This window comes from Agelaius phoeniceus, chromosome 11 (assembly GCF_051311805.1).
Source record: "Agelaius phoeniceus isolate bAgePho1 chromosome 11, bAgePho1.hap1, whole genome shotgun sequence".
NCBI classification, from domain to species: domain Eukaryota; kingdom Metazoa; phylum Chordata; class Aves; order Passeriformes; family Icteridae; genus Agelaius; species Agelaius phoeniceus.
This window is the reverse complement of record NC_135275.1, coordinates 119466-190499: the sequence shown is the minus strand read 5'-3', so window position 1 is coordinate 190499 and position 71034 is coordinate 119466. Positions and strand designations below refer to the sequence as shown.

The 71034-nt window shown below is 50.1% G+C and overlaps 1 protein-coding gene, 1 long non-coding RNA gene and 1 pseudogene across 2 annotated transcripts; 2 read left to right on the top strand and 1 right to left on the bottom strand.

Annotated features, from left to right (window-relative positions):
• Positions 1-16973: 16973 nt before the first annotated feature.
• Positions 16974-19480, top strand: LOC129125069 (serine/threonine-protein kinase pim-1-like; the record flags this gene model as incomplete). The annotated part of the gene is given in 6 exon segments (XM_054640317.2): positions 16974-17204; positions 17207-17563; positions 17683-17733; positions 17937-18303; positions 18949-19125; positions 19374-19480. Coding segments are annotated over 6 exon segments (1290 nt in total), but the record flags the coding sequence as incomplete, so codon positions are not given.
• A 16427-nt stretch (positions 19481-35907) lies between these two features.
• On the top strand, positions 35908-38051 carry LOC143695064 (uncharacterized). Its single transcript, XR_013183947.1, has 3 exons — positions 35908-36146; positions 36362-36440; positions 36627-38051. It is a non-coding gene; the product is annotated as an uncharacterized LOC143695064 (long non-coding RNA).
• Positions 38052-41802: 3751 nt separating this feature from the next.
• LOC129124906 (synaptonemal complex protein 1-like) lies at positions 41803-65828 on the bottom strand (annotated as a pseudogene).
• Between the last annotated feature and the right edge of the window lie 5206 nt (positions 65829-71034).

Genomic DNA, 71034 nt, shown 5'->3' with positions numbered 1-71034 from the left:
GCATCACCCATCCCTGCCACCAGTGCCCTCGAGGCCCGAGCACAATCATTGACAGGAGTCTCCTGTCCTTGTGGCAGGAGGCGTCAAGACCAGAGTGCAGGACTTGCTGTCCTGTAGCCTTGCCCAGGCTTCTGTCTTGAAGGTGCCTTCCAGGCACAACTGCAGGACTTGCTGACTCGGAGATTTTCCGAGGCATCTCTCCCGCAAGTAGCCACAAATCCAGGCACTAACATGGAGCAGAGACCCCTGAGAGCACCCAAGGTGGCCTGGGGGGAAGAGGAGGAAGAAGGCCCTGCAGCTGCCCCAGCACAGGAGACCAAAGAGGTGCTGCCATTTGAGCTGCCGCAGGAGGGTGAGTGGCAGAGCTGGGCCACAGGCTTGGTGCCTGCAGCCAGCTTGGCGCCTTTGCATCCCATCCCATCCCATCCCATCCCATCCCATCCCATCCCATCCCATCCCATCCCATCCCATCCCATCCCATCCCCTGGGCCATGCCCATGGACAGGACAAAAAAGGGGCCGGGCAGACACCCCGCAGAGGCTGTGCTCCATCCCCTGGGGCATCCCGGGGCTCTCCCTGCCTGGGCAGCGCAGGGCTGGGCCGTGTTCTCCGGCCTCTCCCGCAGCCCCTCAGCTCTGGCTGCGCTCGCTCTTTGCCAGGTGCAGCCCTGGAGCACACACAAGAGCAGGAGCCCGCCCGTGGCCTCTTCCGCAGAACAGCGCAGGTAGCTGCAGCCATCCCCACCTGGGCTGGGCCTGCTGGCACCGCGCTTGGAGCACTGCCTGCAACATGCCTGGCTTCTTGCCCTTCTCCTACAGCTGGTTTGCAAATTCATCAAGAAAATTCGGGCGGAAGAGACCAGCACCATGGGCACTGGGCTCAGAACCTATTTGCACATCTTCAAAACCAAGACCAGTGCTGCTCTGCTGGATATGCTCATAGAGGAGGGCTTTTCCAAGCCAAAGCAAGTAAGCAGCCTGTGGCCAGGCTTTGATCCTGCCAGGAATTGCTTGCTCTCCCAAGCCATGCCTGCTGCTCACTGGAACTCTTGGAGACCATGGCAGCGTGGTGGCAAGGGAAGCACTTGTCTGGAGAAGCTGGGGACATTCCTCCCTCTGGCAGCTTTCCAAGTCTCCCTGTGCCTTCTCCAGGTTCCCGCCATGGTCAGGTACATCCACCAGTGGCTCCTGGCCAATCAGTTTGCTGAGCACAGGCTGAACAGGAGCCTGCTGGATCTGACGGAAGCACAGCCCGCTGACGTAGTCGTGACGCTCCTGCGTGTGGCCCCGTCCTGTGACAGGTATGGGGCCCACGTGCCCAGAGGGGCTCAGGGCTCCCCAGCCCATCAGCCTGTACAGCCTGGCCCAGGTTGGACAGGTTGTAGCCTGGCCTGAGCAACAGAGAGTTCCAGGGCCCTCTGGCTGCTCCCTTTGCCAGCCCTGGCACGTCAGCCCCTGAGCCTGCTGCCATGCTCCCTCGCTGCCCCTCAGGGGCCTGTCCCCACAGGCCTGGGCTGCCTGGCTGCTGCTGGCCAGTGGCATTGGGCAGAGGCAGAGCTGGCAGCCAGCTCAGCTCCCCACTGCTGCCCAGGCCCTGCTGCTGTGTCTGAGACCCCCCTGAGACAGAGATCTAACCCCACAGAGCTGCTTTCACCATGTGCAAGAGCATCATGTGCTCGCCCAGGACTGCAGAGCCGGCGCTGCTGATACTCCTGCACGTGCTGGGGAGCTGGCCCAAGCACAGCACATGCACCGCCGATGGGGACAAAACGGGTGTCTTTGGCCTGGCTGTGAGTTTCTCTAACTGGCCTTTGCTGGCCCCAAGGCCGCCTCTCCAGCAGCTCTCCATCCCCCTTCCCCCACTGCATCTGCCTGCCACAGGCGCTGGCCTGAAACCTGGCCCAGGGGCAGCTCCAGGCTCAGCAGGCCCCGTGCTCTCGCTGCGTCTCTCCGGGCCTCTCCCTGCCAAGCTCGGGCCCTGCCACACGGACACCTGGGCACTGAGCGCTCTCTCGGGGGGCTTTGTCCTTTGCAGGCAACCGTGGTGATGTGGAAGATCCTCCAGGTGCCCTGTGTGCCACATATGGTGACAGTGTATTTCCCCCGCCTCTTTGTGCATCTGCTCTCCCAAGTGTTCTTCAGCACTCTGGATATGCCAGAGGAGGTCGATGCCTTCTGGAAGGGGGTATGCAGGAGGAATACGGCCTTGCCACCAGCCCCAACAGGTGCTCCATCCCACTCCTCCTGTCCCTGCCATGTCCCTGGCCAGGAGCCAGTGCTCCCAGCATGACCTGGCCTTTGCTGTGCACGCAGGTTTGCAGGGCAGACCCTGAAGTCCCTGCTCTTCCGAATGCAGCACCAGGATGTGGTGGTGGCAATGGAAAGCAACTGTGGCTGGGACATGCTGCTATGTGCTGACACCCACCACTATGCCGTGGCTCTGCTGGCCAGGTGAGAGCCCCTTCTCCCCACAGCCTCTGACATGTGTGCCCAGGGAGCTCCACAGAGTCCCCAAGTCGTGGGCCAGAGGGCCTTGTCACCGAGGGATGGCCAAGCAGACTGGAAAAGGCTGGCACAGGAGGGTGCCCAGAAGAGCTGCCTCCCAAATAGCTCAGGGCCTCTTGCAGGATGCTGGGGAAAGAGCAGAGCTCTGTGAGTCAGTCCTGGCAGAGGTTTGTCCCCCTGGCCCACAGCCTTGGCTCCTTTTTCTCCTGCCAGGGAGATGTGCTGTGTCTCCATCCCCTTGTGCTCCCGCATCGCTCGCTACCTGCTGCGGCTGCTCAGCACACAGGAGCCACGCTGGCAGCTGCCCGCCCTGGCCTTCCTTGTGGAGGTGAGCCTGATGGCCAGCGCCGCCTGGCTGAGCTGCCTGCCAGCTCTCTGCCCTCTCGCAGCCGCCGCTGCCTGGGACAGTGCCCGCTCCCTGTGCTGCTGCCTGGGCCCAGCCCTGTGTGGCTCCGGGCTGCTGCCGGCCAGCTCCCCTGTCACTGGCCTGTGCCTTTCAGGTCCTCCAGTTCCTGGACTTGAGTCAACGTGGTGCTAAAAGAGTCCTGCAAATCTTGTCAAGGCAGCTGCAGAGCCAGTGCAGAGAGAGGCGTCGCCTGGCGCTCAGGGCCCTTCTTGAGCTCATTGAGGAGCCTTTCATGGTGAGAAGGGGGCAGCGGCTGAGGGTGAGCTGGGCAATGCAGTCGCTTGGGCTTGGCAGGGCTTTGGGCGCTGGGGCAGCTGCCCCCAGCTCTCCTGCCTCCCAGTTCAGCTGCCCCAGTGCTTGGCGACAGGCCTTTGGCCTCTGGGCCCTGCGGTGGCAGCAGGATGGCATTTCACAAACTTGTCTTCCGCACAGACCAAAAAAATGTGGAGCCTGACTGAAAGGCTTGTGCGCTTCCTGTGGGATGCAGATGGAGAGATAGTTTTCATGACAGTCATGCTACTCAGCTTTATCATCTTGGACAATGACACGCTGATGCTCGGCCCCATCACACTGCAGCTGCTTGAGGCGCTCCTACCACTCTTTGACCACGTAAGGCTCACTGCCCCCAGCCACGGCCACTGGCTGCTGCCCGGACACTTTGTGCCCTGTGCATTTGCAGGCCTGCGCCAAGCTGAGCCCCGTGCAGCCGCAATGCTGAGCTCTTGTCTTCTTGCTTCCATCCAGAACAATTGGCAGGTTCAGCTGATCTCCATCCTGCTCTTCCGAACATTGGTGACTCTTCCACAGGAAAGGGAAAAAAAGGCCCTGAAGACAACTCTGCGCCAGAGCCTGCTGCCTCTCTTCTTCCACTGCCATGATGACAATCGGCTTGTGGCACAGGTGAGAACTCGTGGGCTGCTGCTGTCCCCCTGGCAGGGGGCTCGGCTGCCTCCTGCCCTGGCGCCTGCCGGGCTGCAGCCTCCTGCAGGCCTTGGCACAGGGACGCGGGTCCTGCGCCCTGGGCTGCGGGGCCATCTGCGCGGCTCTGCTGCTCTCCAGGCTTCTCAGGAAACGCTGCTTTGTGTGGCCAAGTTCCTGAAGAGGAGGGATCTTGAAAGACTGCTGAAGAGCCAGAATCTGTGGAAGTTCAGCAAGTGCCTGGTAAGGACGGCCTGCAAGCCCCAGCCTCAGTCCGGAGAAGCCCCCTGAGGGCGGTGCTCAGAGTGTGGGGCTGGCAGCTGTGCCCCTGCCCGCTGCTGCAGCCAGAGGCCGCGCGGGCTCTTCTCCAGGCTCCCGTGGGCCCGGTGTTGCTGCGGGGAGGGCCGGCCCCGCGGCTCCCCGGGCAGCAGCCGGCGCTCTGCCCTCTCCCCTCGGGAGCCCGGCGCCGGCGGCTGCTGGCCGCGCCTCAGGGCTGTGCGGCCAGGGGAGGCCGGGGCTGGGTGCAGGCAGCGCCCGGCCCAGGGGCTGAGCCCGCGCCAAGCCTTCCCTCCTGCCGCTCTCTCCAGCTGGCAGAGAACAGCAGCAGAGCGGCCAAGCACCTGCGCCGGGCCCTGCCCTACCTGCAGAGCCCACAGGAGTCCCTGCGAGCGGCGGCCATCAGCTTCATGGGTGAGCCACGATCCCGGGCTCCCTCCCCTCCCCAGCCCGCCGCAGCTCGGCCCCAGCCCCGCCTGCTGCCCTGGCAGCGCCAGCCAGGCCCGGCGCCGTGGAGCCCCGCCTGGCCTGGGCATTGCTGCTGCCGCCCTCTGGCAGCCGTGCCCTGGGGCGGCAGCGTGCGCCAAGGGCCGGGCTGAGCCCTGCCGGGCCAGCAGCCCGTGTGGCCACAGCGCCGGCAGCGCCCCTGGCAGGGAGCTCTGCCGCTGGCGCCGTGACAGGCTCTGTGTTCACAGGCACGGCTGCGTGGCACCTGAGGGGGAAGAAGGAAGAGCTCCGGCTCATCTGCAGCGGTGAGTGAGGCCAGCGGGGGCTGCCGGGGGAGCTGCAAGCCCTGCCCCGGCTGCCGAGGGCTCTGCTCCCTGTGCGCACCAGGGGCGGCATGGCCAGAGCACACCGAGATTTCAGGGCCACCCGGGAGATTCTTGGCCAGCAGCGTCGGGCTGGTCCCCTTGCTCCCTGCTCCCTCCTGCCCATGGCTAGAGCTGGCTGGGATGGCTCTGCCAGGGGGCTCTCCTTGACTCCCCGCAGATCCGGCTCCGACCACGGCTCTGTCCCTCTCTTTCAGCCCTTCAACACCTGACAGAGGACACCAGCAGTGCCGTGTCAGACGTGGCACTTCCAACATTGGATGTCCTCCAGGCACTGCAGAGTGAGCCATATTCCATCTTCCAGAGGCTGCAAGATCAGCTCCACAGGACATGGAGGACTCGGCCTCATATGCCCAGGCTCGGCTGGCTGCGCTGCTGCAGCTCTGCAGAGAGCTGATCCCAGAGGCTCTGTCTGCTGGGGCCACCTGAGCCAGGGGGAATTTTCCATTTCCCTAAGATTATTCTTTTCTTCTTTTGGTTTTTTCTTTCCTATATGAATATAGAGTGTGTTATAATACCCAGACTCCCAGGAGTTTTCTTTTGCTACCCAGGCTCTGCAGGGCATAGGGGAAGAGGGGGAGAAGAGTGCCTGGGCTCAGCCAGCTGCCCAGGCGTGCAGTGTTGTAGGGAAAATGGCCAGGAGCCCCTTGGCCTTTGGTGGTTCTGCTGAAGCCTTTGTGCTGGTGACAGAGCAGCTGGGCAGGGCCCGGAGCTGCGGGGATCCCTGTGAGAGCGGTGCCTGGAGATGGCCACCAGCCCTGTGCCAGGCAGGAAGCGCCCTCTGTGTCCTCCTGCCCGTCTGCTGCTGGCTGCCTTGCTGAGGGCTCCCGGGTGCCTCTGGATGGGGCTCCTCTGGAGCTGCTGTGGGGCTGCGGCGCTGCTGCCGGGCAGCTTGGCCGGGCTGGGGCAGCCCCTGAGGGGATGGGGCCATGAAGGGATGAGGGGCTGGGAAGCCCTGACAGGACACGGCAGTGGGAAATCACGAGGGGGATGTGTGAGGGAGTGGGTGGCTGTAACGTTGGCTGGAGGGGGAATGGGTTGGAGACAGAGAGAGCACTCACCCCGATGTTCATGTGGCAAACAGAGAGCGTTTATTCTCAAGCCCTTCTTTCTAAAGGGCCTTTGACAAACCCTGTCTGGATAATTTCATTGCTCTGATCTCTATGCCCTGTCAGAATCTGGCCAGTGAAATGCTGCAGCCCTGGGAGAGATGTGACTGGGCGAGGCCCCTGGCAGTCAAACCAGGGCTGGTACATTCACACAGCACGAGCCAGCCTGCACTGTGACACACAGCAACAGAGTGCAAGGCACAGCTCCGGGTGCTCCCCAGGAACCTCAGCTCTGGGAGCGCTGTCTGCCCCAAGCTCCAGGGGCTGCAGTGCGAGCCCAGCTGGGCTCTGCCCTGGGGCCAACCTGCAGGGACAGCTGGACACAGGGAGCATTCCCTTGCCACAAACAGCCAAGCCAGGGCTGCAGGGCAGCTGCTGCAGCCCGGACTGCACTGTTGTGTGCTATGCTCTGGGGCTGGGGCTCCCTGCCCAGGGCACTGGGCTGGTGTGCCACAGGAGACAGAGAAGCTTCAGCTTCAGCCTAACTGAGGTGGGTGTGTGGGCTGGGAAGAGTGGGGAGGCTCAAGGGGATTCACAGAGCTCATCCTGCTGCAAGGACGAGGAAAAGGGAGAGGGAGCTCAGCAGTGAGGAGAGCTGAGGGCTGGAGAGTGGCTCTGAATGACACTAAAATCCCACTGGACCTCTGAGACATTGCTGCACCTCGGCCAGTCACAAGATGAGTCCCTAAGCCTGGGGCTCTGCCTTCCTCATGGTGAGGGGCACCAAGGAAGGCAACAGGGTGATGGAGACTGCAATGGGCTGGGAACTCACTGGGGGAAAAGAGGGAGCGGTTGGGAAGTAAAAGGCAGGTGGGGGAGAGAACTGTTCAGAGAAGAGCTGAGCTACAGCTTGAGCAAGCTGAAAAATGTCATTTGGGGTCATCCCAGATTGATTTCATTTCAGAAGTTACTGAACAAGTTTATTTTTTGGGGGGTGTCATGTTTTCCCTTGGAAGTGTACACTCTGCAAACTTGGGCTGTGCTGCCAAAATGCTCAAGAAAGTCTGTGCTGAAGGTCACACCATTTCTTCTTTGGCTGATTCCGGCCCGGTGCTGAGCCCAGCAGAGCCCTGGCAGAGCCCAGAGCAGCCTCAGCAGCCGCAGAGCCCGGCTGCAAGGAGAGAAAGCTTCTGGAGTCCCACCTCTGCTCCCACCATGGAGCTTTGTTTGTGTCGGGCTGGCTGCCCCAGCCCCAGCCCCAGCCCAGGCCACAGTGGCTGCTGGGGGCTGTTGGCAGGGCCAGGAGCCCACTCCCATTTGTACTCAGCCCAGCCCATGCCCCAGCCCTGCCAAAAGCAGCTGGGCAGCGACTGAAGGATCAGCTGCACCCGCCCCAGCAAAGGGGGAACCTTTGGTTCCTGGCCAGGCTGTGCAATGCCCAAATCTGGGAGCATCCCCCTGTGTGTGGACTCATCTGCAAATTCCCTGTGGAGCCTGGCTTTGAAGAAGGTGCCAGAATCAAAGTCCAGCATCTTCAGCTGGCCAGTAGCCAGGTCCAGGAAGAGGTTGTCATCCTTGATGTCATCCTGGCTGTCTCCAGCAGCAGCAGCCCCACCTGGTACAGCTTCTCCAGGGGCTCCTTCTCCTTCCCTGGGGGGACACCAGGCTCTCAGTGTCTGCCCAGGGCCCCAGCTGTCAGGAAACCAGGACAAGCAAAGCCAGCTCAGAGGGCAGCCACCAGTGCTGGGCAGAGCAGCTCAGCTGCAGCACAAGGGCTGCGTGTTCCCATCTGATGAGCCCTGGGCAGTGACATAGGCAGCACAAAAAGGTCTGGGTTCCTTTGCTACTCATTGCCAAGGCATGTGTGGAGCTGCAACTTACCAGGGCCCTGGATCAAAGTGTGCCTGTGGCTCTCTCCCTTCTTCTAGGGCAGAGGAATATCCTGCACCCAAGGATGACAGAACAGGTCTTCTAATGAGGGCCTTTTCAAGTCCAGCATGGATAAACACCGCCTGATCAGATCTTGGCACTCTGGGCAGAGAAACCAGAGACCGCCGGGCAGCTGGAGAAGGGTCCTGTTGGATTTGCCCCACTATTGCCATGCCCAGGCCTTACTGGATGTGCTCAGAGCTGGGCCTAAACTTTCCCATCAATTCCCTGTTTTGGAGGAGAGCAGGAGAGCAGGACATGTGCCACCTCCTCAGCAGCTGCCAGAGCGGGATGCTCACGAGCCCGCTGCTGGCTCCCAGCACTGGGATTCCCCCCGTGCCCAGAGAAGAGGATCCACCTTGAGAGAGCCCTTGTGGCAGCGGGAGCTGGCCCCAGCTGAGGTTCCGGCCCCTCCTGAAAGGGTGCTCCCCGCAGACCATCTGGTGCAGCAGGATGCCCAGGGACCAGATCGTTGCTGCCTCGCCATGGTACCAGCCAAAGTCGTTCCATTCCGGGGGGCTGTAGGACAGTGTTCCTATGGAATACAGATGGAGTTCAGCGGGGGATGCTGCTGCTCCCAGAGCCTGGCCCCAGCATCCCTGGGTGTGCGGGGGCTGCCCCAGTGGCACACGGGGTGACCACTGCCCTCTCACCAGCACCTGGGACTTGTGTACAGACTTAGGGTTGGAAAAGAAGCCATTGGTGTTAGAAGAGGGCTGTGGAAACCCTGGCAAGGCTCAACCATGACAAGGAAGAACCCACTCAGTGCTGGTGAAAAACCATGCTATTATCAATTCGAACGAGGCCAGATTATGAGAAGGAAAAAAGCTCTTGTTAATCAAAACAAACTACAGAGGACAGGGAGTTTGAGATAAGCCCAAACTCCCACACAACAACCCAAAGATAATGATGTGTCCCAAACACGCTGGTTTCTCCCCCATATAGTACATCCCCCAGAAGGAGAAGAACCCCAACCCAGTCAAAACCCTCATTTTATAATCCCTCTCAGGTCCAGGATTGGTGGGGTTTGGATCCGCACGTTGATTGGTCGTTTTCCGGTGTTCTCATTGGTCCTTATCAATATTCATTCTGGACCAATCATTTTCTCAGGGCATCGAATGATTGGTCAAGTCCCCTGTCCAATCACCTCCCGCCCCCCTTTGACTATCACCCCCACCAAACCCTGGACCTCCCCTCCCCAGGACCCACAACAAACACCCATTAACTCACCCCAAAACAACAATTCCCAACCCAGCCCCAGTTCAACACAAATTGAATGTAATAAATAGCAATACGTTTGTTCATTAATTAAATCAATAGCTAAATAATTATACAATATAAAAGCAATAACTAAATAGCTAAAACCACTTGACTCTTAAATGTGCAGCCACACATGGTTGCTTGGCTTTCAGGAATCGTATAGTGCTTTGGGAATTCCATGGTAAAGATATACCTTATAAGGGAAAGTTCACCCAGTGGTCACAGAGGAAGGCTGTAACAACAATCCTTAAAATCGCAAGAATTGCTTAGGCTTGCAGGAATCGTATAGTGTTCTGAAAATTCCACTGTATAGATATGCCTTATATGGGAAAGTTCACTCAGTGGTTAAAGAGGAAGACTTGGAGCCTTCATCCCACGACCACCAGAAGGCAGAAAAAGACCCCCTAGCAAGTGAACGAGCAAGCGCAAAAGACAGACCACGTCATCCTTGAACCTGGGAGAAGAAGGCAATAAAAGGCGAACCTTGGGGATAGGAACGGAGCGAGCCTAGAGGAGCGGAGACTCCCGGCCGCCCAGCGCTGAACCTTGCTTATTCTTGCTTGCATAATAATAAAAATAATTATATGATCCTTAAATCCAGTGGACTCATTTATCACAATTTGGTGCCATGACTCGGATCCAGAAAATGGGGTTGGTTCGAGAATCCTGGGGGTGTGCCCCACCACCTGGTGGCCCTGGCCTTCTCACCCGACCCCTCATCTGGACTGACGAACCTAACTTCGGAAATAAGCAAGGAAAACACCGGTAACCCTGTAAACTTTGTGCACGAAGATCCAAGCGACGACGCAGGACGCGTGAGTATACGAGGTGAACCGCTCGGTTGGGGTTGGGATCCCAGGGCACGGAGAATGAGACGTCCACCTGCGGACGACGTGAGAGGGACCCTCTAGTAGTGCGGTTCTCGTAGCCCGCGAGGGAGCGAGCCACAACCGAGGGGTTTTGTGTGTGTGTGTGTGTGTGTGTGTGTGTGTGGAGGTGCCTTGGAAGATGGGGCAGAAGAAGAGCAAGCCTTCTGATCCCATGGGGGAGGGTCCCCAGTTACCCCCAATACCTAAGGACAGTCCATTAGGATTAATGATCAAGTATTGGGATGACTTTCCTTCCAGAAAGGGGAAGGATAAGGCAAAAATGATAAATTAGTGCATGGTAGTGTGGGGAGGTAAGAATCTGGATTCAGGAAGTATATACTGGCCCGTTTTCGGATCCTTCAAGGATTGGGTCTGTCAAGCCCTGAACATTTATGTGAATTCTAAAGAGCCAGTGAACCCGGAGGAGAGTGCATATGCCTAATTATGGTTGGTAGGAAGTAATGAGCAAACGGCTAGGTTGTTCCCCCTTAAGGGAAGTCAAGGGGAGGAAGACAAAAAGAAAAAGTCTCGACCGGAGGAATATGTTCCTATTTATCCTCCCCTGTATAAAGCACCAGATCCCCCTGAACCCCTCCCAAACGCACCCCCGGTATCGGCCCCTAATAGACAGCAGGTCACGGACTCCCCGGATTGCAGAAGGTGTACTCGGAGTCAGATGAGGACAGTAATTGAGGAAGGAGAGAGCAGTGGGTTGTTCCCTCTCAGGGAAATAGCATTAGGAGGACCTCAAGCTGGGATGGGGTTTGTCACTGTTCCCTTGAACTCGGGAGATGTCCGCGAGTTTAAGAAAGAGATGGGAAAATTATTAGAAGACCCCGTAGGAGTAGCAGAAAGAGTGGATCAGTTCCTAGGGCCAAACAGATATACTTGGGTAGAGATGCAATCCATTCTAGGCACCCTATTTACAACAGAGGAGACAGGGATGATTAGAAGGGCAGGAATGAGGATTTGGGACACCCAACATGTTCAAGATCCTGCGGCTGATGTGAAATGGCCCTTGCAAGATCCCAGCTGGAACAATCAGGACCCCAACCATCGTGGTCATATGTAGGACTTAAGAACCATCATAATCCAGGGCATACGAGAGGCTGTGCCCCGGGGACAAAACATAAGCAAGGCATTCAGAGTGCCAAGGAAAAGATGAGACCCCCACTGAATGGTTGGAAAGATTAAGAGGAAGAGTTTTCAGTTATACTCAGGGGTGGACCCAGAGACGCGAATGGCAGCCTTTAATAATAAGTTTGGCTACAAGTTCTGGTGGGGTGGTAACTGTTTGATGTGGTTGGTGTGGCAGAAAAAGCCACTCGATGATGATGAGTGGGGTTTTTGAAGTATCATCCCACTGAAAGAGCAGCGCATGGAAGTTTGGGCACTTACCAAAAATACCGAGGCTGAGGGGAAGGGACCGGTCTGCCCGATGTGCCTGGCGGTGTTTGATGGCGCTGGCGACTCTCTGCAAAGCCTCCCAGGCTTCTGGCGTTAACGAGCGTGAGGAAGCCAGGTCGCCATCTCCTCGTAGAAGGTCGAAGAGCGGTGCCAGTTCTTCTGTGGTGAGGCCCAGGAGAGGTCGGATCCACGTGATGACGCCGCACAGCTGTTGCGTGTCTCTTAATGTCTGGGGGTTCTCGTTGATGGACAGAGTTTGAGGCACGATGGTCCTTCCTGTGATTAAAACCCCAAAGTACTTCCATGGGCTCCATAGCTGGATTTTTTCCTGAGCTATCTGAAACCCCACGCTTTCGACAGCCGCGACAGTCTTGGAAAGTGCTGCGTCTGAGTAAGACTTGGTGGAAGCACAGATTAGTACGTCGTCCATGTAATGTAGGTGTGAGACTCTGTCTGAAGTTTCTCTCATCTGCCCCACGATCATCAATGGGGACCACTGAAGAAAAGCCCCTTGTCTGAAGTTTCTGGCCCTGTTGGAGAAAGTTACATGCCAAGGGCCCCGAGACCTGAGCACAGCTCCTGGCATTGCTAAGCTATTGTTCACAGGTGTTGTTTGCTGTATGCTACACTGAACCCAATGAAAGGAAGAAAGGGGCCCCTTGCCTTTTTGCAACAATAGCCTTGGAAGTTGTCCCACCTCTCGGCCTGGCTGGACTTCTCCTGAGTTTTGGGTGGTCCCCCACAGAAGACCCCTCACTTGTCTTACAATGGCCGTGACAGACAGACTGAGATGTACAAGGCCTCTCCATCAAAGACCGAGACATGAAATCCCTATGTGAAAAGGCCCCCCCACACTCTTTCCAAGGACTGGGACTGAGACCCCTAACCTGGGGGAGGTGTGTGGGGGAGGCAAGCTAACCAAAGCAAGATGGATGTTTCAGGTGCGAGCAGTGGACCAAGAAGACAATGGCTCTCACCGACTGCAGAGAACATGGACTGTGTGTACCCTTCTCTAAATACCATTTTTTCCCCCAAAAATACAATAGACTACCTTTGATTTGGTTTCAAGTTTTACCCCTTCCCCCATCAACAAAAAGAGTATAATAAGAGTTCAGATGAACTGCAACCCTGAGATCTCCCCAGACGTGACCTGGTGAACGCCATTGGCTGGACATCAAAGGACTTCGCCCTTTCTACGTTTGGTAGCTCTATACCTTCCTTTCTCTTCCTCCCTCTTTTTCCCTTTTCCCCAATTCCTCCCCAATGCATTTTGTTGTGGTTATTCCATACAGGTACATTTGTTTTGATTATCACTGCAGCCCCCTGTACCGTGTCGGTGTTTTTTGCACTCTGAGATCAACCCACAAACCACCACGAAACCCGTTCATAAGGACGGATTGTGACACTTGCATACATACTATAGAAACCTTCTATCAAACCTTAAAAATTCTCTACAAATTCATTTCCAACATTACTGGGTCTGGCACTGTCCAGATCTGGTGGTTGCTGCCACCTCCAGTGCCCAGATCTGGAAATTCCCTTGTTCCGGCAGAGCCAAGTCCAGCAATTTTCTGGTAAAGAAAGACAAAATCTGGCAATTTCCCACTGCTGACACTGGCAATGCCAAGACATGGTGTTTGCTGCCACCGCCCGTACCCCAATCTGGACATACTCGGTTCCAACACAGCCCAAGTGCAGCAGTTTTTTGGAAAAAGGAGACAAAACACAGCAATTTCCTGGTGCCAAGACTGTCACCACCCAGACCTGGTGTTTGATGGCACCACCCATGCCCAGATCTGAACATTTCCCTGTGCCACCACAGCCCAAGTACAGCAATTTGCTGGCAAAGAAAGCCAAAACCAGGCAAATACCTGGTGCCTACACTACTCCGATCTCGGGTGTGCTGACACTGCCAGTGCCCAGATCCGGAATTTTTCAGATGCCTGCACAGCACAATTCCAGCAGTTTGCTGGCACAGAAAGGTCACATTTGGCAATTTTCCAGTGCCAGCACATTCCCCGCCAAGATCTGGTGTGCGCTGGCACTGCCAGTACCCTCATCTGGCAATTTCCCAGTGCTGGCACAACCCAAATGCAGCCATTTTCTGGCAAAGAAAGCCAAAACCCGGCAGCTTCCCGGTGCTGCCACCAGCACCACTGTCTCTGTCTCTCTGGGAGCCTCTCAGGAACCCTGGGCCAGTCCCGAGTCGGCAGACACCGGGGGCAGCCCCGACACGGCCGACAGCGGGGAGACACTCTCTGTGCCCCGAGGGTACTGAGGGCACCTGGGCTGGCCGCCTTTGCAGCACAAGAGACACCAGAGACATCGGTAGAAGATAAAGGGCCGACTCTTAGCAGGGGTTAATCCAAGGTTTTATTCCAGGTGTCCCAAAGGAGCCCCTACACCTCAGGGGCCTCCTGCCGAGAGCCCCGGAGTTGTGCCAAGGTTACATTTAAAGGCAGGTGGAAACCCAAAGTAGATAACATTTGACTAACCAAGAAGTGACCCTAAGGGATGGGTACTGGGGGATGGACATTTAGGACAGCGTATGGGGCAAGGCTTGGGGGGCTGACCCCTGGCCTCTGGCTCATCACTCGACATCCTGGACCGAAGCTTCTAGAGGGAGGGGATGGGATGCTGAGTGATTGACAGAGAGCCAGGGTGGGGATTTGGGGATGATCTCAGCAAGGGCAAAGGATTACACAGGGAAAGGGAGGGGGGTACCATCTGGGATGAACAATTTGGGAAAAATACGGGGATACAAAACCAAAACTATTACAAAGTATTACAATGTATGAAAACACACTACAACACACCACCCAGATCTGGTGCCTGCTGCACAAGTGCCCAGATCCGGAAATTTCCCAGTGCTGGCACAGCCCAAGTCCAGCAATTTGCTGGCACAGAAAACCAAAATCCAGCAATTTTCTGATGCCAATACAGGCGCCCAGACCTGGTGTTTGCTTCCACTGCCAGTGCTCACATCTGGATATTTCCCCGTTCTGGCAGAGCCAAGTCCAGCAGTTTTCTGGCAAAGAAAGCCAAAATCTGGCAATTCCCTGCTACCGTCATTGGCAATGCCAAGATCCGGTGTTTGCTGGCACCACCAGTGCCCAGATGCGGGAATTTCCCAGTGCCGGCACAGCCCGAGTCGAGGAATTTTCTGGTAAAGAAAGCAAAAACCTTGCAAATACCTGGTGCAGGCCCCACCCAGATCTGGTGTTTGCTGGCACTGCCAGTGCTCAGATCCAGCAGTTTCCCAGTGGCAGCACAGCCCAAGTCCAGCAGTTTGCTGGTACAGAAAGACAAAACCTGGCAATTTTCTGGTGATAGCACTGGCAGCACCCAGATCTGCGGTGAGCTGGCACCGCCAGTGCCCACATCTGGCAATTTCCCTGTGCCAGCACAGCCCAAATGCAGCAATTGTCTGGCAAAGAAAGCCAAAACCAGGCTCCACCCAGATCTGGTGTGTTGGGGTTGGTTTAAAAGAAGAAGGAGACCTTGGCTTAAGGCCGTGGGAAAACCCTCTTTAGTTGGGGTCAGCAGGAGCTCCTGCCCATAATCCTCTTGTTCAGTTATGCAGATTGTTACTAGAAAGTTCTGAGTTCTCTTTGCTACCATTGGTTACATTTTACTGCAAAAATTGTAATATTCATAATCCTTCCTTCCTCTTGGATCCTTCCCTCAGATCCCACCTTAACCCCTCCCCATATATAAATGGATAAATATCCCAGCTGGACCCTGGACCCAGGCTTTTTTCTGCATTGCTCTGTGTACTGTGCACGCCGTCCTGTTTGTTGTGTTTGCCTTCATTAAAGTTCTGTTTCCAGACAAGCAGATGAAAGCAGTCTCTCTCTGTAAAGTGGCCAGAGCTGGTTCTCAGGGAAACCACTGGCCAATGGTCTGGACGAGAACCAAAAGGTTTCACTGGTGTTTGCTGGCACCACCAGTGCCCAGATCTGGAAATTTCCCTATTCTGACACAGCCCGAGTGCAGCAATTTGCTGGCACAGAAATCCAAAACCTGGACACTTTCTGCTACTGGGTCTGGCACCGCCCACATCTTGTGTTTGCTGTGCCCGTACCCAGATTTGGAAAATCCCTGGAGCCAGCACAGCTCAAATTGAGTGATTTGCTGGCACAGAAAGCCAAAAGTTGGAAATTTCCAGGTTCTGGCTCCAGCACCATCCAGATCTGGTGTTTGCTGGGACTGACAGTGCCCAGATTTGGAAATATCCTGGTGCCTTCACAGCCCTGGTCTAGCAATTTGGTTTTATCTAGCTTAGGCAGAGAAGTTCCTGGGACTGGGACTTTCCTTTTTCTTGCTCTGGACTGAAAACCCAGAAAAACACTGGCAGCTCACACCTGTGGCCCACCGAGGTCTGGGACGCTGCATTCCAGCACCAGAGGGACTTAGAAGAGACCAAGTGAGCCAACTACAACCCACAAAAAGGACTTTCTGAATTTGCCATCTCTTCAGCACTGTCAGAGGTTTTATTTAATATTATTCATTTTTCATGCTTGGGAATACTTTACTTGATAAATAAACTGGGGTTTTTTTCACTTTTCTCCAGGGAAGTTTTTTCTGGAACTAGTAGGAGGAGAGGCCACTTGAACTTGTTTTCTAGACTGACCCCTTTTTGAGGTTTCCTCCCAAAATTTGCCATAAACTAGCACAAACAGTCACAATGGAAACTTCACCAGTGGCATAATTTCCTGGTGGCAAATCTTGTGAGAGAAGCTTGACCTTGTTCTCCAGGAGAGATTCTTGAGAAGAGCAGACAGGAGAAGATTCCCGGAAAACTGAAATAGCTTTCCAGAAGTGAAATGAAAATGAAAGAAACAATCCAAGATGTTTTCCTCTATTTATTTCTATGCTCCCCTTTTCCATGTTGCACTACTTCTCCATTCCAATAATTCCAGATGCACTGCACCTCTAAGATCGGTGACTTAGGGATTTTTAGACACTCTAAAATACCATGAGCCACACTGAGTTTTCCTTCCCCTGTTTTTACTGGAAGGCAACACTGGAGATGTAAGTGCAGTGTTGGGCTCAGGTAGGAATCCTAGCCCAAGGGAAGGTGTCCCGAGAGTGTTTGCCCCTCAGCCAGGCCAATGCAGAGCAGCAAGCGAGGGGATTGCTGTGCCAGTGTGCAGGAGTCAGGGCTCTGCACCTGGGCTCAAGGCTGCAAAGTTCCCGTGTTTGGACAGACTCAGGGGCTGTGCCCGGGGCGCGCGGGGCTCGAACGTGGGGCTCGTGGGGCGAGCGGGGAACGGACACGGGGACGAACGGCCCCGGTGCTTCAGTTGCAGCGGCGGCAGCGGCGGCAGCAGCAGCGGCGGCAGCGGCAGAAGCAGCAAGAGCAGATAATCTAGAACGATCTTTCTCTTTCTCTCTTTCTTGGTCTTTCTCTCTTTCCGTCTCTGTGTCTCCCTTTCCCGCTGTCGGGCACCCTTCTCCCGGGGTCCCTTGCCCGGCGTCCCTCTCCTCTCCCCGCCTCCCTCTCGTGTCCCCGCCTCCCTCTCCCCCTGCCGGGCCGGGCCATGCCCCCGGCCCGCCCCCGGCCCAGGGCGGGGCTGCCCCGTGCCCGGCCCCGCCCGTCCCGCCGCGGTCTCGCCTCCGCCCGGCTCTGGCCGTACTGGCGGTGGCGCTGCTGGGCGGGCATCAGTGCCGGGTGCGGGGGCGGCATCGCCGCCCTTTGCCTCCGCCTGGCCCGAGCCCGGCCCCGGCCCCGGCCCCGAGGCAGGCTCCAGTCCCGGCCCGGCCCCGGCCCCAGCTCCTCCCGGGGCCCGCGGAGGACACAGGCGGCGCGGCCGCTGCCGCCGCCTCCGCTGCGGCTTCCCCGGCCCGAGCTCCGCCGCTCGGCAGCGCGGCCGCCGGCCCCGAGCCTCCCGTGCCGCGCTGCGAGGAGCGAAGGCCTGGGCATGGCCGGCCCGGGGCGGCTGAGGGGCGCTCGGGGGCCGTTGCTGGCCCCGGGCCGAGCGCTTACAGCCGCGTCCCGCCCGCAGGGACGGCGCACGAGGCCCTGCAGGAGCGCTACCGCCTGGGTTCGCTGCTGGGGCGCGGAGGATTCGGCAGCGTCTTCGCGGCCACGCGGCTCTCGGACGGCGCCCCGGTGAGCGGCGGGGCCGGCGGCGGGCGCAGGACGAGGGGGCGGAGGAGGAGGAGGAGGAGGAGGATGGGGCTGGGCAGGGCGGGCGGCGAGCTGAGCCCGCTGCTGTCCTTGGCTTGCAGGTGGCCATCAAGAGGGTGCCACGGAACCGCGTCCGGCACTGGGGCGAGCTGGTGAGTGAGCGGGGCCAGGGGCAGCAGCCGGGGCTGCCGGGCGGGGATGAGCCGAGGCCCGGCACGGTGGAAGCCGCCAGGACGCCTCGAGGGGGAGCGGGCGTGGGCGCAGCGCAGGGCGCAGAGCATCCCGGGCTGGCTCAGGGCTTCCCCAGGCCTGGCACGGCATCGGCCCCACTGAGGGCATCGTGCTCCTCCCGCAGCCCGACGGCAGCAGGGCCCCGCTGGAGATCGTGCTGCAGGCTAAGGTGTCCACTGGCTTCCCCGGCGTGGTGCAGCTCCTGGAGTGGCTTGAGCTGCCCAACCACATCGTGATGGTTCTGGAGCGGCCAGAGCAGTGTCAGGACCTGCATCGTGTCATTCGGTCACGGCGGTTCGTGCCCGAGGAGGTGGCGCGGGAGCTGTTCCGCCAGGTGCTGGAGGCCGTGCGGCACTGCACCAGCTGCGGGGTCCTGCACCGCGACATCAAACCCGAGAACATCGTGCTTGACCTGGCCACTGGGCAGGCCAAACTGATTGACTTTGGCTGTGGCACCTACCTGCAAGTCACAGCCTACACTCAATTTGCAGGTGAGCCTACACAGGGCTGTGCTCCCACTGCTGGCATCTCATGGCCCAACAACTCCCAGCCCAAGCTGGCTGTGGCAGCGGGGATTCTCCCTTTTGCTGCCAGTCAGGGGACTGAGTCTTCAGCTGAGTTGCTTTAGAGCGGGGCTGGGTGGGGAGCCATCTTCCAGCCCTGCTGGCAGCCTTTGCCAGCCACTCTGCCCAGGACTGGGGCTGGGCTGGGGCAGCCAGCCCGACCAAAACCCCCGTGAGTGGGGGTAGCAGAGAGGGGGGTGGAACCTGTGCCCCAGCCAGTTTGGTGTGCAGGCGAGAGGAAGGGCTTGGACTGCTCCACTCGCCCTGTTTGCCTTTGCTTCCTAATATATTTGGGGCAATGCAGGCAGGGAGCATAAGGGCATGTTTTCCCCAGCACAGAGAGGGTTTTTCCTTTGCATGTCATGGTCAGCCTTAGCCAGGGCTTCCTCTGCCCTCTTCTGACACCAGTGGCTTCTTTTCCAAGCCTTAGTTTGTGCACAAGTCCCAGGTGCTGGCGAGAGGGCAGTGGTCACCCCGTGTGCCACTGGGGCAGCCCCCGCAGGCCCAGGGATGCTGGGGCCAGGCTCTGGGAGCAGCAGCATCCCCCTGCTGAACTCCATCTGTATTCCATAGGAACACTGTCCTACAGCCCCCCGGAATGGAACGACTTTGGCTGGTATCATGGCGAGGCAGCAACGATCTGGTCCCTGGGCATCCTGCTGCACCAGATGGTCTGTGGGGAGCACCCTTTCAGGAGGGGCCGGAACCTCAGCTGGGGCCAGCTCCCGCTGCCACAAGGGCTCTCTCAAGGTGGATCCTCTTCTCTGGGCACGGGGGGAATCCCAGTGCTGGGAGCCAGCAGCGGGCTCGTGAGCATCCCACTCTGGCAGCTGCTGAGGAGGTGGCACATGTCCTGCTCTCCTCCAAAACAGGGAATTGATGGGAAAGTTTAGGCCCAGCCCTGAGCACATCCAGCAAGGCCTGGGCATGGCAATACTGGGGCAAATCCAACAGGACCCTTCTCCAGCTGCCCGGCGGTCTCTGGTTTCTCTGCCCAGAGTGCCAAGATCTGATCAGGCGGTGTTTATCCATGCTGGACTTGAAAAGGCCCTCATTAGAAGACCTGTTCTGTGATCCTTGGGTGCAGGATATTCCTCGGCCGTAGAAGAAGGGAGAGAGCCACAGGCACACTTTGATCCAGGGCCCTGGTAAGTTGCAGCTCCACACATGCCTTGGCAATCAGAAGCAAAGGAACCCAGACCTTTTTGTGCTGCCTGTGTCACTGCACCGGGGTCATGGGATGGGCACACGCAGCCCCTGTGCTGCAGCTGAGCTGCTCTGCCCAGCACTGGTGGCCGCCATCCAAGCTGGTTTTACTTGTGCTGGTTCCCTGACAGCTGGGGCCCTGGGCAGAGCCCTGAGAGCCTGGTCTCCCCCCAGGGAAGGAGCAGGCATCCCTGGAGAAGCTGTACTGGGTGGGGATGCTGCTGCTGCTGCTGCTGCTGCTGGAGACAGCCAGGATGGCACCAAGGATGAGAAGCTCTTCCTCAGCCTGGCCACTGGAGGCTGAAGGTGATGGACTTTGATTCTGGCACCTTCTTCAAAGCCAGACTCCACAGGGAATTTGCAGATGAGTCCCCACCCGGGGAAATGCTGCCAGATTGGGCATGGCCCAGCCTGGCTGGGAACCAAAGGTTCCCCCTCTGCTGGGGCAGATGCAACTCATTCTTCAGTCACTGCCCAGCTGCTTTTGGCAGGGCTGGAGCATGGGCTGGGCTGGGTACGAAATGGGAGTGGGCTCCTGGCCCTGCCAACAGCCCCCAGCAGCCACCGTGGCCTGGGCTGGGGCTGGGGCTGGGGCAGCCAGCCCGACACAAACAAAGCCCCATGCTGGGAGCAGAGGTGGGACTCCAGAAGCTGTGCATGGGCTGCTTTGCTCTGCAGGCAACGAAGGGCTGGGCTGCTGCATTGCCCTTGTTTGCTTTGGCATCACCATGATTTTGGGGGCAGTGCTGGGAGTGAGAAAGTGTGGGCTTCCCTCAGCCATGGCTGGGTTTTTCCCTACCATGTAGGAGTTGGGCCTTCCTCAAGGCCCTGACAGAGATAAGAGTTTTTCCTGTTTTTCTTGTTTTCCCTTTTTGTCTCTAATCTCTTTTCAAGAATGTGTTGTTTGTTTTTCCAGAGGAAGCGTTCCAGGTGGTCCAGTGCGGATGGGGAAGTGCTTGGGAGCAGCTGTGGCGTGGATGGGCGGTGGCCTTGGAGAAGGCTGAGGACATGGTTTGGGAGCAGCTTTTCTTGCAGCCGTGGCTGGCGTGAGGTGGGTCCCTGTGTGCTTGGCAGGGTGGGATCAGAGCTTTTGGGAGATGGCAGCGAGCACAGGAGCATCCTGCTCTGGGCAGCTGCTGAGGGCTGGATGTGCCGTGGCTGGCTGCAGGCTGGGCACATGTCCTGCCCTCCTGCTCTGCTGCCAAAGGCAGCAGGGATGGGCAGCTCTGGGCACAGCTCTGGGCACAGCCAGCATGGCCTGGGCACCGCAGGCCTTGGCACAAGGGGACAGGAGCCCTCAGCTGACGGGCACTTTCTGCTTTCTCTCCTTGCAGCCGGGCTCTGCGGCTGCTGAGGCTGCTCTGGGCTCTGCCAGGGCTCTGCTGGGCTCAGCCCTGGGCCCAGCTGGGCTGGCTCTGCCCTCACATTGCTCTGACAGCTTTGCATCAGACGAGCCCCTTGCGAGCACAGCGCCTGAGCTTTCTGCTTTGGCAGCTGAGTGAGACTCTGCTGCAGGCCCAGAGATTGCAGCTGGGGACACACATCCAATTGGCAAGAACCCAAACTCTCCACAGTCCCAGCTGAACGCCTGGATCTGCACAGGGTGTTTGTCTGTCCCATTCTTCCTTCTTGATTGGCTGGAATTGTGCAATTGCACTTTCTTCTTCCTCTAGAAGTGCCTGAGTGGGCCAAAGCTGGCGAGTGGGCCGTGTTCCTGAGGCAGTGCAGTCTGGAGCTGATGGATGGAGAATTGCCCTTCTGCACTGCCAAACCAGAGCAAAAAGCCCTAAGTGGCACTTTGTGTCTCTAAGAAATCCCTGACAGTTTCAAAGGGAATGTGCAGCTCCTTGCCAGGCTGAGAAGGAAGGTCATCTTCTAAAGGATTTGGGCTTTGACAGAGTTTCCATTCCCAGTCCTGCTTGGAGCGGGAAGGGCACAAAGCAATTTCCTCTTGCTTTGAGCACAATTTCAAATGGCAATGTTGGAAACAAAGCCCAAAATCTTTTAAAAGGCTGCTGGGATAAGTAAGATGGATCCATGCCATCAGCACATTTACAATGTAAATAACTGAGTTCCCCTTTAAAAAAGATCATTTACCTCTTAATGCAAAGTTTCAGAACTTTTTCACTAACACTTGGGTTTTGTTTTCATCTTTCACATTTTATATAGTTTTTTTTCTTTTTCCTTTTTTTCCTTTAAATAGAAAACATGTCCTACAGAAGGAGTGTCCTTTGCTCCTGGTTCCTGTGTGGAGGAGCTCCCTTGCTGCTGGCTGAGCTGCTCAGGCAGAGCCCGGCAGCTCCTGGCCCTGCAGGGCTGAGGCTTTTCCCCGTTGCTGGGCACAGACTGATGGAGCAGCACTGCTGAACACGGGCACACACAGAGGGCCCAGCAGCAGCTGCCTTTGGCCACCTGAGGCTCCAAGGCCCAACCTCTGAGCAGCCAGGGCTGGAAGAGACTGGCAGCATCTGATCCCTGACTCTGGGCCAGGGCTGCACAAATGACCCCACAGCAGCGGAAGCAGCAGCAGATGGAGCTGACTTTCAGCACAGCTCCTGCCCCCGTTCCCTCCCGTGTGCAGTGGTGTCACAGCAGCCTGAGGCACCTGGGAGCCCCCAGTGCCAGCAGGGACTTGAGATGGCAGCCCTGGGCTCCTGGAGGCTGTGCAAGGAACGCAGCTGGGCACTCCCTGTCCATGGGGAGCTTCCAGATGGAAAAGGCTGCTGTGCCCAGGCAGCTCCAAGGGCACGGAAAGGAGGCTCTGGAGCACTGGATCTGTGCCAGTGCCACAGTCCTGGGCAGCAGCCAGCCAGCCCTGGGGAACAGAGGGCACAGCAAGAGGGACAGAAGCAGGCAAGGACAGAGACTGGGAAGAGCCAGGCCCGCGAGCAGGAACAGCTGCTCCATTGCACTCTTGGAGAAAGCTCTTGGCTGGTTCCAAGCGCTGAAAGGCGTGAAGGGCAGAGAGGAGGCCACAGCAAACAATGCTCCTGTTTACACAGCCTCCCCTCTCCATGTCCCAGAAGGAATTGGATGGGCTGGATTCGTCTCTCCGAGTGTTCTCGTTCAGCATGAGCAGCTCAGCACCAGGAGCTGAAGGAGCTGAAGCCTCAGGCCACAGGAGCTGGGCAAGAGGGAACTTCTGGAGCAAAGTAATGCTGCTAAAATAGCCCCAGCTGAATGCAGCGGATATCATCATGGAATCACAGAATCCTTTCTGTTGGAAAAGCCCTCTGAGCTCACCCAGTGCAGCCGCTCAGCCAGCAGTGCCAAGCCCAGCACTAAAGCACGTCCCTGAAGTGCCAAGGCCTGGACAGCAGCCCTGAGTGAGGCCTGGACAGCAGGCCCTGAGCCCAAGGTGGCCTCTGGATGAACCTTCCAAGCAAAGGTTATCTTTGTATCTGCTCCCTGATGAGATCTGCATGGTCATTAGCACTGTGATAGATGTAGCCACTCCTTAGTGAAACCTGTATGGACCTTTGTGTATTTAGAAGCCAGAGAAGGCCATGAAATCTGACATCTGGCCTTGTGTGGGGCTGAAGGATCAAAGTCAGCTGCCTTGGCTCCTCCTTGAGGCCTGGCCAGGCTTTGGGAGGGAGCCAAGAGGAGGATGAAAGCAGGTGTTGGCACACTAGCAGTGCTGTCAGTTTGTTCATGCAGCACTGTCAGAGCTGGGCCCTCTCCCAGCGGGCTTGGAGCCTCAGCTGGGGCTGGAGGCACCTGCAGGAATTGCCAGTGCCCAGGAGTGGCTCTGCAGCCCTTGGCTGTGACAGCTTCCCCAGCTGCTGTGTGCATCTGGGGGATGGGAAAGGCTGAGGGGAAATGCTGCTGCATCTTTCTTAATCACTGCAGGCAATCTTTGGTGGGGATGGTTGGGTGCATTGCTGAGCTGCTCCTTTTGTGATTCTTTGCTGCTCTGAACTGCAGGAAATGACACTGATTCCTCCAGTTGGAGTCTGTGTCTTTGGTGCTGACTTTGGCCACTGGTCAAACCAAACTGGCCCAGTCTGGCCAGATCCCAACCAAATGTCACTTGTTCAATGTCAATGTGAGGCATCAGTGCCATCAGAAATTCCCAGATGGGAAGCCCTTCCCTGGAGTTCCCTGGCTCTGGAGTAGGCTGAGGTGGGAGCCCCGTGGGAGCAGTGGGGCAGTCGGGTAAAAGAAGCTGCAGCCCTGGATGTCTTCAAATGCATCCAAAAACTGCACATGGAAAAGGAAAAGGACTTGTGGGTTTGGGCAGACAAAGATGAATTTGTTAAGAGTCCATTGGAAACAGCAGCTTCAGAAGGAACAATTATTGTTGGAATGCTCCCACATGGAGCAAGAGAAGAAGGTTTTAATCTTGAGCTCAGCTGCATTTGTACCAGTGAAATATCAATATAATAACTAACTATATGTATTTTTTGTATATTAAGACCTTAATATATATATATATCTGTATATTTATATATATATTTTTTATATATATATGTCTGTATCTATCTGTCTATATGTATATCAATATGTATATCTACATATGAAATAATAATAATGTGAAATAGTGCTGACAGTACTAATTTGGTAGCTTTGGCTGCTCAGGGATGTAACACTAAATACCCTACGGAACAGGATTGGCCCGGACCATAATGTCAGTGGTCAACTATGTGAGATTGTAGACAATGAAAAAAGGAGGAAGGGAGGAAATTGGCTATTTTCCCAGGGTTTGGTGATACTGTGATGCAGAGTGCTTTGTCTGTTGCTGTGAAAAATACAGGGATGAAGCCTGCAGGGTTTTTCATGTACCAGACCATGCACAAGCTGCAGGATTGGTTGAACGGGTGAAGGGGTTGTTAAAAGAGCAGTTGAAAAAATGAGGAGATGGGAACCTTTGCCCATGGAGAACCCATCTCCCAGATGTGCTCCATGCCCTTAACAATGGCCCACGGGGGAAATGGAAACCCCTGGCTGTGCACGGCTGCCCCCAATTTGCAAATCCAACCATGGGCAGTGAGACTTGGACTGCCTGGGAAATTGTTCTGGCTGTGATGGCCCCTGGCAGGGCCAGCCCAGAGGCTGCAGGGCTGGGCCTTCATGCATTGGAATTAATGAGGAGAAATTCAAAACCAATGAGAGCTATCAGTACTGAAACAGGAATTCAGATTCCTCCAGGACACTTTGCTTTGGTAACTGCTCCCTTGGAGCTTGGCCTTGCAAAGTGTTCATGTCATGGCGGAGGAATTGATGCAGAATATCAAGCAGAAATTACAGTAATTCTGTGAAACAATAGTGACCAGGATTGGATTATTCAACCCCATGACAGGGTAGCACAATTATTGATATTGCAATTTTGAGAAGGATTGTGAAAAAAGGAGCTCCAGCTCCAATCACCACCGTTTGTGGAGATAAAGGGTTTGGATGCAGCAGTGCTAATAATGGAGCCAGAGTGTGGGTCCGGAGGCCAAATGGCCCTCCCGAGGCAGCTGAAGGAGCAGCTCCTGGGAAAGACAACTCTGAGTCCTGAAAGCTGGGCAGGAACAATGGGAATGTGTCCCTGCAGCCAAGGATTGTGTGTGAGAAACAAGTAGATCTGACAGGATATTGTTTTACACATGCTGCCAGACCAAATCTCCCTGTTTGCCCCAAGGGCCCCTTTGGCAAATGCTCTGATCCACGGGGCTCCATGGGAAGGCTGCTGTGACACTGAGGGACTTGCACAGGAATTGCATCCAGGAGCCTGGGAGCCCCTCAGGGACTGGGACCCGGCTGCTTCCAGCCAGAGGGGAAAGGGCCCCCCAAGCCTTGTTAGCCCCAGACAACATGGTAAAGCTGAACAGCAAAGGGCCTGGGGGCATTATTCTGGAATTCAAAAGGTGCCAGCTCCATGGACAACAGAATTCTTGTTCCTAACTCCAAGGAGATTGAGAAAAAAGAATGAAGAACGGTGTCACTGAAGCACTACTGATGTCTGTAGGTGTACCTTGATAGTCAGCCAGAATCTTTGTCTGCCACAAACACCTCTAGTGTTTGACCAAGGGGTTAGTCATCAAAATGTAATGATGAGTTCTGATGGATTGCTGAGCTTCTTTTGTAATTCTAATGATGATGTGCTTTGCTGAGCTTATCCTTTTGTAATTCTTTGCAGCTGTGCATGATATAAATGCCACAATTCCTTCAGTTGGTGTCTGTGTCTTTGGTAGTGACCCTGCCCACTGGTGAAACTGGGCCCCCTCTTGCCTAAGTGTTAGCTGGGAAGGCAAAAAGCCTCCCTCCAAAATTCCCCCCTTGCTCCTTGTTCCCCCCCTTCATAGCCTGAGCATGATGTGCTCTGGTCTGGGCTGTGCCCGGGGTCAGTTGGGGTCACCTGTCCTGGCTGTGTCCCCTGCCAAGCTCCCCCGCAGCCCCAGCCCCTCCCCAGCGTGGCTGGACGAGGGGCAGGACAGGCCTTGGCTGTGCTGCAGCTCAGCAAGAACAAAACCATCTCTGCGTGCTCAGCGCTGTGCTCAGCACCTGGCCCAGCAGTGTCTCAGTGCCAGGGGCTGTGCCCTCAGTGCCTGCCAGGGCTTTCCATGGCAACTGCCAGGCCAGGTGCCCCAGGTGTCCCCCCCAGTGCCGCTTGCCATGGAAACAGTGCCCAGCCCTGCCCCTTTCTGTCTGGCTGACCTGGCCTTTGGCCCTGGCAGTGCCCTTGGCTGCTGGTTCCTGGTGCCTGAGCGGCCAGTGCGGCACAGGGCAGGTGGCCATGGCACAGCCCCCAGCAAGGGATCCCCTCTGGCTCTGGGCACTGACACCAGCCCTGAGCAAGGGGCCCCAGGGCAGCTTTCCATGGCCACCAACCATCACAACGGCTCCGGGCATTGCTTGCCATGGCACCAAACCAAGGAACGGGTCCCCGTGGCCGTTGCCATGGCACCTGCTGGCACCAACCAGTGTCACTGCAATTGTACCTGGAACAGCCCTGGCACCGCTTTGTCCTCAGGATGTCCATGGCAGCCCAGGGCAGCAGCAGCTCTGCAGGCACGGGGCCATGGAACCTGGCTGCAGAAATGGCTCCTGGGGCTGCTTTCCAAGGAAACCTGAACTGATGGCGGTTGCCATGGCACCCAAACCCAGCCCTGGGGTCCCTGCAGTGTCCATGGCAGCAGCCCCTTGCAATGGCCCACTGCCTGTTGGGATGATGATCCACCCTCACAGCTGGCCCAGGGCAGGGCTGGAGTGCTCTTGGTGCCACCTTGGGCTTGGCACACACTTGAGGAGGATGTCTGTTTGCAATGGGGAAACTCAGGAGTTTTAGATGGCTTCAAAACTCAAAGAAGGAAAATCCCTCTTTGCCTGAGTGCAGCCACTTCTCCAAGCAAAGCAGCTCCCAGGTGAGTGAGGAGAGACACCATGGGCTTGGGGAATGTGGAGCAAGGTTGTCCACACTGGCTCAGAGCTCAAGGCACAGCTTCTCTGAGCAGGCCAGACCTCCTTAGGACAGTCCCTGCATCAATATCAGTCACCGAATGCTGCAGTCACCTCTTGTGTAATAAGAAAAGCAATAAAAGACACCCTTTAAAATAGGAATACATATTTCCTAGAAGCTCTTTGAGCTATTTCTCCATAACTTTCAAAGGAAACCCTCCTAATGAAATGCACTGGAGCAGAGGGAAATCAAGGCAGAGCCATGGTTTGTCAGGACTTGCTTGATCCTCATGAGCCTCACTGTGCATTTGGAGCTGAGCCCTTGAACCTCAGGGCCTGGGAGGAGATTGCACAAACCTTGCCTGGAGTCAGAGTCAGAGGAAACACCCAAAGTGTCTCCAGGCATTCATGGCTCCCACTCAGGTCCCTGTCCAACACAGGCTCCTCATGGACTACTTGGAGGAGAGAATTGGTGGCCAGGACGGCACAAAAACCTCTCAGACACTCAGTGTGGAAAGGAAAATCCAAAGTACCTTCAACACCTTGAGTGTCTCAGAGCATTAATGAGCCCCACTGAGTGTCAGTACAAAGCTCTCCAGGGACTCATTAACGCAGATAATTGGGGCCATGATTGCACAAAGCTCTCCCAGAGTCTGGATCCAAAGGGAAACACCAAGTACCTTAAAAGAACTGAAGTACCTTGAAGCATTCATGAGCCCCACTGAGTGGTGTTACTGACAGAGCCTCTGCAGGGACTAATTACAGCAGGTAATTGGAGGCCATGATTGCACAAAGCTCTCAGAGACTGCAAGGCCAAAGGCAAACCCCAAGTCCTTTGAAAAAGCTGCAGCCCCTGCAGGGAGCATTCAGGAGCCGCCAGGGCCATTGCTGAGCAAGGCTCCCCAGGGACTCCTTGCAGCAGATCCTTGAGGCCACTGGGATGTGGGCTAGGGGGGGATGCAGAGGGCAGGACAAGGGGCTGACAGTGCCCAGCCTGGCTGGGGCTGGGCCAGGAGGCCCCAGGGCCTCAGCACAAGGTGTCTCCTCCCAGCCCTTGCTGGCACAGACCCTGCTGTGCCCCAGGGCACCAAGCCTTGGCTTCTCTTTGTCCCCAGCTGCCATCAGTGCCTCCAGTTCTCTGCTCTGCCTGGGGCCTGGGGACACTTTCTCTGTCGTGTCCCTCAGTGGGAGCCACTACAAGTCCCAGAAACTTTGGAGTTGGATTGTGACTTGGAGTTCTGCAGAGGCTTCTTCAGCTCCCTCTCAGGGACTGATGTTCAGGGCCTCAGCACAAAGGCCCAGAGGCTCCTAAAGTCCTTGTGCTGTGTCTGTGCTGCTGAGCTGGGCCGGGCTCCTGGCCCAGAGGCAGCTCCTGGCAAGGGCAGCAGAGCTGCAGAGAGACAGCTCTGGGCAGGAGCAGCTCCTGTGCACAGCCCAGCAGGGCTGGGGCACTGCCTGCAGCCAGCCCGGGCACAGCACAGAGGCACAGAGAGCTTCAAGCAGGCAGGGCTGGGAAGGGGCTGGGAAGTGCCTGGGGCACAATCACTGCCAGCCCTTGGCACAGCAACCTCTGGCTGCAGGACAATGCAGCTGCAGCTCCTGCACTGATCTCCTAAAGCTGCAACATCCCAATGCCTGCAGACTCTGGCAGTGCATCTCTGAGGATTTCTGCTGCAGGGGAGCTGAAATGCTCATGAAGCTCTCACATGGTGATCAGTCAAAGAATATTTGCAAGACAAGGATTTTGATTAAAATGAGGCAATTTCCTAAGACTTTGTCTTCAGATTCCTATTACTGGAGAGTGGCAGGGAGGGAGGATAATTATTAAAGGACGATTATGAATTATTAGTTATGAATTTTGGCAAGTGGTGCCTGAGACCACCAAACTGTTCCTTTTAGTGACCAGCAGGCTCACAGGAGATCCCTAATGTGCCTTCAGCCATTCTGCCCATGGACAGCAGCAGCAGCAGCTTTGCTGGAGCCATCAGGCTCAGTCTGAGCTGTCCTTTCTGCAAGCTGCAAAGAGAAGCTGCCCCCAGGCAGTGCCCTGCAAACAGGCAGGGTTCTGTCAGGCCAAGGAGAGTGCACAGAGCTTTGGGCTCTGTGAGTGCTGGCACAGAGAGATCAGGCACAGGGAAACACCTGCAGGAGGAAAATCTCCAGGAAGCAGAGAGAAGATCAGGGAAGGAGAGAAAACAGAACCCAGCAATGCTGTGGCAGGGAGAGTTGAGAGATGTGCACAGGATCCCCTGCAGTGCAGCCCCTCCCTCTGAACAAGCCCCCTCCCTCCTGTGCCCCAGCCAAGCCTCTGCCCTCAGGCCCGGGGCTCCAAGGTGTGCAGCCCCTCCTGTGCAGGCAGAGCTGCAGCAGAGCCGTGGGGCAGCTCTGCAGCCCCGGGCCCAGTTCCCTCTGCAGAGCACAGGGCTGGGAGCAGCTGCCTGGCCCTGGAGGCTCTGGAGGGGCACAGCTGGCTCAGGGTGACGCTATCCCCATTGCCCGGCTCTGGGCAATGCTGTCAGGGCAGCCAGGGAAGGAGCTGCATCTCCCTTCAGCCAATGCCAGCAGAAGGACACTTGCAAGTCCCTCTGAGATTTCAGTCCAGGCTGGGAGCTTCACCCCAGCGTGCAAACCTGTCCTGGAGCATCTCTGAGTGATAAGATCCATGGGCAAAGGCAGAGGTGTTGTGACACTGAAAATGCTGCTGGGTTGGTGGAATGAGCAACGTGAGTCCTTGGCTACAAAAGTGGAGCTGGGCTCTGCTGGATCCATCTGCTCTCACAGTACCTGGGCATTTGTAAGAGGAACGTGGGAGTGTGAACATCCTCCAGCTGAGAAAAGTGAAAGCCCAGAGGAACTGCAAACAGAATGAAGTGACAGATCATCTGCCCCCAGTCTGCACTCATTATCTTGCCTCAGGGAAATCACTCTGTTCTACCAGAGGGCAGCAGAAATGCTCAGGGTTTCTGATATCCAAGAGTACCAGGAAGTCCATGGTAGGAGCTTAAAAAGAAAACATCAGAACTCTGAAACACAAGAGCATGTCCGTGTGTGTTACAAAGGAGGGTGTGTGGGAATTGGCTTTGATTTTGGTTACAGGTATCTCCTCTAACCCTTCACTGTCCTTTTCTCCATGAACAGGTGCCCACGTGCAGCCACAGCCAATGTCCAACAGCAGCTGCATCAGCCACTTCCTCCTGCTGGCATTGGCAGAGCCGGGGCAGCTGCAGCTCCTGCACTTCTGCCTCTTGCTGGGCATCTCCCTGGCTGCCCTCCTGGGCAACAGACTCATCATCAGCGCCGTAGCCTGCGGCCACCACCTGCACACACCCATGTTCTTCTTCCTGCTCAGCCTGGCCCTCACTGACCTGGGCTCCATCTGCACCACTGTGCCCAGAGCCATGCACAATTCCCTCTGGGACACCAGCACCATCTCCTACACTGGATGTGCTGCACAGGTCTTTTTCTTTTTGTTCTTTATCACAGCAGAGCTTTCATTCCTGACCCTCATGTGCACCAACTGCTACGTGTCCATCTGCAAAGCCCTGCACCACGGGACCCTGCTGGGCAGCAGAGCTTGTGCCCACATGGCAGCAGCTGCCTGGGCCAGGGGCTTTCTCACTGCTCTGCTGCACATGGCCAATACATTTTCCCTGCCCCTGTACCATGGCAATGCCCTGGGCCAGTTCTTCTGTGAAATCCCCCAGATCCTCAAACTTCCAACCCCAGGGAACTTGGGCTTCTTGCTGTTTGTGCCTGTTTATCATTTGGCTGTTCTGTGTTCATTGTTGTTTTCTCCTATGTGCAGACCTTCAGGCCGTGCTGAGCATCCCCTCAGAGCAGGGACAGCACAAAGCCTTTTCCACCTGCCTCCCTCCCCTGGCTCTACCTCTGTTTATCAGTACTGCAGTGTTTGCCTGTTGTTGCAGGCTCCCAGCCAGGTAATAATTAGCATTGTCTCCATGATTGCAGAAGGCTGATCCATGGCTTTATTTTTCTATATTATATCATATCCTACTGTACTTATTAAGGGACTCCTCCCCTTACAGACAGTGCGATACAGCTTTGCCCTAATTGCTCAATCCCTGCAAACACCATGCAGTGGCCAGGCAGAACTGTCAGCAAAGGAAGGGCCCAGCCAGGTGGGGCAGCCGGGGGATGCCCACAGCCTGCAGGGACAGAGGCGCAGGGCAGGGACACCGTGGGACAGCCTGGGCTGCACAGGGCACAGGGATGGGCAGCAGCTGCAAGACAGCCCTGCCAGAGCCAGCTTGGGCAGCACTTTGGCCATGGCTGCTGGGCCTGGGGCCAGGAGGGGACAAGTGACCCTTGCAGGCCTGGGGCCTCATTGCCTCCTTGTCCCTGCTCAGCAGCCTGGCAGGGGCCGCCCCACGCTCCTGCCCCTGGCATTGCACATCCCCACATGCCAGTGCCCATCCCGGGAAGAGCCCTGAGCAAGGAGGGAGGGACAGGATCTGCCTGGCCAGGCCCTGGGGCTCAGGCCTTGGCCCCTTGCATTCCTCAAACACATCCAGGTGTGCTCAGCACCAGAGACACCTTTGCCTTGCTTGTGCCAACTGGCATCACTGCCTGCAGTGTTCTGCTCTAGCTGGAACCTGGGGACGCTTTCTCAGCTGTGTCCCTGACAGGGATCTCTTCAAAGTACAAGAAACTTCAGTGTTTTATTAGAACTGAGTTCTTGAGGATTTTGTGACATCACTGAGGGGGTGGTGACATCACAGAACTGGCTGTGACATCACAGAGCTGGCTGTAACGTCACAGAGCATATTATGAGGCCATAGAGCAGAGTCTGCCATCATAGAGGGTGGCTCAATGGCATCAGAGGGTGGGTTGTGACATCACCTGGTGGCTGTGTGACATCATAGAGCAGGCTGTGACGTCACAAAACAGATTGTGACATGACAGGATGACTTTGGGATATCAGTCTTCTGTGATTTCACAGCACTGCTGTATGACAAGGTGACATAGAGTTGGCTCTGTGACCTCACAGGGGCAGTGTGACATCACAGGGGCAATAATAGTGACAATAGCAAAAAGAAGAATTAATAATGGTAATAAAAACCCTACCATGCTTATACTTGGTTTGCATGGCCAGGTTTTGGTAAGGGGGGGCTCTAGGAGCACCTTCTGTGAGAGGCTGCTGGAAGCAGCTGCTCCTCTGTGTCCCACAGAGTCAATTCCAGCCAGCTCCAGGATGCACCGGCCGCTGGCCAAGGCTGGGCCAGTTGGAAATGGTGGTAACACCTTTGGGGTAAGAGATTTAGGAAAATGGGTGATGGTGTAGGTGTAACTGTGAGCAGGGAAGAGCAGGGTGAGAACACGTGAGAGGAACAACTCTGCACACCCCAGGGCAGGGCAGGAGGAGGGGCAGGAGCTGCTCCAGGGGCTGGAGCTGATTGCCCTGAGATTCCCTGGGCAGCCCCTGGGGAGGCAGCTGGGCCCCTGCAGCCCATGGAGGGCCCGGAGAGCAGAGATGCACCTGCAGCGCCTGGAGGAGCCCGTGCTGGAGCAGGGGGTGCCTGAGCAGGGGCTGGGACCCCATGAGAAACCTGTGCTGGAGCAGGGACCCAGCAGGGACCTGCAAAGCCGTGGAGAGAGGAGCCCACGCTGGAGCAGGGTCCTGGCAGGACTTGTGAGCCCCTGGGAGAGTGAGGCAGCTGCAGCAGTTTGTGAAGAGCTGCTGTCCGTGAGATGAACTCACCTGTCGCAGACATCTTTCATGAAAAATCCTTTCTTAGGATTTTTCCTTGTGAGAAGCTGCAGTTTCAGCAACCAAAAGTAAACAATGGTTATCTGCTGCTGTGGAATGCAACAGGTAGACCCGTGATTGGTCTCCTGTGGGTGTTTGGATTTACTGACCACTCATGGCAGAGCTGGCTCTTGCTCTCTGTCTGAGACACAGACCTTTGTTATTCATTCTTTTCTATTCTTAGCTTAACTAGCTTCTTTTCCTTTCTATTTCTTTTTAGTATAGTCTTAATGTAACATATATCATAAAATAATAAATCAAGCCTTCTAATCATAGAGTCAACACTCTTGTCTCTTCTTCATCCTGAAAACCCTTGTGACCACGGTCACACCCACCCTGCAGAAGTTCATGGAGAAGTGTCTCCAGGAGGGACCCCTGGCACAGCAGGGGAACGACTCCTCTCCCTGAGCAGCAGGAGGAACAACGGGTGATGAACGGAGCAGAGCCCCCAGTGCCTGTCTGCCTGCACCACTGGGGGAGGAGCAGAGCTGGGAAGGAGGGAGGAACAGGCAGAAGGTGTTTGTGAAGCTTTATTTTACTTCTCACTATCCTGCCCTGATCTGGATAGAAAGAAATTCAATTAATACCTGTAATTTCAAAAATGTTTTGCCTATGATGGCATTTGCTGAATGATCTGTCCCAGTCCTTAACTCAAGCCATGAAGCCTTCATTCTGTTTTTTCTCCTGTCCATCTCTGGAGGGGAGTGAGAGAGCAGCTTTGGTGGGTGCCTGGCATCCAGGCAGGGCCAAATGGCTACATGTTTCTCTTTTCTTTTTACTTTTTTTCCTTTCCCCTTTCCTTTTTCCTTTCCCCTTTCCTTTTTCCTTTCCTTTCCTTTCCTTTCCTTTCCTTTCCTTTCCTTTCCTTTCCTTTCCTTTCCTTTCCTTTCTCCTTTCCTTTCCTTTTTCCTTTCCTTTCCTTTTTCCTTTTTCTCTCTCATTCTTTCTTTCTGTTCTTTTGTTCTTTCCAGAGGTCACAGTGCAGAGGTTGAGTGGGGCTTTGATGGAGGGAGTGGAGGTGGCGGGGAGTAGCGGGGACAGGAGGCACAGGGCTGTGGCACAGGCACCCGAGGGGCCCGGGCAGCTGGCAGGGGGCAAGGCCTGTCCCCCTGGGCCAGCAGCAGCCCCGTGCCCTGCCCAAGGCGCTGCCAGCAGGGGCTGGGCCCCAGAGGCAGGAGCAGAGCCCAGCCCCGGGGGCGGCGTTTGTGCCCCGAGCCCCGTCCAGCCCAGCCTGCCCCGAGTGCGCAGTGAGCGCTGGCATGGCTGCCCTGGACAGCGTGGCCTGCTGGGGACACTGAGAGCTGCCCCGCTGTGACCCTGCCCTGGGCACTGCACAGGCACCAACCCAACCCCAGCCAGCAGCACCCCTGGGCATGGCCCAGGCACTGGAGAGCATCACAGCCAGCCCTGCTGCTGCTGGGGATGTCCCAGGCACCAGAGCCCATCCCAGCCCTGCTGCTGCTGGGGATGTCCCAGGCACCAGAGCCCATCCCAGCCCCGCTGCTGCTGGGGATGTCCCAGGCACCAGAGCTCATCCCAGCCCTGTTCCTGGGATGTCACAGCCCCTACAAGTGTACCGGGTGTGGGAAGAGCTTCTCCCAGAGGTCAGCCTTGACCCAACACCAATGCAGCCAGCACTGAGGGAAGCCCTGCCAGTGCCCCCAGTGTGGGAAGAGCTCCGTGCGCTGCTCCAGCTCCATCCCCACGGGAGGATCCGCGCTGGATGATCCCCAGTGACCCCGGTGGGCAGAGCCCCGGTGATCCGTGGTGCCGGTGATCCCTGTTGGGAAGACACCTGGCTGGGGGCTCCACATCCTCCTGGCTCCTCATGGCCTGGGTCTTCTTTTCACATTTCTTCATTCTTTCCAAACACCCAAAACCTGGGTAAAAATAAAGATGTTGAACTAAGATGGGGCTTGAGAAGTGGGGGGCTGTTCCAGAGGTGTGGGGGATGCTGGGTCCGAGGGAGCTGAGAATTCCTGGGAAGGACTTGGAGGTTGCTCAGGGCTTTGGGGACATGAGGCCGAGCGGCTCCAGGTGCTTTGGAAGATGCTGGTGGAGATTCTGGGGCTGCTGATCAAGGACCTCCTGGCCTAGAACTGTCCCTGTGTCCCCTTGTCCCGCTTCCTGGTGTCCCCTGTAGCGGATACCCCCCTCCCTGCTGTCACTCCCCTTTCCTCCACCCATTCCCGCATCACCCCACTCCCAGTCCCGTCCTGCTCCATTCCCAGTATGGGCTCCATTCCCTGTCCCCATTCCCCATTCCCTGTCCCCATCCCCCATTCCCTGTCCCTGTCCCCGTTCCCATTCCTCATTCCCATTCCCGGTCCCCATTCCCATTCCCTGTCCCCATTCCCCGTCCCCATTCCCATTCCTATTCCCCATTCCCCATTCCCGGTCCCCACTCCCATTTGCCATTCGCCATTCCCCATCTCCCATCCCCATTCCCCATCCCCCATCCCCATTCCCTGTCCCCATTCCGTATTCCCTGTCCCCATTCCCCATTCCCTGTCCCCATCCCCCATTCCCTGTCCCTGTCCCCGTTCCCATTCCTCATTCCCATTCCCGGTCCCCATTCCCATTCCCTGTCCCCATTCCCCGTCCCCATTCCCATTCCTATTCCCCATTCCCCATTCCCGGTCCCCACTCCCATTTGCCATTCGCCATTCCCCATCTCCCATCCCCATTCCCCATCCCCATTCCCTGTCCCCATTCCGTTTTCCCTGTCCCCATTCCCCATTCCCTGTCCCCATTCCCGGTTCCCTCTCCCCGGACGCCGCCGCCATCGCTCCGGCCCCCCTCGGCCCTCACGTGACCGTGCAAATCCCGCCCTGCTCCCGGCCACTCAATCCCAGCGCGCGATCGCTCCATGATTTGCATAACCACGCCCTCAGATTAGGCCCCGCCCCCGCCGGCTGCAGCCGCGTCCGGGCGCTGTTTGCTCCCAGTTCCCTCCCAGTGCTCCCAGTAAGAGCGGGACCGGCAGGGAGAGCGCTCCCAGTTCCCGCCCGCTGCTCTCACCATCGTTCCCAGTGCTCCCAGTAAGAGCGGGACCGGCAGGGAGAGCGCTCCCAGTTCCTGCCCGCTGCTCTCACCATCGTTCCCAGTGCTCCCGGTATCGCTCCCAGTGCCGGGCGTGGCGGGGCCGCTTTGGAACCCCCCCAGGGCAGAGCGCGGCTGCTTTTGGGTGCCGGCACTGCCCGGGCCGGGCCGGGAGCGGAGGAGGAGCGGGAGGGAGAGGAGGGACAGAGGAGGAGGAAAAGGAAAGGGAAAGAGAGAGAGAGGAGCGGGAAGAAGAGGAGGGCCAGAGGAGGAGGAAGAGGAGCAGCGGGAGGAGGAGCCGCAGCACCAACCCCACGCGGTTCCCCCGCTCGGGCCGCGGCTGCCCCGGTTCCGCCCCCTCCGGAAGCCGCAGGTGGGCGGGGAGGGGGAGTCGCCCCAAATCCATGGCGGAGAGGGGCGATCCCGGTGCAGAGGGACCCCCGGCAGCCTGGAGGGGTGGGGGAGGCTGGGGATGAGCGGGGTCCGGGCCCCCCGAGGCTGAAAGGGGCGCTGACTTCTCCAGCTGCACTTGGGCACCGGGACCATCAAACCCGACACGCTCAGCCCTTGTTTTGCCACCCAAACCAGGATTTCCCATTCCCAAACCTTGGCCAGGTGGAGGAGGCGACTGCGAGGAAGAAGAAGATGCCCCAGGACACCCAGACAGGTGAGGAGGAAGTCAGTGCCCCTTTCCCCCTCTCTCCTGCTCCATCTCCCAGCCCAGCACGGCCCCCGGCTGCAGGACAGCCTCACTGCTGATGCTGTCCAGCCAGGGATGCACTGGGGGGATCTCCTTCCCCTTCCCTGTGGCACGGAGGCAAATCCCATCCTCTCCTTGTCCTTCCTCCCCCAGGGAAGGAGCTGAGGATGGAGAGCAGGGAGGACAAATCCCCACAGCAGAACCTGGTGGCTGAGGCCATTTGGAGTGGCTCCAGGGCACAGGAATCCAACGGTGAGGAAAAAGTCCTGGAGATCCCACACAAGGAGGGGCTGCAAACGCAGATCACGGGGATCTGAGGAAGAAAGACCCACCTTGAGCCAGGAAGGTGACCACAGGTCGGAGTTGGGGGGAGCAGCTTCAGGATGGGGAGAAGCCCCACAAGTGCTCAGAATGTGGGAAGAGCTTCAGGTGGAGATCATCCCTGATCAACCATTGGAGAATCCACACAGAGGAACGGCCCTATGAGTGTGGACAGTGTGGGAAGAGCTTCAGGTGGAGCTCCCGCCTGAACTCCCACATGGGAATCCACACCAGGGAGAGGCCCTATGAGTGTGGGCAGTGTGGGAAGAGCTTCAGCCACAACTCCAACCTGATCTGCCACCAGTGCGTCCACACCGGGAGAGGCCCTACGGATGTCCTGAGTGTGGGAAGAGCTTCAGAGCCAAATCCAGCCTGATTTTCCACCAGAGGAGCCACACAGGGAATGGCCCTACGAGTGTGATGAATGCAGCAAGAGGTTTCAGGTCACCTCCAATCTCCTCCATCACCAGTGCACTCACACAGAGGAGAGGCCCTTCCGCTGCCCCGACTGCAGGAAGGGCTTCAGGGACAAGTGCAGTCTCCTCAGGCACCAGCTCATCCACTCCAGGGAGAGGCCCTACGAGTGTCCCAGGTGTGGGAAGAGCTTCAAGACCAGCTATGAAGTGACTGCCCACCAGAGGAGCCACACGGGGGAACGGCCCTACGAGCGTGGGGAGTGTGGGAAGAGCTTCAGGACGAGCTCCCACCTGAGTGCCCACCAGCACATCCACAGCGGGGAGAGGCCCTATGAGTGTGCCTGCTGTGGGAAGAGCTTCTCCAAGAGGTCAGCCTTGACCCAACACCAACGCATCCAGCTGTTGTGTTGTCTGTATAAGTTGGACTGTTCTGTTCCCCCTATCATGCAATAGTTGTGCCCTGGTTCTCCCTTTCCTCCTTTATGCTGCCAGTTATCCCAACTCCTCCCCAGTTGCCTTGGAGATTAATGTACCCTTCCTCAAATCCCTCCCCGGTGCCCTGTCCGTCACTCGGCGCTCCCACCCTTCTCTCTAGAACTCTCTAGAAACTTTCAGCTAGAGCATCGAGTGATTGGCTCAGGGGCTGGGGCCCCACCCTCAAATCCCCATTGGGGTTTTCCCTAAGTCAATCTTTTGTATCCCACTCCCCTCTGAAACCCTATCCGTCCAAGGACTGACTCCTCCCCTGTGTCCCTCCCTCCTTATAAGCTGTTGCAACTTCCCCCTGGCTCTCTTTGGTTGTCGGTTTCCCCTGGGACCCAATAAACCTGGATTCACCACAGCTGGAGAGCGCTCTCTTATTTCTGCTGACTGTAGCCATAAGCCAAGCCACGTCCTGCCACAAGGTAACACTGCTGTCACAGCACAGAGCGTTTGCCTTAGGTGCTGTCCCGAACCACGGAGATCGGGATAGTGCCCCCCTACTGCTAGCGGTGCTGGACAGCCGGCCGGGACGTCCGAGAAGGACAATCAATCAATCTTTCTCCAGCTGGACCGCTTCATCCAGCACTGAGGGAAGCTGTGGGAGTGCTCCCAGGGCGGGAAGAGCTTTGTGTGCTGCTCCAGCTCCACAGCTCCATCCCTCATTGGAGGATCAGCACTGGATGATCCCCAGTGACCCCGTTGGGCAGAGCCCTGGTGATCCGTGGTGCTGCTGATTTGTGTTAGGAAGACACCTGGCTGGCTCCTGGCTCCCCATGAGCACCTGGACACATCCACAGACCAACATCAGAAATCCATTGTGGAGAGCTGTCGCCCTGACTTTTGAAGATTTTTCTAAGCCTTCTGATGTTTACATTCTTGTAGCAAACTTTCTCACATACTTCCTGTAAATAACTTATTGTTTTGCATTCTTTTATGGAGGAGAAGAAATTTGATGGACTGTTAGTTTGTCCAGTGTCATTGGAGAGGTGGCACTGTCACCCTCCAATCCACTGTCACTTTTGGAAAACTATAAATGTTGGAGTCAGGAAATAAACTTCCCTTTTTTCACCTTGAGAACAGTGGTGTGTGCGCTCGTGTTGTTTCATGTCCTATAGCGACATGGAGCAGATTTGTCGACTTCTGACCCCAGAAAAATCTCACTTCTTGCGTCTTCCTGGTGGCATCAAGTAACGCTGGGTGGCCTTGGAGGTCTTCTCCAATACAAATCCATCATTTTAATTCTCTCTGCCCCACAGGCATCTTCTACAACCAAATCGGGTCAGACTGGGGCAAAACCCATGATTTTGGAGACAGTGGGGTTGGAAACCCCTCCAAAAAAGGTTCTTCCCACCCACCCAAGCACGTGGATGCTCTTCTGGCAGGGACACATAAATCCTTTTGGTTTTGCCTTCAAGCACAAAGGTTTCTGTTCATACCTTTGAAAGCCCTGAAATTGGGGTAAAAATACAGACATTGAACTAAGGCTTGGATGGGCACATGTGGGGACACAGCCCTGGGTGGGGACCTGAGTTGGAAGTGGCCATGGACAGGGACATGGGGGGACACAGCCATGGATGGTGACATGGGAGGACATGATCATGGATGGGGACATGAACTGGGACAGCATCAAGGCCACCACCTGTGCCACCACAGTGCCACCAGCACCTTCATCTCAGCCATGGCGCTGCCTGATGCAGTTCCTGTCACCACGTCCCCCCTGCCACCATTGTGGTGTCCCAGACGAATGTCACCACCCACCAGGGCAGGATGGGAACTTGTTCAGCTGGTGACAAGTGGCCCAGGAGTGAGTGACAGCCACCAGGGTGTCCCAGGGCCACCGCGCTCAGGGGACCCCAACCGCCCCTGGGGACAGGGCAAGGGTCAGTGTCACCCACAGGGGCCATGTGGGCCCATGCTGGGTGTCACTGGAGGCGTCCTGGTGGCAGCGTCCCCACAGGTGTGGTGACATTGTCCCCTGGTGTGTGTCCTGGTGGCATCGTGTCCCTTACATGTTGATGACCCAAGTTACATCATCCTTGTTCTCCTCCCCAGTTCTAGAATGTTCCCCACTCCTGCCTTCCTATTGGTTCCCGTTCCCTGCAGCTCCTCCCCTGAATCCCAGTTGGTTGTTGCCCTTTTGTCCCACCTTTGCACCACCCTTGTTCCCTCTGCCCATTGGCCCTCAGGCCCAAAGTGCGGTGGTGTTTGCAGGGTTCCCAGGACGAGGGAAGAGACGAGAATCTTGACTCCATGTTTCAGAAGGCTGATTTATTATTGATGATATATATTATCTTAAAAGAAAATGATATATTAAAACTATACTAAAAGAATTGAAGAGAGGATTTCATCAGAAGGCAAGCAGGGAATAGAAAAGAATGATAACAAAAGCTCATGACTGTCAGAGTCCAAGCCAGCTGACTGTGATTGGCCATTAATTAGAAACAACCAACATGGACCAATCAAAGATGCACCTGTTGCATTCCACAGCAGCAGATAATTATTGTTTTTCTTTTGCTGTGAGGCTTCTCAGCTTCTCAGTTTCAGAAAATATCATGGCGACACCAAAGCTCCCCCTCCCTTGTCCCATATAAAACCCTGGACCCTGCTTTGTTCTTGGTTCTTGGTGCCTGGACCCCTCGGGTGTGTTGGCCCATAAAGCACCCCTGGAACTCCAAGCAGGGATCCCCTCCCGCCTGTTTTCTCCCTGAGCTGCAATCACCATCGGCCTGGTGCTCGCTGAGCCATCCCTTTCCTAGAGGAGATGCCCTGGGGAAGGCAGTGCCTGGTGCTGGGGATGGGCACTGGGGACTGCTTTGGGCTGGGGAGACTGAACTTCCTTCCAGGGGCTTCTCTGGGGCAGGGCTTGGATTTGGCCTGGAAACAGAGGGAAGGTTCCAGGAGGTTTTTGTTCCTGCCCAGAGCCAAGGCCTTTCCTGTTCCTCATCCTGCCCTGGCAGCGAGGGCTTGGGGAGCACCAGAAAGGGGCAGAGACACAGCTGGGACAGTGACCTGACTTGACCCCAGGGCATTCCCAGACCATGTGGAAGAAGAATCAGTCTGGAAAGAGGGGGAAGAAGCAGAAAGGGGGGGATGCTGGCAGTGATGGCATTTGTGTCCCCAGGTCACCATTGCCTGGGGTGGAGCCCTGCTCACCTGGGCAGGGATGAACACCCACCTGCCCGTGGGAAGCAGGGAATGAATTCCTGGTTTTGCTTCCTTGCACAGCTTTTCCTTCCCCCATGGACCTGTCTGAGTCTGAGCCCAGGAGTTGGGGCTCTTTGTCTCTTTCACTGCCTGGATTCTCCCCCATGGGGTGCTCCAAGGAACTGAGCCTGAGGCCAGAGAAGGAGACAGGAGAGATGGAGCTGTGCACTGTGGCCATGGCAACAAGCAGGGCACCCTCAGCCCATAAATAAAATCAGGCACAGAAACGGGCAGATGGGATTTTACACCCTTCCCTGCTGTTTGCATTTCCTGCAAGCTTTCTTCAGTGTTGCTGGCAATATTTTTGTACTTTTTCAAGTGATTTACACAACACCTCACAGGACACACTCACAGGATCAGGAGAATTATGTGATATCCCATGGATTCATGTCCCTAGGAAATACCAAGGCTCTAGTTGATTAGTTACTGTTTGAGCCTAGAAGTGGGCAGTACAAACTTCCATTTTTCACTTTCAAGTGCTCATGGGGAAAGCACAGCATATTCTTCCAGATCTCTGCACAATATTTGTTAGCTACATACAATAACAAATCTCATTTACATCGCTGCTCAACAGCTCAACGTAAGGAACCCAAACTACTGGCCTATCCCTAAGACTACACAAAAAGAAGAAAACAAATCTATTTTGCTTCCCACTTCACCTGCATTTGGGATTTTTGATTTTGCATTATATTTTAACATGTACTTGTAGTTTTCTTGTTATGTCTAGGCTCTGAAGTAGGGTTTGTCGTTGTTGTGAAACCAAGATTAATCAAGGAATAATACAGAAATAGATGTTCTAATCTATCCTTACACTTCTGCTGGTCCCTAGGAAGGCTGGTGGGTGATTTCTGTCTGTGTTCAAATATTTAAAGCAATAACAAATAGTCCCATACTTGATATTTCAGATAAACAATTTAATGGCATCTTAACATTGTTTTCACGATCTTATACCGTGCATATTTTACTCCTTATGAAGCTGAAATCTTTTTAAATACAAGCAATTCTACTGAAATTCTAGAAGTTTCAAAACCATTTTAACATACTGAAAACAAAACAGTCTAAAAAGACAGGTCTAACAGCCATTAAAATGCAGGAAAAAGCAAGAGGACTTCAGGTAAAAGAACATACATTGAACAGCAACATTTCTTCCACTATGTATTTATGTGTTAAGAAAAATGGAGTAAATTTAAAAGAACAGAAGTTCTTTAAAACCAGACTTTCTAATGCCAGAAACAGCTTTGAAACAACTTTCTATGCAGTTCTATTTATTTCAAAATTTAAAATTGGCCAATTTTTGTCCCAACATTTTGAAGCCCAAGGGAGGAAAGGTGGAAAAGGCTCTGCAGGGGTTGCAGTTATAGATCTATAAAGTTCATATGTGTAAAGGAATGAACACAGTATTGAACACACTGAGTATGACAGAAAAATGCAACAAAGCACTAACTCTGAGAGAAAAACAACCCTGCAAGCAATGCCAGGGCACTGGGTATTTCTGCATTTTAAGCAAAGAACTTTACAACATCTTTAATTTTCCTTTTCCTGTCCATTTTGGAGAGTGCAGCCCAGCCCGCCTCGCGCATTCTCCTCATGGTTTTGAGTTTCAGAGCAGAGCCTGGAGATTTCACACTGGATGGAGCTGGGGTCTAGGAAGGAAAATAAAGCCATCCTTTAGTTTCAGTAAACAATCTGATTAACTGCTTGCTTTAATCTTAGGAAAGGCTAACATACCTTTTTTGGTGCTGTGGAATGTAATTGTGAAGCTTGTGGAAAATCTTTGTACAAATTTTTAAACATTTCTTCTTCCGAGACTATGCTCTAATAAATGAAAAAGTTACTTACTCACACTATATTAAAAACTACTTTTTCTTTCCCCCTAAGGATATTAAACTATGAAAAATAAAAAAATTAAGATGTCATTATGAGGCAAAACAGTTCAATAAAAAGAATGTCAATTATAATACAATTCCAGAAAGAACCAATCAATTAAAAATATACACATAAATATTGGCTTGAATGTGGAAGCCCAAACTGTTTATTTTCATTCTCAGACCCAGCAGTGAGCACAAAGAAGTGCTCAGCACATGATTTGCTCTCTGACTCTTACCAGGAGGTCAGTGTGCTCAGAGCTGTCTGACTGAGTGTCCAGCTGCACAAGCACTTTCTGCTTTTTCCTGCTGCTCTGCTCTGAAGGCAGGCTTGTGCTTCTTCCACTGTGCATTTTATCCATTGGAGGAGTCTTTATAACATATGTCTGGGAAAGAAAATGTTTCTATTTTTAGATTTTATTTTATGGGGTAAGAATGGAATCTAAAGCCAAACTCAGGAGCCAGTTTACAGTCTGAGTGTCCAAGAATTCACCTGAGAGAAATGGTGGAACTCTTCTCTTTCCATCCAAACATGAAGCAATGACCCAAACAAAGTGGGGTGGGGTGGAAATATCATTTTTTATATTATTTTTGTTGCCAAATGAGGAGAATGAAGGGGAAGCTATGGAAGAGCTGAGTTTCGTGGCACATTGTATTTCAGTTCTTCATGCTTATCAGGAGAAATTCAGGTTATTCTGAACTGTAGCCACTACATGTGGACCATATCAAACATCAAAGAAAATGGGAACAAACAAAACTGCAGGAAAAGGCTTTCAGAGAAAGATTGATAGCTATATCAAGATTGGTGTTACTTAAAATAGTCTTTTCACTAGAAGTTAAACTGAGAAGCATTGAATGGTCCAGTGCAGTCCTTTTTAGACAGATAACATCAAAGTGGTGCTGGATTCCATTGCTCCAATATGAAAACCACAAGTGAACTCCTGACAGGGAAGAAGGGTAAGTTCTGCAGTCAGGACTACTTTGATACTTTGACCATTTTTACAGCTAGATCAGCTTTGTTCTCTTCCATAGAGGAAAAGTGCCTTTACAAATGGACACGTTTAAGACTAAGTAAAACAATTCCAGAGACATAAAAAAATCAACAACTGAGCAAGAAAAATTACACAGTGGGAGCCCTTCCAGAAACTGCTGTCTAATATCTCCATGGAATGGTAGGACCCTTTAAAATCCCTTCCTATCCCAGGGGAAAAAAAAAATCATCTACAGAGAAGTAAGAAATACAGGCAGAAAAATGCAACAAGAAAAATTCACTGTTAGGAGTTACAAAACTTCAATGTTGGACTGCCCAAGGGGCTTCCTGCACTGAAGGAGATATTTTTTATTTTTATCTTTTTAATTTTAGGAATATAATTTGGAGACTTTCTATTTTTACATGAGTAGATTCACTGTATAGATCTAAACAAGGTTTAGGAGTCCCAGAAACATAAATTTTTATTTTCTTTAAAAAGTTTGAAGTCAAAAGCATTCCAGTGTCTTTTGTTGAATGCAAATAAATTATCATGCACTTCAATTGATTCTACACATATAAACACTACCAAATTCTAAAAGCAATTAAAAAGTTGAAGTTACCTTGTGTTTCTTTTCACTTTCAGGAATCATACTGCGAGAGTGCTCTTTTACAAGATTCTCCTACAAAAGAGTTATGTGACAGCAAGGAAATATTTCTTTGAATTCAGTTGTTAAAAATCTTCTTGGTGTAATTACACAGCACAGTCTATAATCACAGACTGTTACAAAGCTCACACAAAAATATGACCAGGTTAACACAGCCCCAGCATTCAAAAGCCACTGAAAAAACCCCTACAGTTTAGGGAACTTTTTTGCTTTAGCTAGTTAAAGTTAACTAAAATAAAGGAGAGTTTTGTTTTGTTGTTTGCTTATTCATATATAATCTATAATCACAGACTGTTACAAAGTTCACACAAATATATGACCAGGTTTAGCACAACCCCAGCATTCAAAAGTCCCTGTTTTTCTGATCAGTTTTATTTCTTATCCAACTCCTCCCACAGCACAAGCCCAGGCCACACCTCTCACCCCCACTGCTCAGTGAATAAAAAACTCCACCTTCTCTTCAATTTCTGCTTTCAGTTGTTCCTTAAGGGAGGCCAGTTCACTTTTCAAACATGACAGCTCATTTTCCTACAAACCATTAAATAAAGGACAGGGTTAACTATGCACAGCCCAGAAAAAAGAAAACAGTCCCAAGTGAGACAGTAATTAACAGGGACACTCATTAGGTACACAAGAGAATTCTATTTGCTTTTCAGCCCTATACTTGAAGCTTTGCTTTAGCTTGTTTAAAAAGACTGAAGCACTATAAGAAACAGGAACTTGATCAGAAATGTTCAAGGTAAGACCTTAAAACACTTGGGAGAACAGGGCTGAGAGGGCACAATCGAAATATTTACAACAAAAGTTTCCTATTCCAAGTGGGAAGTCAGAGCATGACACACTATCTGCAAGAGCAGACACAAACACACTGCTACTCCAATTCATTTCTAGAAACATTTGGAGTTTTTAGTGCCCAGAATAAGATCTGCTGCAGCAGCTTGGGTGGGACTGCTACTGGCAAAAATTAAAACCACACTGGAAAAGTTCCCAGAGAACTGTCTCTGGTGGAAAAGACCCCAGAGCACAGCAGGAAAAAGAAACTCTCTAAGCAAACTGAAAAAAGATTTTTAGAAGTCACAAACTGACTGAAGATCACATCTTTTGTCTCTCTGTGCTGTCGGGGGGCAAGAGGGAGGGATTGGGAAAAAAGGTGTTTTAAAGGTTTATTTTAATTCTCATTACCCATTTTTAATTCTGTTAATAATAAATTTTTGATGCTATTTAAGTTTGAATCTGCTTTACCCTCAAAGTGTTTTTCTCCTAATCCTTATCTCAACTTGAATTTTTCTTTCCCCTCCTCTGCTCAACTACAGCAGAGAAAAATGAGTGAATGTTTTTTTTTTGTGTGTGCCTGACCCTTAGCCAGTATAAAACCACTACACAAGGACATCAGCCCCTTCACTGAATTATTCAACATTGGAAAGTACTCCTTACCAGTGCTCTTTCTGATGAGAACTGCTTTTGCTGTTTCATTTTATATACTTTTAACTCTGCATCTTTTTCTTCAACCATTTTATCATATTCATTCTGGGTTAAAAAAACCAAACCAACAACAAACTCAAAACATGTGACTAAATGTTACAATTATAGAGTTATCCAGTCTTAAAACATCATTTCTTTCAAACCAGGCTCTTAAGATTCAGAAAGAAAAGATTCATTAATGCTTCTGCAGAAACTGTAAAACAGAAAATGCTCAATTCAAGTATTATTTTGTGGACTGGCAGAGAGTGCTTGATTTCTGTGCAGCAATATGTGCTCAGGATTAAGAGCCAGCTGTGCCATCTTTATTAATGTATCTGCTAAAGATATTGCAAAATAGAGGAATAGAAAGGAAAACTAAAATGTGTCAGGCTAAACTGCTGGCAGTCACTAAGTCATCTCAGAGAAAGAGGCCAAACTGATACTGAAAAATATTGCACTCAGATGGTATCAAAGGAAGCCTGAACTGAAAAAAATCTAAAAATCCCAGAAGTTTAGATGAATGGAATTTATCTGCCCATAGGAATCTTTTGAAAATCTTCAAATGAATTTGATTTTAGATGATGCAAAGTCCAGCATGTGTTCAGCTTCCTTTTCCCAGATTCAGGCCTGTTTCTGCTTTTGAAAGGTCATTAATGTGGTATCACAAGTTATAAACATGCTATTAACATGGTATCACACATTGCAAACCACAGCAAGCAGGAAAATCTCTTACCTTGTGCTTTTCCATCAGTGCCATCATCTCAGTTATCTTGTGCTGACATCTGGCATCAGTTTCTCTCTGTATCATTGCTGTTTCATCACAAAGCAACCTCATCTTTTCTACCTGTCAGTAATAAATTGCATTTCATTCATCAACATAACAATATATTTCTTTTAAATCTAAATTTCTTCTTTCCCCTGTGGGTGCAAAGTTTGCAGTCCCACTTGGGCTTTATTTGCTTTTCAGTTCCCTTTCAAATCCCTCATCTTTTCTGCAGATTGTTAAAATGGGCAAGATCAAAGGTACAGCCATGGCAGGCAAGTTCACTTCAAACCAAAAGGCCATTTCAAGCACTCTGCCCTAACATTTCTTAGCATTGCCATCAAAAAAAAAAGTGTGGGCAGAAAAATACTAATATGGGAGAAGTTATAATCTAATTTAACTGTGCTGACTTTATACCAAGGGTGGAATTTCTTTGAACTATATCTTGAAAGCAAGAAGTTTTAATGGAGTTCTTATTTTCAAAGACATACTCAAATACGTCAGCCTAAGCACCTAATTGTCGCAGACGTCTTTTTCACTAAAAATCCTTTCTTTAGGATTTTCCCTTCTGAGAAGCTGAGGCCTCAGAGACAGAATGTAAACAATGGTTATCTGCTGCTGTGGAATGCAACAGGTGGATTTTTAATTGGGCCATCTTGAATGTTTATAATTAATGGCCAATCAAGACGGAGCTATCTTGGACAGAGTCTGAGAGAGCTGCCTTCTGTTATCGTTCTTTTCTATTCTATTCTATTCTTAGCCAGCTTCTGAGGAAATCTTTTCTTTTATTTCTTTTTAGTATAGTTATAATGTAATATATATATGTATCATAAAATAATAAATCAAGCCTTCTGAACATGGAGTCAACATTCTCATCTCTTGCCTCATCCAAGAACCCCTGTGAACACTGTCACACCTCATGTACTAAAGCTTTGCTCACAGGCATACACAAATTCCATGCATGTCTGAAATGGAAGAGCAAGGACTCTGGCCAATAAAGCTTCATAAAAACATTTTAAATTAAAAAAATTAAATTGCAGTAAAAATAACACCTCTCACCTCTTCACGAAGTTTATTTTCATTTCCTTTTCTTGTTTCTATGTCTTTTTGATAGATGTCAACTGCTTCCTTATGTTGCTTGTTCATATTTTCCATCTCTAACTGCAATTTATTCACCTTTTGAGAATGCAGAATTGCTGCTGTTATTTGTTTAGGAATTACTGTGTTAATGATTTTTTCTTACCTCTTGTTTTTGAGCACAAACACACTGTTACTGTTCAGGTATATGATTAAAGTGTTTCCTATTTAAAAGTTCAGCTTTTTTTTAATAAAGAGTTGAACTTTGGCCTGAAGTGAGTTAGAAAATACTCAAAGAAAGAATGGCAACAGCCCAGTGGGGAAGACTGCCCTAAGCAGTCACCCTAAATGCTGTGAATGCCTCAGAAAAAAACAAATACAGATGGAGATTTGATTCCCTCTCTTGTAAATCTGTATCAGATTTTACCAGCTTTTATGGTACATTTTTCTCCCAGCTGTGCATTTTGATTACAGTTTTTCCTTTTATCAATGAATGAATATCCTCAAAAAAGTCCACTTTTCTTCAAGTGCAGTACCCAAAGCTGGACACAATATTCCCATCAGAGGGATTGCCACTGCAAAACACATTTAAAGAACAGCCTTAAAAAAGTAATATATATATATACATATATGTATATGTCTTTTAAATGCTTTTCTGTTACAATGAGGTTGCTGAACCCTGTTCAGTCCACTATCAACAAAAGAAAAAAAAAAAGGAACAGATTAGAAACATCATTAATTGCAATGTGAATCCATCTCTTAAATGTCCAACAGTCAGTGCCCAATGATTAAAAATGGAAGCATCTTCTAAAAACTATGAGCTCATTCCTGCAAAGTCTGTATCCCAGATCCAAAAACCAGCTCAGAACGTATTTAACAAGTATTATCATTACTTACAGTGGCACTTAAAAACACTCATCTCATCTTCTACATGATGTTATTTAAACCTACCTTCCCTTCATAAGTATTGCTTTTCTTGCTTTCTGCAGTAAGTTTCCTTTTCAGCACCTTATTCTATTGAAATAAAACAAAACAAGCAGTGTACCTTAATAAGTAAATAGAATTATGTAATGGTTTAACTGCATCAAGAAATTCCAGCTCTCATCAGGCAAATAACTCTCTGTTGTGCAGCTCAGGTTCCAGAACAATTCTTCAAACAAATGAATGTTCAACTAATTTCTGTGATAATTACTGTTTCTTCATGAACTTAAGAAAGGCTCCTTCTGAGCAAGAGCAGGGAATAACAAATGAGGTGCAGAATGGGAATTAAAACTAAGATGCTGCTGACAGAAGGTGTGAAGATGTCATGACAAAAAATACAAGTTCTTTATTTTTACAGTGAAGTTACTACAGTTTGTGCCAGTGCAGAATTATTTTCTACAAGTGGTAACTGAGATACTTATTACAAGTACAAAAATAACACCATGCACTAAATGAAAAAGAGTAGAAGTTTATTAAAGATATTATTTTTGTAATTGCTCTTTTCAAATTAAAGCTCATTTAACAAATCAAGTGATTCCTGAGATAACTTCCTAATTTGCTCAGGGTTAGGATAAGAAAGGAGAATTTTTAAATTACATAGGGGTATCTAAAGATATCACAGCAGACACAAACCTGCTGAAAAGGCAACCCAAAATATAATGTGTTTATGTATTTGTGAAATGAAAATCTCTACCCACCTCCTGCTGCAACTCTTCAATGCATTTGGTTTTATTTTCCACCTGCTTCTTTAAATTGTTCATCTGAAAGAGAGATTTCAGACATTCATTAGTAAGTTCTACAAATGACTCCCTATGTGAGCAATTCCTGTAAATGTTCTCAAACCTGCACTTGCACCAGTCTGGTTTGTTCCAATGGGACTGAAACACCAGCTGACTGAAACACCAGAGTTTTAGCCATAAAGTACCATAAGATGTTAAATAATAGCAGTGAACCAGTTCCTTAGTTGTTAGAGACTTAAGAAAGAAGAAAAAAATCCCCAATATCTTCACAATTTAAAAATACACTTGTAGGAAGTTCCCTACATCCATGAAAAAATGAATTGTCCCAATTATTTTCTAGAATCTTCAGTGGTTTTCCTTTCTTGAAATTTCATTTTCAGTACTCTTAACCTGAAATGACAATTGTAAATCTTTGACTGTTACAATGAAATTTTGAAATTTGCTAAAAACCCCAGGTTGCTTTGAACCAACAGAAAGAAAAGTAGAAATGTTTGAATCTATTTAAGCTAAAACTCACACTACATATAAAAAGCTAATCCAGAGCCCATCCATCACTGTGTGGGTATATGAAAAATCAGAAAAGCAGGTTCTCTGTTTGCCTGAAAAGAACCAAATCTTTAATATGAAACTTGCAGCAAAGAGTGAACATCCCAGTGACTGTGCTTGTCTTTTGAAATACCAGGGCTCAGCATGGGCACACACAATGGCACAGCTGGCAGCAGCTGAGAGAGAAGAAACCTCTGGCAGAGATCACATCCCCCAGGCAGAGCTTTGCAGAAAAATCCCAACACAGATTTTACATTTAATGCTGTCCTACAGGTTCTGTAAGATACTTTCATGACACATGACATACATTTTCTTCTCTTTCATCCAGTGTACTTCTCATCTCTTCACCTGTCTTTGCCATTTTCTCCTTCCAAGACTCCAGTTCATTTCTAAGTGCCAAATTAACAACCATTAGTAAATATTTCCTTCTTGCCTTTAACTTATTTTCAGTACTTCTAAGAAACCCTTCTTTTATTTTCTAAAAAGAGCTGCTAATGTTGATGGGAACTTCATAAGCTGCTCAATGAAAATGTTCTTAAAATGCAGCAACATGCCCAGTAAGTCAATGTGTGAACTCTCCATACTTTTTTGAAGTAGGAAAAGATGTTCCAGCTAAGCCAAGGAAAATACATCCTCACCTGGACTATTGCAATGCAGCTGTGAAACATGGGAGCTGCCTGTCTATTGAACTGGTGATACAGAGAGTAACTCTCATCCAGTTTTGCCTTGTCACATTTAATCCATGACCTTCACCTTCCATTTTCATTGCCTTCTCACCTGAGATGTCTAATGCACAACAAGACAGCTCCTACTATGTAATACAAAATGATGGCAAACACTGTTCCTGCAGCAATTGGTATTTCTCATCTGAGAAAATTTCTACTTGGCCAACAGCAATTCTGAATAGTTTCTGTTTAGCTATATAAGCTAGAAAAACATTAATCAAAAAATCCCAGAAAGCAGCATTTGAACACAACTAACTATTTGAGTCTACTTCCTTTAACAATATCAGTTATTATAATTGTTTTTACTTGCCTTAGTTGCCTATTTGCCTCTTCTAGATTTTCAACCAACTGCTTTGTATTTTCTTCTTTTCTCTTACTATCCTAAATAAAGACCCATGTGTCAGCAAAGAAATAAAATTCAAAGTGACTTCTTAAAAAATGCAAAGACATCCAAAGTACACTGACCTGCCTTGCTCACAAGTGTAAATACACTTCCTCTCCAACTCAAACACAAAAAACAGCTCAGGTACTCTACAGACCCAAGTCATGTTGCAGCTCATCATCTAATTTGTAAAACTGAGTAATTTGTCAAATTGAGTATTGTCCTTTCATGAAACCTGGAAGTTTACAACTTGCCTCTTGTTGTTCTTGCAGTTTCTTGAGTTCTGCAGCCACAGCATTTTTCTCTTGTGCTGTTTGTTCTTTCTCTAGTGAAAGCTTACTGAGATCCACTGTTAGTTGTTCATTCCTTAACCTAATTTCAAACAAATGGCCAAGAGGAATAAGAAGATGCCTTTTGAAATCTCCTTTTAAATTAAACATACCCATTATCAAGTCTTATTCCATGCTGAAAGAAGTCCAGGCCTTTATCTACAAATATAAGCTTTGCAGCAGAGTCAGAGAGATGTAAAAAGGTGACAGAAGAAGGAAAGAAAATCAGAGTCAACTTTTATATAAATCTCATGGTTAGTGAAGATGATGTAGTTCAAAGCAAGATTAACCATGAATTCAGAAACTTTCTCTTCTTGTTAAGTAAGTCAAAGAGATATGGAACAACTACATATGCCATAGAATACATACAAATAGAGAAAGTGGAATTTAGAAATGTAAGTCTAGAATCAATGGCATATATGTGGTTCAAAACTTTCATTAGAAAACAATCCTAGTTCATTTCACTGTGGATTAAAGCAACTCCACCAAAACTAATTAAATATTGTATTTTCAAGATAGTCATACGCCTCTTGTTCAAGATCTGTTTTCAGAGTCACAAGCTGCTTTAAATAATCTTGTTCCTTCTCAGCTGTACTTGTCAGCTGTGCTTTCAAATCCTGGAATTCTTTCTGCAAAATGAAAAGGAAGAGTTTTGAGTATCCATGTGCAAACTCCAACTGCTGGAGGTTATCAGACATGAACTAAGAGCACAAGGCTTTCAGAAGAACCCAACAACATCCATGTCATGGATTATCCAGATTGGATCTTTCCAATCTCTGCTGGGATCTGGAAGTGCTGTGAGATAGTGAACTGTGACACTAGTGCTGTTCATGTCTGTCCCCTGCTGTGAGTTTAATTACCTGGGCTGCAAAATTAGGGTGGGACACTGCTCTGGGTGCTGTTTCTTATGCATAAACTTGTGTACGAGTCATGATGTGCAACTTCACTATTTCTAAAAACATGTTACTATTGCCCTACTTCAGACCTCTCTCATCTGGAGAGCATTTTCATTGCTCTCTCCACATTTTTCTCTCTCTGCATATTTTCTACAGTAGCCTCAAGACTCTTCTTCAGTCAAAGTCCTCCAATTTGCCCATTATAGAAAATGAGTGAAACTCAGTTCAGAACACTCAATGCACAGATTAGAACAACAAGCAAACACAGTGAAATGCACACCTGATTTCCCACTATCTTAACTTGAGTTGATATGGATTCTTGTTAGGCTTGTAAATATAAAATCATAATGAAAAGAAACCTCTGTTCAGAGTGTATTTCATATAGCTGAGACTTCTGTGACAGAAAATGGGCCTGTGTCACAGTACAGCAGGGTTCACAGAGGCCAGAGCTAATTACCTTCCTGTAAGGAAGAACAAACGGGAAAACTTTATATCCAGAGGGAGTGGCATTTGAATGGGCATGAACAAAGAAGGAAATAACCAAAAACCTTGAGAAGGAAAACCAAAAACATGGGAGACAAGAAAAACCAAAAGCACAGGAGGCAAGAAAAACAGAGGCAATAAAGAAGTTCTTCAAAGAAAACACTGAAATTGTGTGTGAGAAAGTTTAGTAGAAATGTTAAGGTAGACTAGATGGTGTTTATTTATGACATTTAAGATACTTACAAAGCAAGAGGAATTTCATACGAAGAGCAAATGCCATGAGATTAATAAAATGAATATTTACCAGAGTTTCTGACAGTTCTTCAAGTTGCACTTCTTTATCACATTTTACTCGAGTCATCTCTTCTACAGCACATGGAATGTAAAATTAATGGAACAGAAATGATTTTTCATATTTAGCAGGCAGTATAAAACATTTACCCTTTTGCAATACCCAGTTCTCAAAACTTGTTGGATTAAGTTAAGAAGCTGAAAAGCTAATTTATGACTTAATCTACATGTAGACTTGAAAAAATGATTCAGACATTAGCAAATCTCTATCTGAAGAGAAACTAAATATTTATCTTAAATAAAATTTAGAGCCTTTCTATGTTTTCCACAATTATAGCTTCAAATAAACCATGGACTGTAAGACTAGAGTATTCTGCAAGTATTGATGCACCTGCATTGTTCCAGAAAAAAATCTGAACTGCTGAAGGTACCACATGGATATGCTGAGAAAGGAAACCAGTTGTTACTGACTTCCAAATGGTTTCTATGTGCACATTGACAGTGCTGGTATTTTTTGCAAGTTCTCAACTGCAAGGCAGAGCTCTTACTCTGGGGACTAAGGAGCACATCCCTAGAAAGCACAGGATATCAAATTGATGATATTTAAAGACAACCCCAGCCAGCTTCATTCCACTTCCAGCATGGGGAGGGTGCCAGAAACCTCAATGGGAGGGTTTCATCTCTGCTACAGAAGTCAGTCCTGGCACCTGCAGTGCTGCTGCTCTTAGCTGGAAACCAAATTTACCTCCAGAAGAATTCATGCATGAATGGTCTTACTATTGGAGCTCTGCACAGCACTGCCCTTTGGCTGCTGCCAGTACCAATGACCCCCAAAGAAAGGGGATCAGCTGAGTCAAAATAAATTCAGGCATTCCTGATAGGTACAGGTACTGTAAAATCATTTCTCCACCTACTAGAGACAGTCCATTTCCAGACAACAGCAGAAAACATTTTTATTACTGCCTGGCTCATTTTCTGCCTTTCTACAAGCCTTACCCAGTTCAGCAGATTTCTTTTGGAGCTCCAAGGTAAGCAGCTTTGAATCATCTTCATATTTCTTTAATCTAAGAAAATGGTAAATTAAAAACCCCAAATGTCGGGTACAAAGCACTCACTGCATTTGAAACTTCAAGGACAATAAGACAAAGTCTTAGCACAAGCACTTTAAGAACATTTACCTTTCAACAGGCAGATGATCTATCTGCCTGCAACACATATCAAATTACACTTTTACAACCTCAGAACAGAAGACATAAAAGTAAACAAATATATACCTACAGAAATCTCTATTTCTTAAAGACAGAATTATGAAAGTTGGAGGGGGCAAAAATTTACTTTTTATAGACCAGTATCAACTATCACCAACAAAAAAATTTACATTCAATTGTCTGCATTTAGACCACTGTGTGAAAAAAACCTCCAAATTTCAGCTTAATTTCCAATTGTTCTTGATTTTGTCATAGACTGCAACCTGTAAGATCACTCTTGGAATTGAAACTCATTAATTTACCTATTTTGCTCTTCTTGCAGCAAGCTTTTCAAATTGGCAACAGAAGTCTCCAACTCCTCTGTCAGGGCTGCAAGCAAAGCCTTCATTTTTTTACATTCTTCCTCCTGCTCTTCCTTTTCTCCAGTAACCTGAATTAATGTTTTCACTGTAGTCTGGAACTCAGTTTCCAAGTTCTTTTGAGTAACCTTCAAGACATGATATCATTTCTAGACATGTTTTGCAACAAACAGCTACAGCTGTTTCATGTCTAAAGTATCGATAATTATTTATGCAAATACTCCTCTAGTCTATTTCTACTGTAAAACTATAAGCAAGGGGTACCTCTGCCTTTTGCAATGACATTTTAGCCTCTTCCAGCTCTGCCCTCAAATGTTCTTTACTGACCTGGGATTCCTTTAACATTTCTTCATGATGTACTAAACAAAAAAAGATGTTTATATTTTTAAAAATAGATTATTTACCAAAAAGTACTGCTAAAAATGGAAAATTACATACATTTAAAGAATTTAACAAAGACCAATGGTACTGACATCATATACTATAAAATAATGGATAAAATTTGAATATAGATGGCTTAAAAATATTGAAAATCGAGTTCTGAAAAGTAAGTTTCCTCAGTGACATCTGCCTGACTGTAAATTTGCAAAACTGAAGCAACATATTTTCCCCTTGCAATTTTCCAAAGCTCTCACTGCTTGACTCACCCTAAAAACGACCCTGCCAGTCCTGCTCCCACATGAGCAGCTCCTGTTCCAAACAAAAATAAGGCCTTCAAGGCCCCAAAATTCTGCTGCCAACCAGCAACAGAATAAAACTATCATGACCCTGTTTCCTATGCTTCTATAAACAATTACATATCATAAATAAACAATCATAAACAATTACATTTAAATTCTATAAACAATTACATTTAAACACAGCAGGCAGAACTCTTACATTTTGCTTCCATTAAGTCAGCAATCTTATTTTGTGACGTCTGCAGCTGAGCCTTGATGTCTTTTATGACATCATCTTTTTCATCTCTCTCTATGGTAAGAGCTGAAATCTAGAAAAATGCAAGAAATATCACCATGAAGTCTGGAAAAGGGACAGATGTTAATTTTCATTTGTACCCCAGGTATGATAAGCAGACATTTTGCTGTCATTCAAGTTAGATTAGATAGATAGATAGATAGATAGATAGATAGACAGACAGACAGACAGATAGAAAATATTTGGCTAGATATAATCTTAGCCAAATATTGATCAAGTCACATTACTCTAAAGAAAAAAGTTCTCCAATTCAAAATCAAACCATAAATTCCAGTAGACTAAAGGTACTGAAAGATCACTAAACTTAGCAGAATTTGACTTAAATGCAGCTTCAGATGTTATTTTGTCTTTTTTACTAATACCCAGAAACACTTCTTGGCTCTTGCATTGCCCCTTTAGTCACAAACAAAGCTCTACATATGAGATGGTAAAATGAGCAAACCTGCTTTTCCTTTTGACTGACTTCCAGTTTGCATTCTTTTTCAAACTTGTCCACTTTTTCTGCTTCTTCTTTTACTTTTGAGATACAGTAACATCCACAGTTAACATTCTAGCTGAAATATACTCCAAGTTCAATACAACTTCCACTTTAAGATTGCTTGGAATTGTACAGCTGTACCTTTTGTTTCCCAAGAGTAATTGTTGAGGCAATGTTTGATTTTATAATCAAAATACAAACAGAAAAGAGCATGTGAAAATGAAACAGGAACATACCAGGCTATACATACAGAGAGAGAGCATTTAGCTCAAGTTTCTGTAGAAGTTTCTGTAGCTATACACTAGTGCATTATCATTTAAATAAACCAACTATGTGAAATAAGTATTGATCTCTAGACTGTACTTCACAGAAGGATCTCTAGACAAAACTTCAATGTTGAGTGACAGTTTGAAAAATAAAGTTCCCAATTTGGCCCAGTGGAACAGCAACAGAAGGGGCCAGGCAGTGAACAAAGGCTGCATGAATAAAAGAAGGGTCCCAGTGTCTCAGGGTGACCTGCTCACCATTCCAGCCCTTCACATCTGTCTGCCCTGACCCTGCATGTGGAACACAAGCTATGAAGTACAAAATTGAGCCAGCTGCATAAACACAATAAACTGAATTCTCACGTTTGAAACTCATTTCTGATCTGTCGTTCTCTGCTTGCACACGAAGCTCTTCAAATGCCGCTGTCATTCTCTAAAAACAAAATTTAATATCTGAAGTTCAATACTGGAAACCCTGGAACTTCTCCAGGGGCTGCTGCCCACCTCAGCCATTCTGAGGAACCAGCAGGTGGGTGAAACAGAGCCCAGAAAGAAGCCAGAAGTTGTGGCAGTGACCCAGCACTAAGCACCCATCCCACAGATCACAGGGATCCACATCCCACACACTGCTGCACTTTCTCCATTGAATGTGTTTTATGGAACACAAAAATCATTCTTGAAAAGGGATTGAAAGCCCAACTTCCTGCATCACACACGACATGATACCCACACATGATGGATACAAACAGTATCCCAACATAAACATGGAACTCAGCTCAGCTCACATAACTCACATTCCTTTCATCAAGCCTGGTCACTTACTTCTATGTTGCTATGAAGTTCCTCATACAATTGTATTGCTTCTGCCTTTTCCTGTTCATCTATCAAAGCAAGAACATATGAGAAAGTTTTTCTTTTGAACAAGAATGCCAGCTGTCCAAGTCATTATACTTAATCAGTATAATGAATTAAAAAAGGAATTACCAGCTCCATTCTTATTAAATAAGTCCTTATGAAATATGGTGTCAAAAGTTACAGAATCTAGGGAAAATGTGTATTTCATTGAAACATTAAGCAAGCTCAGCTTTTAAATTTCCTTCCTAAGATATTTTTTTCTGTGAAAAGTGTAATTCTGGGTCAGTTGATGTGACCATATTAATTATTATAGTATTAATGCTGTTGAATAATAATGTATCAAAACTGTTAGTATTTATAAACTGTAATCTTGGGTTTAGCACTGAATTTCTTCCTATCAGCAGATACCTATAACCACAGAGCTGTCATTAGAAAATTGCAACACTCCATGTCCATATTTTCCTTCTTTCACTTTTGTAATTGATACTATTTTTTCCTAAGAAAACAATTAAAAAAAAACAGTAAAAGAAACAGCTATCAAAAAAGAATGATACATCTATATACAAATGTGTGGTGGTTTGACAGGAAATGTGTTTTTTGGGATGCTGTGTTTTGGGCTAATGGATATTCAGGCTTTAATATTGGTATTTAACTTGGCCATTTAAGACATAGACACGCTTCTGAGAACACAGAGTTAAAAGCAGAGCTCTTTCTTGGGAGGGTCTTTTTTTAGGTTTCTGGCAGGAAAGAGTTCGGGTCTCTCTCCTGGCCCAGCTGCTAGCTAGGCACGGGGAGGGGAAAAGCCATGTAGCTGAGAGAAGTAGGCTTGAGCTCAAGAGTAGAAGAGTAGAAGAGAGAAAGAGAGACATTGAGAGCCATTGGGCAGCCTCCCCTTAGAGACACAGAGAGAGAGAGAGAGAGAGAGAGAGAGAGCTGGTGCTTGAAACTGTAACTTTGAAACTAGATAAACATGAGCTTGTGCCGGCAGCACGGCTGGGACAGAGAAGAAGGGGGGGTTCAGCCGGCCACTTGTAAGAGCTTTTAACTTCTTTTTAGAGAATGAGAATTTTACAGATCATTGACTTCTCTTAGAAGATAGAGTAGAAGATGAAGAAAAAAATGTGCAAGTGTGAGAGAGGTCAAGGCGAGTCAGAGATAGTAGAAGAGTAGAGAAGAATCTTAGTAAGAAGAGATGATGGAGTAGCTTTTGCTGAACTCTTTTTGTATAGCCATAGACAGAACCATGTTCTTTGTGACACAGAAACTGCATTCTAGGGGGAGGCAATGGCTACAGAACTAAGAAAGTTCAGTGTTAGTGCCTCTCGGCTCCAGGGGGTGAAAAAATATGGGGGGGACAAGTGTCCCAAAAGAGAGATTGTGGGGACAGGTGTCTTAAAAGAGAGACTGTGCCTTTTTTAAATCGGGACAGAGCATCCTTATAAAAGACAACCCTAGAAGCAGCTCTGGTCCGTGTTCAGTAGTGAGAGCACTAGACACGAAAAAGAAGAAGTTGCAACGGCAGATGTACTCCGGGCGGTGCTACGAGTGACACGGAAACACATGAAGCTTCAGGTGTGTTTCCAGGGGAAGCCCATGGTACAAGAAAGACTCCTCTCCTCTTGATGAACTGAAGATTGATTGTTTGAAAGGTAGTGCTAGATTGAGAGTTAGTGATTTGAAGAATAGATGTATTGTGTTAGAAATTTGATGGGGGGAGGAAGAAATGTATTTGTAAAGTTTTCATTTTCCCTGTGTGTGTGTTCCTTTTTATTTGTAGTTGTAGTGTAGTTAATAAAGTTCTGTTTTCTTTCTTCTCTAAGTAAGAGCCTGCTTTGCTTATTTCTAGTCACATCTCACAGCAGCTACCAGAAAGAAAGTCTCTTCATGGAGGCACTGGCATTGTGCCAGTGTCAAACCATGACAAAATGTTTTTAGAATTAAGGCTAAAAAGAAATCGACACTTCTTAAGTATCCAGGATTAAGTTAGTAAAATTCTAATGATTAGAATAACAATTTTAAATTGCATATAAAGTAGAACTTCCAATCAAGAACATATTTTAAAACCTTAAGAATTTAAACTTCATTAAGTTATCCAGCTGTCTTGGCTTGTTCAGTTTCATGAGAAGAATTCCAGTTACTGATTATACCTTGGGGTTAAGACCTTTTCTCCCCATAAATGTGTGATGGCTGAAAACAGGAAATGTCAGCTCTGGAAATTTGTTAGAGAGTGCTGGGAATTTATAGTAGATTCCACTGCCTAAAAACAGGCATGAAGGGTCACTTCTTATGTCTTAATATATTCCCAGTGTGTGGATGGCCCTGCAAACCTTCAATGGGCTGAGCAGCCTTGAGGAGCCCTGCCCTGCTCTGGAGCGGCTGCCAGGGCCAGTCAGGGCTGTGGGCACGGCCTCAACCCTGGGTCACTGTTTGGGCACCCAAAGAGCTCCCAGGCTGGCACCTTTCAGCAAACAATTTCACTGGCTTCAAAAGCCCTCTGCATTCAGCATTACACACCAAAAGTCTGTTAGACCTGGGGCTTCACTTCCAATTTTGTGAGCCACTTAAAATGCACTTTTCACTCTGAGAGCCACATCCAGTCGATCTCAACTAGAGAACTTCTCTGAACAGCATGAGAAATTTCTTCTTCTTTCTTCTGTTTGTGAATTTAGAGCAAGCTAGAAGTACATTTACTCTGATCAATAAAAGCTAAAAAAGCATTTACATTTGCTGGTCTTCTCTGTGAAGCGAGTGCAGGTTTCCTTGAGCAGATTACTCAGATGCCTCAAAGCAGCAGCTCTAAAGGAGGGAAAAAATATCCTGTTTGCACAGGAGTGCACAGTACTTTGTGTACCTAAGGAGTAACAATGGAAATGACCTTCAAAATTTAACAGCTACATAAAACTCCCCACATGGAAACTGATTATTTCCACCACAAAAATATATACTTGGTTCTATTACTTACTCTTTCAAGAGATCTTTATTTTCACATATCTCATCTTCCAGTTTCAAATGGAGTTTTTCATTTTCAAACTAATTTCATAGGGAACAAATGCAAAAAGACACTATTATTGAAAAACAGATTAGAAATGCACTTTGACTTCTCAAATCCCTCATGAAAAAGTAATTTGGGGCATCAGTAGACAGAAGTCTGTTTTATCTGGTATTACATGCTGAGTCATCTTTTGCATGAAAGATGCAATCATTAATGAACAATAATTTAGCAGCAAATGAGACACAGGTATATTCTTCAGACAAACACTCACACAGGACAGGTGCCTGCAACTTCTCAAAATGATCATTTTCTCAAGGCACAACCAAACTGCAACAGTCTTTAAGATTTAATTGTATCAATAATAGTGTCATACTGAATCAGGAAGCACTTAACTTTGTTTATTTAATGTATACTATACAATACTGGCCTGCAGTTCTTGAATGGCTTTATTCTGTGCTTCAATAATCTTTCTATTTTCTTGGAGCTTTCTTTCTTTCTGGTTTAATTCAGTTTCCACAGTCAGTTTCCACTGCTTGATCTTCTCAGCCTCTTTGTAGAGTTTTGAGAACAATTCATTCATTGCTTCTGTATTCTATTGAAACAGGTTCCACAATTTAATCTCAAATACTATCTAATTAATAGTACATAATATCTAATTCATACTGTTGTAGATAATGTATTTATCTCTTAGAAACATCACAAGAGTAATATTTTTCTACAGATGGTGATATAAGTTGATATATGATCAGGAGCCCAAGTTTATGCACAGGATGCACAAATCTTTGTGCATCCTCTATGTATGTATCAAAAGGCTTTACAGAGCACACAGGAGAAACAAATACAATGAAATATCCCAAACCCCATTCAGACATCACCAAATAGATGGGCTTAAAGACATGGATAACTGCAGTCCACCAAAATCAATAAAAGTTTTGTCAGAATTATCAGTGAAGCCAAAATTCCTTCTAGCAGGTTCTTCACACCATTTCTGTCCTCTCCTTCTGACAGACACTGCTGAGTTAAGTAAAAGCAGCTTCAGAGACTTTGCCCAAGAGTACCTGTGATCTTGCCATGAACACACACAGAATGACAGAGCCACAGAATAATGAGGTTGGAAGAGACCTCTCAGATCATCGAGTCCAACCTCTGCCCCAACACCTCAGCTATAGCACCAAGTGCCATGTCCAGTCTTTTTATAAACACATCCAGAGATGATGATTCTACCACCTCCCTGGGAAGAGCATTCCAGTGCTTCATTATTCTTTTGGTGAAAAATTTCTTCCAAATATCCAACCTATCCCTCCCCTGCTGTAGCCTGAGACTGTGTCCTCTGGTTCTGTCAGTGCTGCCCGGTGGAAGAGACCGACCCCACCTGGCTACAACCTCCCTTCAGGCAGTTGGAGAGAGCAATAAGGTCACCCCTAAGCCTCCTCTTCTCCAGGCTAAACAAGCCCAGCTCCTTCCAACGTTCCTCACAGGGCTTGTGCTCCAAACCCCTCAGCAGCCTTGTTGCGCTCCTCTGGATGTGCTCAAGCACCTCAACATCCTTCCTAAACTGAGGGCCCAGAACTGGACCCAGCACTCAAGGTGCAGCCTCACCAGTGCCCACCACAGGGGCAGAATGACCTCCCTGCTCCTGCTGCCCACACCATTCCTGATGCAGGCCAGGAGCCACTGGCCTTCTTGGACACCAGGGCACATTGCTGGCTCATATTCAACTGGCTGTCAGCAGCACCCCCAGGTCCCTTTCTGCCTCAACACTGTCCAGCCACACTGTCCCCAGCTTGGAACGTTGTGGGGGAGTTTTGTGGCCAAAATGTGGAACTCAGCACTTGGACTTATTGAACTTCATGCTGCTGCACTCTGCCCATCCATCCAACTGATCTAAGTCTCTCTGCAGAGCCTTCCTTCCTTCCTTCCTTCCAATAGATCATCACAAGCTCCCAGCTTAGTGTCCTCTGCAAATTTACTAATGAAGGACTCGATGCCCTCATCCCCGTCGTCTATAAAAACATTGAACAGAACTGGTCCCAGTACAGAGCCCTGAGGGACAGCACTGGTGCCTGGCTCCCAGCTGGATGCAGCACCATTCACCATCACTCTCTGGCCCGGCCATGCAGCCAGTTCTGAGCCCAGCACAGAGTGCTCCTGTCCAAGCCATGGGCTGCAGCTTCTCCAGGAGTGTGCTGGGGGAGACAGTGCCAAAGGCCCTGCTGGAGTCCAGATACACAACATCCACAGCCTTTCCTGCATGCACCAGGCGGGTCACCTGGTCACAGAAGGAGACCAGGTTGGTCAGACATGCCCTACCCTTCGTAGAGCCACGCTGGCTGGGTCTGATAGCCTGGCCATCCTGTGAGTGCTGTGGGATAGCACTCAGTATGAACTGCTCCATTATCTCACCTGGCACTGAGGCCAGGCTAACTGGCCTGTGATTACCAGCATCCTCCTTCCTACCTTTTTTGTAAATGGGTGTCACACTGGCCAGTGTCCAATCATCTGGAACCTCAGCAGTGAGCCACAACTCTTGATAAATGATGGAGAGAGGCTTGGCAAGCTCATCTGCCAGCTCCCTCCTCACCCTGGCATGGATCCCATCTGGACCCAGGGATTTACAAATACCCAAGTGTCCCAGCAGTTCTCTGCTCACACACAGAGCAGGAAGGAAAACCACCACCCTTGTGCCCTTAGAACACCTTGAAAGTGTCCTACAAGCAGTGCTGGGCCAGTGGTCGAGGCAGGGAGAGCAACACACGAGCCCAAAGGGCCCTTTGGTTCACTTACAACATCCCCAAACACCATCCTTGTTTTGGCTGCATCACAGTTTTGTTCCAGTCCTGATGGTACTTTAATAGCTTAGGATTAAAAAAGTCTAAAACATTGTCAGGGATATGAAAATCAGCAGGGAGAGTGCAAGAAATGTGTTTTATTTTGTGGTAGCAAAGAGTGTTTTGTAGCTGCAAAGTACAGAAGCTATTGCAAAAAAATGAGCTGTACTGAGTTGTGCTAAAGCAGAGATCTGCTGGTAAAGACACTGTCAAAAGAATCCAGTGCTTGAGGAAACCACTGAATTCATTGTTTTACAGATAAAACAAAGCCAGACAAGGCAATGGGGATAATCTACTTCAGTTTTCCAAAGAATACTCTGACTTCAACTCTTCTGCCCCTCAACAGAATATTCAGATGCAGTTCCACAAGGATACTTAAGTGTTTAAATCTTACTCTAATTAAAGCTCATGGACTTCACAGGCACTTCAAACAAAGAAAGAACAACAGCAATATTGCAATCACCTTAATTTTTAAAGATTTGTTTCCAGGCATGTTCACTAAATCACAAATATCTCCTCTAAGTGATTCAGCTTTAAACAGGAGACAGAAAACATTATTCCCTTTTAACTACTTCCTTTAGCCCTGAAATATCTATTGAATAATGTTTTAGGCACTGTTTGGGAACAAATTCAAAAGACCCCAAGGAATTAGATGTGCAGAGTTGATACTTAGCTGACCTCTTCATCTACTTCAGAGCAAAGTTTCACTTGCTGTGAAATTGTATCTGAAACATGAAGAGATTTTGATCAATGTCTTTCTAAAAACTGTAACAGTGAAACTATATTTAACAGTTACAGATATGAAACTGTGAGACTACTCATGAAAATTAAACCTTGACAACATATAAAAATCTAAAGAAGGTGCATGGCAAATATTCCAATCGTACCTGAATCAGTGATTTCGCCACGGTTCGACACGTCAAATGGCAGCTTAAAGTCATCATCTGAGCATCTGTTCAAACCCTGCACAAATTTAAAAATTAGTCCCTTATGGGTAGATTTGTAAAGAAGAATGATAAAATCCATAAAAAATCCCTACAGATGATGTGAAAATAGAATTTGTCATTAATAAAACAGCTGCCTACAATTTTCAAAGCCCAAGGTATTGGTAATGGCTTTGGAACTGACTTCTTACTGCCCAGTGGTTTATCAAACTGCTGGTGTCCTGCAGTTTGATTTATAGACTGTGGCCAAAGGGGAGCTTTCAATGCAGGGAACTCAGCAGCTCCTGCCTGTCTGGGCCCTGGTGCATGGCAAAGGACTCAAGGAGAAAAATTACTTTTTTGAAGACCAGTAGTTGATATTTCTTTTTTGCTTTGCTTCCAAGGGCACTTCTAGACCATATCTGATTATGTTTTAGCATGAAAATACCCTTTCACAAGGTTTTTAAGTCACAGAAGTTCATCCTGTAAACAGCTAACTCATCTGCTGTCAGAATATCCTGTTGAATCTCACCATATTTCATAAGGAGCTTCAGCATGAAAAAATAACTTGTTGAATTCCCATAACTCAGTGTGGGGACAGAACACTTTCACTGCACACCTGATCTGGTGAGACCAAGACACCAACACCAGTGTGAGCATCTGAATGGGGCCTGTGGGAATCCATCAAATCAGAGGGGTTTGGGAAAGCTGCAAAAGGCAGCCTCAGAGACAGCAGAACTGTGATTAGAGCCAAGCAGGAGCCATGAGATAGGTCAGCAGAAAAATTATTTAAAAAGTAGAAAAGTAAGGGCAAATAGAACAATGGTCTGTGTATTAACGCTTGTCTGGAATAACTCCCTAAATTACAGAAAAGTTTATCTAGCGAGATATTAGGAAATTCTAAGCTTAATAATGGAGCTCTGTGCATTGTGTTTTAAGGCTTACAAGAAGCAGGTATTGTATTCAAAAAAAAAAAGGCAAGCATTGTTTTAACCAAAGGTACGTGTGCTTACAGTGGTTGATAGAACTACTGTCAATATGCTTTTGCTTTGTGTGATTGGTCAAAAAACTTTGAAAGTAAGTTGTAACATTAAGTTCTTTGTCTGCTGCCTGGGATGTGAGCTGCTGGCATCTTCCCATTGTCATCACCGTGTAATGAGACTGATGCTGGAAAATAAAACAGCTCAAGGCAGTTCCTCAGCAGTCCCGTCCCGTTTGTGATTTGTACACAGAGCCCGGCCGGCGATAGAGCCCTGCTCGCTCTCTGGGCTCAATTACCCACATCAAACGCGGACTTACAGCACAGAGCGGATGCTCGAGAAGATGATTCCCTTCAGTTTTGATAAAAACAACAACAAAAGTCTTTGAAATTCAAACCGAAGATGTCTGTGCATATGCCACTCCAGGCATACGCACAGAAATGAGTCCAGCGCAGGAGCCGTCCCGGCCCATGCAGGGGCAGGTGTGTGTGTGCTCCAGGCCGGGGCTGTGCCGGGGCAAGGGGCAGGTGTGTGTGTGCTCCAGGCCGGGGCTGTGCCGGGGCAAGGGGCAGGTGTGTGTGTGCTCCAGCCCGGGGCTCTGCCGGGGCAAGGGGCAGGTGTGTGTGTGCTCCAGCTCGGGGCTCTGCCGGGCACTCCCCGGGCCCAGCACTGTCCCCGTGTCCCCGGGGAAAGGCCCCAGCGCTTTCCCCGTGTCCCCTCCTCAGCCGCGGCCTCCAGAGCAGCAGAGCCCGAGGGGGCGGCCGGGGAGGGGGGGTTTGGGGCCGCCCTCAGCGGCCCCGCGGCCGAGCGCTCACCTGGGATCTGCCCGCAGACACCTGCCCAGCGCTCAGGCGCGGCGGCATGAACAATTTAAAGCGGTTTTCCTTCTCCATGGCTCCGACAAAAGGCCGGGCGGGGCGGCCCCAGCTCCCGGCGGCCGCTGAGGGCGGGCGCGAAGGGCGGGAAGCGGCAGCGGCCCCTCAGCGCGGGGGCGGGGGCGCCGCCTAGCGGAGCTCGCGGGGCACGGCCCGGGCACAGCCCGGCCGGAGAGAGCGGCGGCCGCGGGGCCATCGGCGGGGCCATCGGCGGGGCCATCGGCGGGGCCATCGGCGGGGCCATCGGCGGGGCCATCGGCGGGGCCATCGGGGCCATCAGCGCTATCGGCGGGGCCATCGGGGCCATCGGCGGGGCCATCGGCGGGGCCATCGGCGGGGCTTGCTCGTAGCCCGTGGACGCCAGAGAGGTCTCGGGGCAGCCCAGGGGCCCGGGCGGGTTGGCGATGTCGCCGTGGTCGCCGGCCGGGGGCAGCACAGCGGGACTTTGGCCGTCGCGGGGAAGGCAGGAGAGGTCTGAGGGGAAGGGGAGGTCCCGCCTGTACAGGGAATAACTGGGGGAGCCCAGTCCTCCTGTGGGAAAAATGAGTATTTTATGATTGGCTTTTCGCAAATATTCAAATGATTATTATATGTGTTATGTCAGAAAGTTATGCTGTATTAATTTTCTTAAGTAATGTGTTAAATCTAGTTTTAGGTTATAACGTAATGTTAAAATAGAAGCTATGCTATGTGAGATACTTTTTTTTTTTTAAAGAAAGGACTTGCAGCGAGATAGCAGCCACAGGACACCTAAATCTTTCAGAGAAAGAGAATTTATTGCTTTCCTATCAGAGGAAACGAACTTCTTCCTGCCTGCTCAGCCCTGAAGATGCCGTCAGGATTCAGAGGAAGAAGTTGACACTGAACAGACTCCTTGGTTTGAATGGAATTTATGCATCGACACTGAACAGACTCCTTGGTTTGAATGGAATTTATGCATCACGTATGACGTGTATGAATATGCAATAGGTTATTGTTTTTAAGGGTTAATCCTCTGGTAAAGTGTGTCTTTTTTCAGGCTTATTTTGCCAGAAAAAGGTACCCAGATGTCCGTAACTCTTTATTTGTATTGTCTCATATTGTCCTAATCCAAATTATCCAAGTTATTATTACTCTACTTATACTGCTCTTTTTCTAACCATTTTATTACTATGAAACTTTTAAAAATTCAAAAAACAAGTGATTGGCGTTTTTCACATCCTGTGACCCCCCAGTGTTGTAAATGCCTCCCCCAGAAACATCAGTACATGGGATGTTGTGTCTTGGGCACTGTGTGAAAAACACCAATAACTTGTTTTTAAAATTTTCAACTTTTCATAGTAATTAAATTGTTATAAAAACAGTAATATAATTAAAGTAATAAAAATTTGGACAATTAGGATTTAGGAGAATACGAGACAATAAGAACAAAGAGTTACGGATGTCCAAGTACCTTTTTCTGGGCAAAAGCATTGTGATGGTTGGTGGCCATGGAAAGCTGCCCTGGGCCCCTTGCTCAGGGCTGGTGTCAGTGCCCAGAGCCAGAGGGGATCCCTTGCTGGGGCTGTGCCATGGCCACCTGCCCTGTGCCACGCTGGCCGCTCAGGCACCAGGAACCAGCAGCCAAGGGCACTGCCAGGGCCAAAGGCCAGGTCAGCCAGACAGAAAGGGGCAGGGCTGGGCACTGTTTCCATGGCAACCGGCACTGGGGAGGACACCTGGGTCACCTGGCCTGGCAGTTGCCATGGAAAGCCCTGGCAGGCACTGAGGGCACAGCCCCTGGCACTGAGACACTGCTGGGCCGGGTGCTGAGCACAGCGCTGAGCACGCAGAGATGGTTTTGTTCTTGCTGAGCTGCAGCACAGCCAAGGCCTGTCCTGCCCCTCGTCCAGCCACGCTGGGGAGGGGCTGGGGCTGCGGGGGAGCTTGGCAGGGGACACAGCCAGGACAGGTGACCCCAGCTGACCCCGGGCACAGCCCAGACCAGAGCACATCATGCTCAGGGTATGAAGGGGGGGAACAAGGAGGAAGGGGGGAATTTTGGAGGGAGGCTTTTTGCCTTCCCAGCTAACACTTAGGCAAGAGGGGGCCCTGTTTCACCAGTGGGCAGGGTCACTACCAAAGACACAGACACCAACTGAAGGAATTGTGGCATTTATATCATGCACAGCTGCAAAGAATTACAAAAGGATAAGCTCAGCAAAGCACATCATCATTAGCAAAGAATTACAAAAGAAGCTCAGCAATCCTTCAGAACTCATCATTACATTTTGATGACTAACCCCTTGGTCAAACACTAGAGGTGTTTGTGGCAGACAAAGATTCTGGCTGACTATCAAGGTACACCTAACAGACATCAGTAGTACCTCAGTGACACCATTCTTCATTCTTTTTTCTCAATCTCATTGGAGTTAGAAACAAGAATTCTGTTGTCCATGGAGCTGGCACCTTTTTAATTCCAGAATAATGCCCCCAGGCCCTTTGCTGTTCAGCTTTACCATGTTGTCTGGGGCTAACAAGGCCTGGGGGCCCTTTCCCCTCTGGCTGGAAGGGGCTGGGTCCCAGTCCCTGAGGGGCACCCAGGCTCCTGGATGCAATTCCTGTGCAAGTCCCTCAGTGTCACAGCAGCCTTCCCATGGAGCCCCGTGGATCAGAGCATTTGCCAAAGGGGCCCTTGGGGCAAACAGGGAGATTTGGTCTGGCAACATGTGTAAAACAATATCCTGTCAGATCTACTTGTTTCTCACACACAATCCTTGGCTGCAGGGACACATTCCCATTGTTCCTGCCCAGCTTTCAGGACTCCGAGTTGTCTTTCCCAGGAGCTGCTCCTTCAGCTGCCTCGGGAGGGCCATTTGGCCTCCGGACCCACACTCTGGCTCCATTATTAGGACTGCTGCATCCAAACCCTTTATCTCCACAAACGGTGGTGATTGCAGCTGGAGCTCCTTTTTTCACAATCGTTCTCAATATTGCAATATCAATAATTGTGCTACCCTGTCATGGGGTTGAATAATCCAATCCTGGTCACTATTGTTTAACAGAATTACTGTAATTTCTGCTTGATATTCTGCATCAATTCCTCCTGCCATGACATGAACACTTTGCAAGGCCAAGCTCCAAGGGAGCAGTTACCAAAGCAAAGTGTCCTGGAGATATCTGAATTCCTGTTTCAGTACTGATGGCTCTCATTGGTTTTGAATTTCTCCTCATCAATTCCAATGCATGAAGGCCCAGCCCTGCAGCCTCTGGGCTGGCCCTGCCAGGGGCCATCACAGCCAGAACAATTTCCCAGGCAGTCCAAGTCTCACTGCCCATGGTTGGATTTGCAAATTGGGGGCAGCCGTGCACAGCCAGGGGGTTTCCATTTCCCCTGTGGGCCATTGTTCAGGGCATGGAGCACATCTGGGAGATGGGTTCTCCATGGGCAAAGGTTCCCATCTCCTCATTTTTTCAACTGCTCTTTTAACAACCCCTTCACCCGTTCAACCAATCCTGCAGCTTGTGCATAGTCTGGTACATGAAAAACCCTGCAGGCTTCATCCCTGTATTTTTCACAGCAACAGACAAAGCCCTCTGCATCGCAGTATCAGCAAACCCTGGGAAAATAGCCAATTTCCTCCCTTCCTCCTTTTTTCATTGTCTACAATCTCACAAAGTTGACCACTGACAGTAGGGTCCTGGCCAATCCTGTTCTGTAGGGTATTTAGTGTTACATCCCTGAGCAGCCAAAGCTACCAAATTAGTATTGTCAGCACTATTTCACATTATTATTATCTTATATGTAGACAGTGATATAGAAATATAGATAGATACATATAGATATATGTCTATATATATCTATATTTCTATCTATATATAGACATAGATAGAAATATAGATATATATATAGACATATATATATATATATAAATCTATAAATATATATTAAGGTCGTATTATCCTATAAATATGTATATAGTTATTTATCACATTGATATTTCCCTGGGACAAATACATCAGAGCTCAAATTAAAACCTTCTTCTCTTGCTCCATGTGGGAGCATTCCAACAATAATTGTTCCTTCTGAAGCTGCTGTTTCCAATGGACTCTTAACAAATTCATCTTTGTCTGCCCAAACCCACAAGTCCTTTTCCTTTTCCATGTGCAGTTTTTGGATGCATTTGAAGACATCCAGGGCTGCAGCTTCTTTTACCCGACTGCCCCACTGCTCCCATGGGGCTCCCACCTCAGCCCACTCCAGAGCCAGGGAACTCCAGGGAAGGGCTTCCCATCTGGGAATTTCTGATGGCACTGATGCCTCACATTGACATTGAACAAGTGACATTTGGTTGGGATCTGGCCAGACTGGGCCAGTTTGGTTTGACCAGTGGCCAAAGTCAGCACCAAAGACACAGACTCCAACTGAAGGAATCAGTGTCATTTCCTGCAGTTCAGAGCAGCAAAGAATCACAAAAGGAGCAGCTCAGCAATGCACCCAATCATCCCCACCAAAGATTGCCTGCAGTGGTTAAGAAAGATGCAGCAGCATTTACCCTCAGCCTTTCCCATCCCCCAGATGCACACAGCAGCTGGGGAAGCTGTCACAGCCAAGGGCTGCAGAGCCACTCCTGGGCACTGGCAATTCCTGCAGGTGCCTCCAGCCCCAGCTGAGGCTCCAAGCCCGCTGGGAGAGGGCCCAGCTCTGACAGTGCTGCATGAACAAACTGACAGCACTGCTAGTGTGCCAACACCTGCTTTCATCCTCCTCTTGGCTCCCTCCCAAAGCCTGGCCAGGCCTCAAGGAGGAGCCAAGGCAGCTGACTTTGATCCTTCAGCCCCACACAAGGCCAGATGTCAGATTTCATGGCCTTCTCTGGCTTCTAAATACACAAAGGTCCATCCATGTTTCACTAAGGAGTGGCTACATCTATCACAGTGCTAATGACCATGCATATCTCATCAGGGAGCAGATACAAAGATAACCCTTGCTTGGAAGGTTCCTCCAGAGGCCACCTTTGGCTCAGGGCCTGCTGTCCAGGCCTCACTCAGGGCTGCTGTCCAGGCCTTGGCACTTCAGGGACGTGCTTTAGTGCTGGGCTTGGCACTGCTGGCTGAGTGGCTGCACTGGGTGAGCTCAGAGGGCTTTTCCAACAGAAAGGATTCTGTGATTCCATGATGATATCCGCTGCATTCAGCTGGGGCTATTTTAGCAGCATTACTTTGCTCCAGAAGTTCCCTCTTGCCCAGCTCCTGTGGCCTGTGG